Source organism: Kogia breviceps, chromosome X (assembly GCF_026419965.1).
Source record: "Kogia breviceps isolate mKogBre1 chromosome X, mKogBre1 haplotype 1, whole genome shotgun sequence".
NCBI classification, from domain to species: domain Eukaryota; kingdom Metazoa; phylum Chordata; class Mammalia; order Artiodactyla; family Physeteridae; genus Kogia; species Kogia breviceps.
In genome coordinates this window covers 50923777-50995865 of record NC_081330.1, presented here as the reverse complement: position 1 = coordinate 50995865, position 72089 = coordinate 50923777, and positions in this window count along the sequence as shown.

Below are 72089 nucleotides of genomic sequence, written 5' to 3'. Positions count from 1 at the left end.
CAATGTATCAGTATTATATTCTAGATATACCAAATGGAAGCTAAATACTGGAATGAAACCCATTATTATGCATTTAAAATTCATGAAAAAGTTCTTTTTTAATTGTTGAAAATTCTACATAATTTCTTTTTCTCCTTGAACCTCTACTTCCACACTCTTACCCCTACAGAATTTTATTCACATGTTATTACATTGTACGTTGAATACCCTATCATACTTCTGTGCAACAAAAATATGTTAATTTGTTACCATTTAATTTTTTATATATCCTCTCATAAGGCTCTGGGTTAAAACAGTTTTTCTACATTGGATTATTATCATCATTATTGGTCATAGAACATTGATCAAAGCAACCTAAAATATATAATTAAAAAAATTTTCCTGTTTTTATTTTTACATTTCTTTTCTACTTATTTTTACTATTTATTTTATATATTTATTTTCTTTATTTTTTTGGCTGCATTGTGTCTTAATTGCGGCATGCGGGATCTTCAAGGCATGTGGGATCTTTAGTTGTGGTGCGTGGGCTGCTCTCTATTTGTGGCGTGCAAGTTTTCTCTCTCTAGTTGCAGCATGTGGGCTCCAGAGCACATGGGCTCTGTAGTTTTGCGACACGCAGTCTCTCTCATTGAGGTGCGCAAGCTCAGTAGCTGTGGCATGCGGTCTTAGTTGCCCTGCAGCATGTGGGATCTTAGTTCCCAGACCAAGGATAGAAACCACGTCCCCTCCATTGGAAGGCAGATTCTTTACCACTTTACCACCAGGGAAGTCCCTAAAATATATAATTTTTGATTAATAATTGTTAACCATTAAACTGAATATGCAATTTGAAATGTATTTTTAAATGTAATGGATTTTTTCATTAATTTATATATATATGCATTAATATTACTTATTGGTATAGTGAGACAGTTTGTCATCAAACCTATATCTCTTTTGTTGTCTTTGTAAATGTAAGTAATGAAGAAATTTACTCAGTAGATGTGAATACAAGATATACAGTAATATCACACTGTTCTTTGACTTCCTTCATCATTTTATGGCAAAAATAACAGTGATCTATCATCAAGAATAATTTTTTAATGACCTACCAGTTGATAATTGGATTGAATACTCTTACTCTCTCAACTTTGTTGAAAACAAAGAATTAGAAACCACCTGGATTGCAAATGGATTTGTTCCTAAACATCACAGTCCAACTAGACACCAATATTTCTTAATTGTCCCTTTGTTTGTTTCCTTGGAGGTTTTTTCCCTCAACAGCTTTACTGAGGCATAATTTACATATCAAAAATTCAGCCATTGTCAGTATACAGTACAATGATTTTTAGCAAGTTTATAGAGTTGTGCAACCAACATCACAATATAGTTTTAGAACATTTCCATCATGCCCCGAATTTTCACTCATATCTGGGTGCCATCAATCATTGTTCCTAACCCCAGGCCCAAGCAACCACTGTTTTGCTTTCTGGCTATATAGATTTACATTTTCTGGAACTTTTATATAAACATAATAATACAATAAGTAGTACTTTGTGTCAGACTTCTTTAACTGAGCAAAATGCTTTTGGAGTTTCCTCCATATTGTAGCATACCATCTGAGACAATCATCAGTAAATCGGGTTTTGGATGGGTATGAGGTATGCTTTTCTTCTGTCTAATAAGAGAAGGGTAATGGTGAAAGGGAATTACGGAAATGATCAATATTAAAACAGAAAAAATACATACAGAAGTTGAGATTTTGAAAAATATTTTAAAAAAATAACCCATGCCTCTGCACTCCTTGGAAAGTGTTCATGTATTATCAGGAGTGTACATACTCCATTTTGAAAAAAACTGGGCTGAATTTTGTGGAGTACCTAACACAGTGGATTAGAAAAGAAGTTTCAAAAGGTGTTTTGTTCACTTGGTCTTTGTGCTTTAATTTCCTGATCTGCAAAATGAGCACAATACTATCTACCTTACTCTTTTGTTGTGGGGATTGGAAAGCCCAAGGATTGTGAGGAGAGGATTGAAAATACTTCCAGTATCTGCCCTTTTAGAAACCAGTCAGCAAGTGATGATACAGAACTTCTGGAGAAGAGATTTCATTTAGCTTCAATATGACTCTTCCACATTGTAAAAGTTCTGCCTAGGATCTTGCCTGGGATGAGAGTTAGGATCCACAGATCTCTTTCTGCAATAATTGATCTCAGTCTTTAGCTAAATTCTGATAATACAGATCTACTTGGAACTTGAAGAACCTATAGGCTGAGGCCAAAGAATAGGACCTATCATGTTAAGAGATAAAGGGATTTCACATTCAAAAGACTTCAAAACAAATTTTATTAATTTGATTTCCAAAATGAATGCACGTATGCAGAAAACTATGACACTGGTGAAAGAAATCAAAGATGACACAAGCAGATGGAGAGAAATACCATGTTCCTGGATAGGAAGAATCAATATTGTGAAAATGATTCTACTACGCAAAGCAATCTACAAATTAAATGCAATCCCTATCAAATTACCAATGGCATTTTTCACAGAACTAGAACAAAAAATTTCACAATTTGTATGGAGACACAAAAGACCCCGAGTAGACAAAGCAATCTTGAGAAATAAAAAACAAAACACAGCTGGAGGAATCAGACTCCGTGACTTCAGACTATACTACAAAGCTACAGTAATCAACACAGTATGTTTTGGCACAAAAACAGAAATATAGATCAATGGAACAGGATAGAATGTCCAGAGATCAACCCACGCGCATATGGTCACTTTATCTTTTTAAAGGAGGAAAGAATATACAATGAAGAAAAGACAGCCTCTTCAATAAGTGGTGCCAGGAAAACTGGACAGCTTCATGTAAAAGAATGAAATTAGAATACTCCCTAACACCATACACAAAAATAAACTCAAAATGGATTAAAAACCTAAATGTAAGGCCAGACACTATAGAATTCTTAGAGGAAAACATAGGTAGAACACTCTTTGACGTAAATTGCAGCAAGATCATTTTTGACCCACCTTCTAGAGTAACGAAAATAAAAACAAAAATAAACAAATGGGACCTAATGAAACTTAGAAGCTTTTGCACACCAAAAGAAACCAAAACAAGATGAAAAGACAACCCTCAGAATGGGAGAAAATATTTGCAAACTAAGCAACTGACAAAGGATTAATATCCAAAATATACAAACAGGGTATGCAGCTCAATATAAAAAAAAGCCAATTAAAAAATGGGCAGAGACCTAAATAGACATTTCTCCCAAGAAGACATACAGATGACCAATAGGTATATGAAAAGATGCTCAATGTCACTAATTATTAGAGAAATGCAAATCAAAACTACAATGAGGTATCACCTCACACCAATCAGAATGGCCATCATCAAAAAATCTACAAAAAATAGAGCTTCCCTGGTGGTGCAGTGGTTAAGAATCCACCTGCCAATGCAGGGGACATGGGTTTGAGCCCTGGTCCGGGAAGATCCCACATACTGTGGAGCAACCAAGCCTGTGCACCACAACTACTGAGCCTGCACTCTACAGCCCGAGAGCCACAACTACTGAAGCCCGCACGCCTAGAGCCTGTGCTCTGCAAGAAGAGAAGCCACCACAACGAGAAGCCCATGCATCACAACAGAGTAGTCCCTGCTCACTGCAACTAGAGAAAGGCCAAGCACAGTGACAAAGACCCAACTCAGTCAAAAAATAATAAATAAATTTTTAAAAATCTACAAACAATAAGTGCTAGAGAAGGTGTGGAGAAAAGGGAACCCTCTTGCACTGTTGGTGGGAATGTAAATTGATACAGCCACTATGGAGAACAGTATGGAGGTTCCTTAAAAACTTAAAATTAGAGCTACCATATGACCCTGCAATCCCACTACTGGGCATATACCCAGAGAAAACTATAATTCAAAAAGACACATGAACCCCAGTGTTCATTGCAGCACTATTTACAATAGCCAGGACATGGAACAACCTAAATGTCCATCAACAGAGGAGTGGATAAAGAAGATGTGGTACATATATACAACGGAATACTACTCAGCCATTAAAAGAAATGAAATTGGGTCATTTGTAGAGATGTGGATGGACATAGAGACTGTCATACAGAGTAAAGGAAGTCAGAAAGAGAAAAACAAATATCATATACTAACGCATAAATGTGGAATGTAAAAAAATTATATAGATGATCTTATTTGCAAAGCAGAAAGAGACTCAGACGTAGAAAACAAATGTATGTATACCAATGGAGAAGGGGAGGTGGGATGAATTGGGAGATTGGGATTGACATATATACACTATTGATACCATGTATAAAATAGATAACTAATGAGAACCTACTGTATAGCACAGGGAACTCTCCTCAGTGCTCTACGGTGACCTAAATGGGAAGGTAATCTAAAAAAGAGGGGATATATGTATACATATAGCTGATTAACTTTGCTGTGCAGTAGAAACTAACACATTGTAAAGCAACTATAGTCCAATAAAAATTTTTAAAAAACAAAAATGAATTCAGTTTAATTGAAAAATGTACTTGGTATACTTACATTAGTATAGAAACCCCCAAGTTCCTCACTGCCTAACACCCCCACAACTCCTAAGCTCCTAAAGCACCTGGATGGAGATAAATCTGTCACAGTGATGTTGTTCAATCCAATTTATCAGTCAGCTCTTTTAGACTTCCAATTTGGATGTGACCTGATTATTTATCAAGAATAGGGAGTCCTGAGCAGACAGAAGAACTGAGCATCCTTTTTAAACAATGGTAATATTTACAACCTCCTCCATAAGTTTGAGGGATTCAGGAAAATGAGGTGGGGAAAGGGATAAAATCTTCTGGTTTTCTGTAGGCAAACTGTTTTAATTGAATTAATTTTCCAATTATAACTGGAAAGATGAATTGAAGCTTCAGTAATGACGACAGTATTGTTGCCTAGCAAAAGGGAGGCTTAACATGTTGCTGCAGCTGGATAGAAATTCAGCACACCCGGCAACCAATCACTGCAGGACTTGCTGAGGCTGCTTCTTTCCCAAAGTAGCAACAGATGCACATGAGTAAAAGAGATGAAAAGTAATCACTGTTGAAAATCCCCAAAGAGAAGAATGGAGCTAAATAAGATGCTTGACGCACATTTTCAGACTCCTGCATGTGGAGGTGGTAGAAGTACAATATTTATCACTACAACGAATACTTTCTCTGTGATAATGCTAAGCCATTACCAGCAAAATGGATCCCTTTTGCTATTACTTAGCTTGATTCCATGCTCACTGTCCTTAAAGAGACACCAGAAAATCCCTTTCCTTGTCCTTCCACCATATAACATACATTCCTTAAAGATTGTCCAGCTAGAGTTCTCACTCCCTAATCAAGCATTCTTGTTGTATACAGTGTCTGGATACTGCCTGCTCAGATTATGTGTTTTGGGCATTGAAAAGTCTCTGTACCCAGGCCTCGAAAGGCCACATAATTCTCCAGAATCCTATATGAGCACATTCTCCAAGGTCATTTGTATCTTCTCCTGCTCCCAAACTCTCCATCCCAGATAATAGGCTACAGTAGGAGTAGAGAGAAATATGCGATCACTACCGTATATTTTTTCCTGAATCAATTGTCTCTAAATTATAGTTCAGTTATTGGGTAGTTTCTATTAGAAAAGGATGCTAGTGAATAGACACAAGATCTATGAGGGAGAAAATTACTCACCCTACACCTAAGCATTCTATTACGGAATATTTCAAACATATCCAAAAGTAGAGGAAATACTATAATATAATATAATGAACCTCCATGTATATATCACTCAGCCTCAATAATTATCATTTTTTTAAAAAGTATTTATGTAAGTATAGTTGATTTATAATGTTGTATTAGTTTCTGGTGTACAGCAAAGTGATTCATATATATATATATATTCTTTTCCATTATAGGCTATTACAAGGTATTGAATATAGTTCCCTGTATTATACAGTAGGGTCTTAGGGTCTTGTTGTTTACCTAGTTTATGTATAGTAGTGTGTATCCATTAATCCCAACCTCCTAATTTATCCCTTCCCCTTTCCCCTTTGGTAATGACAAATTTTTTTCTATGTCTGTGAGTCTGTTTCTGTTTTGTAAATAAGTTCATTTGTATCATTTTTTAAGATTCCACATATAAGTGATAACATATGATATATGCCTTTCTCTTTCTGATTTACTTCACTCAGTATGACGATCTCTAGTTTCATCCATGTCTCTATAAGTGACCAACTTTTTTTGAATGGCTGAGTAGTATTCCATTGTATACATCTTACCACATCTTCTTTATCCATTCATCTGTTGATGGACATTTAGGTTGCTTCTATGTCCTGGCTATTGTAAATAGACCTGCAATGAATATTGGGGTGCATGTATCTTTTCGGATTATGGTGTTCTCTGGATATATGCCCAGGAGTGGGATTGCAGGATTATATGGTAGATCTATTTTTAGTTTTTTAAGGAAACTTCATACTGTCTTCCATAGTGGCTGTACCAATTTACAGTCCTACAAACAGTATGAGAGAGTTCCCTTTTCTCCACACCCTCTCCAGCATTTATTGTTTGCAGATTTTTTGATGATGGCCATTCTGACTGGTGTGAGGTGATACCTCATTGTAGTTTTGATTTGCATTTCTCTAATAATTAGTGATGTTTAACATCTTTTCATGTGCCTATTGTCCATCTGTATGTGTTCTTTGGATAAATGTCTATTTAGGTCTCTGCCCCTTTTTTGCTTGGGTTGTTTGTTTCTTCTGATATTGAGCTGTATGAGTTGTTTATATATTTTGGAAATCAAGCTCTTGTCATTGGCATCATTTGCGAATATTTTCTCTAATTCCATAGGTTGTCTTTTCATTTTGTCTAGCTGTGCAAAAGCTTATAAGTTTGATTAGGTCCCATTTATTTATTTGTGCTTTTCTTTTGCCTTGGGAGAGCTATCTAAGAGAATATTGTTATGATTTATGTCAGAGAAATGTTTGCCTATGTTCTTGGAATTTTATGGTGTCCTGTCTTATATTTAAGTCTTTAGGCCATTTGAGTTGTGTATGATGAGAGGGTGTGTTCTAACTTCATTGCTTTACATGTGACTGTCCAGCTTTTCCAACACCAGTGGCTGAAGAGACTCTCTTTCCTCCACTGTATATTCTTGAATCATTTGGCAAAGATTAATTGAACGTAGGTGTGTGGGTTTATTTCTGGTCTCTTTATTCTGTTCTGTTGATCTATATGTGTTTTTGTGCCAATACCACACTGTTTTGATCACTATAGCTTTGTAGTATTGTCTGAAGTCTGGGAGGGTTATGCCTCCAGCTTTGTTATTTTTCCTCAGGATTGCTTTGTCAATCCTTGGTCTTTTGGGATTCCATATGAATTTTAGGATTATTTGTTCTAGTTCTGTGAAAAATATCATGGGTAATTTGATAAGGGATCACAATAAAGCTGTAGATTGCTTTGGGTAGTATGGCCTTTTTAACAACATTAATTCTTCCAATCCAAGAGCATGGGATATCTTTCCATTTCTTTGAATCATCTTCAATTTCCTTTATCAACGTTTTATATTTCTCAGCATATAAGTCTTTCACCTCCTCAGTCAGGCTTATTCCTAGGTATTTTATTTCTTGTGTGATTTTAAAAACTTTTTTTTGTGGTATTTCATTGTTAGTGTAAAGAAATGCAACAGATTTCTGTATGTTGATCTTATATCCTGCTGCCTTGCTATATTTGTTTATCAGTTCTAATTGTTTTTGTGTGGAGTCTTTAGGGTTTTCTATATATAGTATATCATGTCATCTGCATACAGACAATTTTACCTCTTTTCTTCTAAATAATTATCATTTTATGTCTAAATTTTTCCTTTGTAAACCCCCATCTACTTCCCATCCCCACTTCCAGAATGATTTGAAGTAAATCCCAGGCATCATATAATTTCATTCATAAATATTTAGTATATATCTCTAAAAGGACTCCTTTAACCCAAAGTCATTATCCACACCTAAAAAGCTTAAGTGATTCATAACATTATCAAATAATCAGTTCATATTCTTGATTATCTCACAGATAAGTGCTTCTCAAACATTAATGTGTACAGGAATCATTGGGGATCTTCTTGAAAGGCAGATTCTGATTCAGTAGATCTAGGGTGGAACCTGAGATTCTATGATTCTGACAAGCTCCCACATGATGTCAGTGTTGCTGATTATCAGGTCACACTTTGATTAGCAAGGTCATATTTTTGTTTGTTTATCTCTAAATTTTTAATATGTTGGAGAAATTTCACCTTAAAGATGAATGTGCCTAAAGATGTCAGAGAAATGCACAATACTATTTTTATCATTCATTTACTCCCAAACAAACTTTGGCGTATACCAGCACAGTGCTGGGCATTGGGAATCAGGGAGGTGGGTGGTGTATAAAACATCTTCATTTCTGTGGTCAGCTAACTGCTTAATTAAAGGGTAGAAATATGCACACATATTCCATATATATATATATATATATACACTTATATATATATGGAATATATATATTTCACACATATGTATTCCATATATATATACTTCCCTTTTATGAGAGGATTGGTGTATTTGTTTCCTGTGGCTGCTGTAACAAATTACCACAAACCTGGTGGCTTAAAACAACAGAAATTTATTTTCTCACGGTTTTGGAGTCCATAAGTCAAATAAGTTTCACTAAACTGAAATCAAGGTGTTGGCAGGGCTGCACTTCTGCAGATTATAGGGGAGAATCCATTTCTTGCCAATTCCAGCTTCTTGTGGGTGCTGACATTCCTTGCCTTGTTGCCACATCATTCTAATCTCTGCCTATGTGGCCTTCTCTTGTTTGTTTCTCTCACCCTGTCACCTTTGCCTCACTCTTATATAAAGACTCATGATTAGATTTAGGGCCCATCTGGATAATCCAGAATAATATTACTATGTCAAGATCTTTAGGTTCCTTGGGTATCTTTGGGTAATTATTATTCAGCGTACTACATTAGTCTCTTAATTTAGGTGAAAATTTATGAACTACGAAAGCTTTTCCAAGAGCCTCATCCTCCCAAAGCTAAGTACAGTAGATCTGCCATAATTCTCTCATTTACCCCATGGAGAATGAGGAGACTCCATCCCTACCCGAGATTGGGTAAACTGGGGTGGGGAGGGGAGGTACATAAGGATGGGAGCAAGATGAGGTGTTAGGAATCCAATAATTGGATACAGTACTCGTATTCCAAAGAACATGAGTTGATTGTCACAAAGAGGATAATATCACTAATATCAATGCTTTCATGAGTGAATACAATCAATAGATGTATAGAATATAAAATTATATTCATAATGAAAATGGTCAACCTATCATTAACAACACCTGACATGTCAGCTGCCACCTTGCGTATTAGTTTCATTATTGCAAATCATACACATGGTCAATGGTCCCTCAATATTTTACTACTTTTTAATTATGATTTGAAAACACCATCATCCTAGATTCATAAGGGAGAGGGAAGTGCAAATTCATGCAATTATCAGAATTGATCATCTCTTCTCTTAATTGTGAAAGGTCTGTGAGAAGAATGTCACTTCAGTTTCCATATAACAGACATTGCCAATCCACTTTAAGAAGACTCAAGTATGATTCCTAGGTTCCTTTACCGGCACTCTTATCAGGTGACAGAATATTACCAACAACCTAGTAGCCACCCATGCATTCCCTTCAAGTCATTACTCTCTCCTTCAGAGTAACCTCCACTACAGAATATTTTTTTTCAACTTTATATTTTATATAGGTGGAATCATATAATTTGTGTGTGTGTCTGCATTTTTCCACTTAGTATTATGTTTGTGAGAATCCATATTTTGTGGCTTAGTTGTAGATCACTCATCATTTCTCTACAGCCTCCCACTGTGTGAATATACTATGATTTATTTATCTATTCTACCCTTGATGATCACTCAGATTTTCAGATTTTTAACTATTAAACATAGTGTTGCCAGGAACATTCTAGTAGATATCTTTTAGTGAACATATGTCCACATTTCTATTTCATATATACCTAGGAGTGCAGTAACGGGCTCATAAAATAGGCATATGCTTAGATTTAAGAGATATTGGCAAACTGTTTGTACAAATTTACATTTCCACAAACAATGTATTGATATAAAAGTCCAAGATTCTCCACAACCTTGTCGACCTTTGTTTTCTTTTTAATTTTAGCCATTCTCATGGATGTGTAGTGGTATTGAATTCTGGTTTTAATTTATATTCTCAATGACTAATGAAGTTGAGCACTTTTTGTATGTTAATTGGCTATTTGAATAGCTTCTTAATGAGGTAACTGTTGGTCAAGTCTTTTGCTCATTTTTCTGTTGGGTTGTATATTCTTTTCTTTATATACTCTGGATGAGTCCTAGGACAGATATATGTGCTACAAATATCTTTTCCCACTTAGTCATTGCTTTTTAATTCCCTTTATAATATCAAAAATGGTAAGTTTTGATACAAAGCTCATGGGACATTTTTTTAATGTGGACCATTTTTAAAGTCTTTATTGAATTTGTTACAATATTGCTTCTGTTTATGTTTTAGTTTTTTGGCCATGAGATATGTGGGATCGACCAGGGATCAAACCCGCACCCCCTGCATTGGAAGGCAAAGTCTAACCATGGTACTGCCAGGGAAGTCCCTTGTTCCATACTTTTTAAAATGTAATTTTAAAAAAATTATTTATTTTATTTATTTTTGGCTGCATTGGGTCTTCATTGCTGCGTGTGGGCTTTCTCTAGTTGTGGCAAGCGGGGCTACTATTCATTGTGGCGTGAGGGCTTCTCATTGTGGTGGCTTCTCTTGTTGGAAGCATGGGCTCTAGGTGCATGGGCTTCAGTACTTGTGGCACACGGGCTCAGTAGTTGTGGCACATGGTCTTAGTTACTCCACGGCATGTGAGATCTTCTAAGCACATGGGATATCTTTAAAATTAATTTTATTGAAGTATAGTTGATTTACAATGTAGTGCTAATTTCTGCTGTACAGCAAAGTGACTCAGTTATACATATTCAGTTCATATTCTTTTCCATTCTGGTTTATCACAGGATATTGGATCTTTACCCCTGTGCTATGCAGTAGGACCTATATATATATCTATTTTATATATAGTAGTTTGCATCCAATAATCCCAAACTCCTAATGTATCCCTCACCCATCCCTCATCCCCTTTGGTAAACATAAGTTTGTTTTCTATGTCTGTGAGTCTGTCTTGTAAATAGATTCATTTGTATCATATTTTAGATTCCATATATAAGTGGCATCATATGGCATTTGTCTTCCTCTTTCTGACTTACTTCACATAGTATGATAATTTCTAAGTCCATCCATGTTGCTGCAAATAGCATTATTTTGTTTTTTTATGGTTGAGTAGTATTCCATTGTATATATATACCACATCTCCTTTATCTGTTCAGCTGTTGATGGACATTTATGTTGCTTCCATGTCTTGGCTATTGTAAATAGTGCTACAATGAACATTGAGGTGCATGTATCTTTTTGAATTATGTTTTTTTCCCATTATATGCCCAGGAGTGCAATTGCTGGATCATATGGTAACTCTATGTCTGTTTTCTGAGGAACCTCCATACCTTTCTCCATAATAGCTGTACCAATTTACATTCCCACCAACAGTGTAAGAGGCTTCCCTTTTCTCAGCACCCTCTCCAGCATTTGTTATCTGTAGACTTTTTAATGATGGCCATTCTGACCAGTGTGAGATGATACCTCTATGTAGTTTTGATTTGCATTTCTCTAATAATTAGCGATGTTGAGCATCTTTTCATGTGCCTATTGGCCATCCATATGTCTTTTTTGAAAAAATGTCTATTTAGGTCTTCTGCCCATTTTTTGATTGGGTTGTTTGGTTTTTTGTTATTGAGTTGTATATTTTAGAAATTAAGTCCTTGTCAGTCGCATCATTTGCAAATATGTTGTACCCTTATAGTAGGCAATTAATAAATGTGTGTTGAATAAACAAGTTAGAGCTGGAAATTACCAGGCAGATAATGTAATTCAACTGGTTTATTTTAAGAATGTGTTAACAGGGGTCAAGAGGTGAAGTGACTTGCCCATCATCACACAGCTAGTAAGTGCCAGAATTACAGAAAAATTCCAAAGTGTCTTGAGTGACGTTTCAGTGTTCTCTCTCTTGCTCCATGTTCTGGATATCTATTTTCAAAACAGAGGCCATTTACTTCATTGTAAAATCTTGCTAACCTCCACTGCTTTCAAAAGATAATCATGACTCTGCAGAAAATGGGCATAGAGGGAACCTACCTCAACATAATAAAGGACATATATGACAAACCCACAGCATGCATCATACTCAATGGTGAAAAACTGAAAGCATTTCCACTAAGATCCACTCTTGTCACTATTATTCAACATAGTTTTGGAAGTTCTAGCCACAGCAATCAGAGAAGAAAAAGAAATAAAAGGAATACAAATTGGAAAATAAGAAGTAAAACTGTCACTGTTTGCAGATGACATGATACTATACACAGAAAATCCAAAAAATGCCACCAAAAAACTACTAGAACTAATCAATGAATTTGATAGGGTTGCAGGATACAAAATTAATGCAAAGAAATCTCTGGCATTCCTATACACCAAAAACAAAACTCAGAAAGAGAAATCAAGGAAACAATCCCGTTTACCATCACAACATAAATAATAGAAAAACTAGGAATAAACCTGCCTAAGGAGACAAAACACGTATTCAGAAAACTATAAAACACTGATGAAAGAAATCAAAGATGACATAAACAGATGGAGAAATATATGATGTTCTTTAGTTAGAAGAATCAATATTGTGAAAATGACTATACTACCCAAAGCAATCTACAGATTCAATGCAACCCCTATCAAACTACCAATGTCATCTTTCACAGAATTAGAACAAAAACTTTTACAATTCATATGGAAACATAAAAGACCCTGAATAGCCAAAGCAATCTTGAGAAAGAAAAATGGAGTTGGAGGACTCAGGCTCCACAACTACAGACTATACCACAAAGCTACAGTAATCAAGACAGTATGGTACTGGCACAAAAACAGAAATATAGATCAATGGTACAGGATAGAATACCCAGAGATAAACCCATGCACATATGGTCACCTAATTTATGACAAGGGAGGAAAGAACATACAATGGAGAAAGGACAGCCTCTTCAATAAGTGGTGCTGGGAAATCTGGACAGCTCATGTAAAAGAATGAAATTAGAACACCACCTAACACTATACACTAAAATAAACTCAAAATGGATTAAAGACTTAAATGTCAGACATTCTAAAACTCTTGGAGGAAAACATCTGAAAAACACACTTTGACATAAACCACAGCAAGATCTTTTTTGACCCCCCTCCTAGAGTAACGGAAATAAAAACAGAAATAAACAAATGGGACTTAAACTTAAAAACTTTTGCACAGCAAAGGAAACCATAAACAAGACAAAAAGATAACCCTCAGAATGGGAGAAAATATTTGTAAATGAAACAACATACAAAGGACTAATCTCCAAAATATACAAACATCTCATGGAGCTCAATATCAAAAAAACAATCCAATTAAAAAATGGGCAGAAGACCTAAATAGACATTTCACCAAGGAAGACATACAGATGGCCAAGAGGCACATGAAAAGATGCTCAACATCACTAACTATTAGAGAAATGCAAGTCAAAACTACAATAGGTATCACCTCACACCAGTCAGAATGGCTATTATCAAAACATCTAGAAACAATAAATGCTGGAAAGGGTGTGGTGAAAAGGGAACCCTCCTGCACAGTTGGTGGGAATGTAAATTGATACAACCATTATGGAAAACAGTATGGAGGTTCCTTAAAAAACTAAAATTAGAACTACCATAGGACCCAGCAGTCCCACTACTGGGTATGTACCCTGAGAAAACCATAATTCAGAAAGAGACATGTACCACAATGTTCACTGAAGCAGTATTTACAATAGCTAGGACATGAAACCAACCTAAACGTCCATTGACAGATGAGTGGATAAAGAAGATGTGGCACATATATACAATGGAATATTACTCAGCCATAAAAAGAAACAAAATTGAGTTATTTGTAGTGAGGTGGATGGACCTAGAGTCTGTCATACAGAGTGAAGTAAGTCAGAAAGAGAAAAACAAATACTGTATTCTAACACATATATATGGAATCTAAAAAAAAAGTGGTACTGATGAACCTAGTTGCAGGGCAGGAATAAAGATGTAGACATAGAGAGTGGACTTTAGGACACGGGGTGGGAGGGGGAAGCTGGGGCAAAGTGAGAGTAGCATGGACATATATACACTACCAAATGTAAAATATTTAGCTAGTGGGAAGCAGCAGCATAGCCCTGGGAGATCAGCTTGGTGCTTTGCGATGACCTAGAGGGGTGGGATAAGGAGGATGGGCGGGAGGCTCAAAAGGGAAGGGATATGGGGACATACGTATGCATATGGCTGATTCACTTTGGTGTACAACAGAAACTAACACAGTATTGTGAAGCAATTTTAATCCAATAAAGATCTATTAAAAAAAAAAGATAATCATGGGCACAAGGCATTTCTGGTGATAAAAACTCTCATTTATGTACATGGCATGACAGCTAAACAAACCATGAAATCATAGGCTCATGGACTTATCTATAGAATCATATTGTTAGAGCTGAGTAAACCTATTGTCTTCCTGCAAAGTGAAAAGTGCAAAGACTTTGAAATGCTTGAATGTTTTTCATTGTGAGACCAAACTGAGATTTTCATGTGTTTGTTTGGTACTGTGGCTAGATTGAAGGCAGCCTTTATGTATACTGCCCTCATCTGCTTTAGTGCTCTTCTTTCCTCCCCTCCCGGAGACAAAATCCAACCACTGCTCTTGTCTAGACTGGTATATCCAGACTGCTAACTAAGCCTAATTTAAGATAGCTTAGACACTGACAGATATTTCCTGTTTTTCTGTTTTGTAGTTTCACCAAATACAAACTTGCGTCAGGAAAATCGAATGGAAAGAGCTTTGGAAAAGATTGACTTTGGTAAGTGAACTAAAATTTAACTAATATTTCCCCCATTGATTTTAGTTTTCTAATACATTGCTTCTTGTGCTATCTTTTGAGGTCATGGCCTGCATAATTCTGCACTACATTCCAGATCTGTAATGAAATATCAGAGAAAAAAAGAAGTAATTAAGACAAAAAAGGAATAAAGCAGTATAGCAAAAGGTATACATTTAGCTCAAAACAATCCAATTTTCATTGATTTCCAAATTATTATACTGTGGCAAAAGATAAGAAGCTTACCTACTGTTTTTATCATAGACTTTAGTAGATCAAATAACATTATCTGACTATTGAAATTCCTAAACCTTAGAAGTATTGTTCCTGGACTTTCAGAACTGAATTGGCTATGGTAGTGATTTCTACATAAGTAAACTTGTGTTTATTTTCAAAGCTTTGCTGTGTTAAAGTTTAATTCCTTATAGAATATGCATCACATAATTGTTCAAAATAAATTAATCTAGCTCCTAAAGCCATTGTGCTTGAATTTCTTATAATTCTCTCTATTGTTTATAAGTGAAGTAAACTTTCTTTTAGAACACTAGTCATTCTGCTGCTCATTTTCTTATACTCACTGCCTTCTGAAGCCTATAATCTGGTGCTGAAACTAATCACAGAATTTTTAATTTTGGAAAATTTTAACCTTTTGCAAAAGTAGAGAGTGTAGTATAATGAACCATGTGTACACCTTACCCAGCTTCAACCATTCATTATTAACTAATAGCCAATCATGTGTCACCTGAATTCCTCTCTTCCCCTCCTCAGATTATTTTGAGTCAACTCTCAACCATCATATTAATTTATCAATAACATTTTCAGTATGTATCTTTTAACAAAGGAACTCTTTTTGTAAAAAAAAAAAATGATACCATTATTAAAGCTAAAACAAAAAGCAGTAAATATTGATCAAATATGCAATTGATGTTCGAATTTACCCAAATGTTTTAGACATTTTTATGGTTACTTGTTCGAATCCAGATCCAAACTAGTCTGTCCAAACATTGCATCTGTTTTACATGTCTTTTAAATCTTTTAGTCTGTAAAATTCCCTTTCCATTTTTCCCCTTGTGTATTTTTTGAAGAAATCAGATTTTTTTGTATTGTAGAGTTCCTGACATTCTGGAATTTACTAATAGCATCCCTGTGGTATTTGAAAAACAAAATAAAACAAAACAAATTGTGTCCCTCCATCCCCTATATTGCCTGTAAATTGAGAGTTTAATCTAGAAGCTGCATCAGATTCGGGATTATTTGGCTTTGTTTGTTTGTTAACAAAACTTAATGAGTGGTATTTTAACCTTCTTATTGTATCACATTAGAAACTGTATAATGTCTGATTATCTCTCCTTTAGTCATGTTAGGATTGATCATTGAAATCAGGTTGTTGTTTGTTGATCCCTGCACCATAAAAATTTCCATCAGCTTTTCATTATTTTATTAGGAGAGTCAAATTGGTGATATTCTGAGTCTATGATTACTTCATTTATTAACTGGCATTCTTTTAAAAAATTTTTTTCAGAATTTCTTTTGAGGAGAAATTTTCCTATCAAGTATTTGGTTACTTGATATACAATTTATCAAAGAAAGACAGGATAAATGCTTGATTCCTCTTTTTTCACCAGTTTTTAGAATAATGAATTAATTTTCTTGCATCACTGAAAGATGATCACTAAGTTTTTAAAAGGTAATTATTTAGAAACCTCATATTTTTACCCAAGTAGTTACCATTTCCATTTTTTTTTTTAATTCCTCTTTGTAGATTCAGTTTCCCTCGGTATCATTTGCCTTCTACCTGAAGGACTTCCTTTATCATTTCTTGTAGTACATGTCTGCTGGTGATGCATTCTTTCAGTTTTTGTGTGTCTGAAAATGTCTTTAGTTTGCCTTAATGTTTGAAAAAATTTTTCACTGGGTACAGAATTCTAGCTTGACGGTTTTTTTTTTACCTTTAGTACTTTAAAGATATTGCTCCAGTGTCTTCTCACTTGTATTGTGTGCAGTGAAAAATCTGCTATTGCCCTCATCTTTGGTCCTCTGTACATATGTGTCTCTTTTTCCTCTGGCTGTTTTAAAAGGATTTTTCTTTTTATTGCTAATATGAACAATGTGGTTATGATGTGATATTCTTCCTGTTTCTTGTGTTTGAATTTCCTTGAGATTCTGGATCTACTGATATATAATTTTCATCTAATTTGGAAAATCTTCAGCCATTATTTCTTTAAATAGTTTTTTCTGTCCCCCACCCCTTTCCTTTGGAGACTCTGATTATCTGAAGTTGTTCCACAGCTCACTGATTATTTATTCTTTCTTTCTGTTTTATTTCGGATAGTTTATATTGCTATGTCTTCAAGTTCTCTAATATTCTCTTTCATAATATCTAATCTACTATTAATCCCATCTAGTGTAATTTTTGTCTGACATTGTAGCCTTTCACTTTAGCTGTTTGATTTAGGTCTTTTTAACATCTGCTATGACTTCAGTATATAGAATACAGTTATAAGAATTTGTTTTTATGCCCTTGCCGCTAATTCTAAGATGTGGGTTGGTTTTTGGTCAGTTTCAATTGATTGATTTTTATCCACACTATGAGTTGTATTTTCTTGCTTTTTTCATGCTTGATAATCTTTGATCAAATGCCAGACATTTTGAAGTTTACCCTGTTATGTGCTGGACTTTTTTTTTTTTTTTTTTATTCCTACAAATATTCTTCAGCTTTGTTCTGGAACACAGTTAATTTACTTGGAAATAGTTTGATCCTTTCATATTTTGCTTTTAAAATTTGTTTGGTCAGACCAAAGTAGTGCTTAGTCTAGGCCAGCAGTCACCAACATTTTTGGCACCAGGGACTGGTTTCATGGAAGACAGTTTTTCCATGGACTGGAGTGGGGGATGGTGGGATGGTTTCAGGATGATTCAAGCACATTACATTTATTGTGCACTTTATTTCTCTTATTATTACATTGTATTATTTAATGAAACAATTATGCAACTCACTATAATGCAGAATCAGTGAGAGCCCTGAGCTTGTTTTCCTGCAACTAGATGGTCCCATCTGGGGGTGATGGGAGACAGTGACACCTGAAGTGTGTTGTTTATGTCCAGTCTACTCCATAATCTCGTTTTGGTTGCTGTTACTGCAGAAAACACTGCTTCACAAAGATAGGATGTTGGAAATGGAAGCAGGCATTTCAGTGCTTTTCTGGCAATCTCAGGATATTCTGCCTTGACTTTAATCCAGAATGCATGGAGAGTTGAAGTTGTCTCAAACATACTTTTAAGGCCACCATCATTTACGATCTCAAGCAGTAGATCCTCTTCTAGCACGGACAAAGTCGATTTCACCTGGCTTATTCACAAATGGGTCATGGATCCATTTCTTCCCAGTTCGGGGTCTTTTGTATTTGGGAAGTAATGCTCAACTCTTTTGAAAGCTGAGATAGGTGATCATGCACCAGCTGGAAGAAAGAAGGCCCTGGCTCAGTCTTTTTCAAAATCCCTGCTAGTGTTTGAAACATGTCAAAAATCTCAATGTTTACTCATTGCCCCCATAATTCCAGTTTGGCTTTGAATGCAGCCACTTTATCTGCCGACTTGAACACAGTTGTCGTTCTCTCCTGAAGTGACAGATTGAGTTCGTTGAGCAGGTTGAATATGTCACACAGTATGCAAGTTTTGCAACCCATTCTATGTCACTGAAAAGTGCTGCCAGTGGTGAATGTTTTTCTAAAAGAAATCTCTGGAGTGACTCTTGTAACTCAAAAACCCTGGCCAATGATCTACCTTTAGAAAACCATCTCACTTCTGTGTACAAAAGAAGATGTGTGTGTTTTGCATCCATCTCCTCACAGAGCCGCATAAACAGACGTGAGTTAAGGTCATGTAATATAATGTGGTTGATAATTTTAATCACATCCTGCAAGATGTTGTTAAGTTCAGGTGACATTTTTCAGCTAGCCAGCATATCTCTATGGATGACACAGTGCATAGACTCACATTCAGAAACGACCTCTTTGACCCAAGTAGTGAAACCAGAAAGCCGTCTGGTCATGGCAGCGCCTCCGTCCGTGCATATACTGACACAAAATGACCAATTCAGTTTTCCTGATATATAATCATTCAAAGACTTGAATAGTTCTGCAGCTGTGATGTTGGCTGGCAACAAAAGTGCACATAACGTATCCTCATGCACATCCTCCTGAAAAATATATCACACAAAAACAAGCATTGTTGCCTTATTGTCAACATCTGTAGACTCATCAACCTGGATTGTGTACCATGGTGACTCACTAATCCTCTCTAACAATTGTGCCTCAATATCCTCTGCTATTTCATCATTCGTCTAGTTATGGTGCTAGCCGAAAGAGGAACATGTGCCACCTTTTGAACTGCAGCCTCTCCTAACAGTTCACGACAAATGTCCTTAGCATCAGGCAGGATCAGCTCTTCACCAACAGTAAAGGGCTTCTTAGCTTTAGCAATGTGGTTAGCCACTAAGACTGATGCTCTCAGTTCCGACACATTTAATGAAGTGGTGGCCTTCAATAATTGCTTCTGTCCTTCGTGTTCACATTTTATTCTTTTGAAAAACTTCAAAGGCATGTCTTAATGCAGGGTGCTTGGTTTCCATGTGAGGAAGCAGTTTTGAAGGTTTCATGACTTTGTTGGATAGCTGGTCACCACATATTATACAAAGCAGGCTTGGAGAATGTGAATCACCTATTGGAATGAACCTGTAATTTAAGTAGGACTCTTGGAATTTTATTTTAAATGCAGCTTTCTTTTTGTTGGCAGTCTTAGAGTCATCTGCTGTCTCATCATTGGGTCTTACCCCCTTTTCAAAGAAGCTCTCCGACGACGTTTATTTTTTACTCATTTTGGCTAGGGTTAGCTTGTGGGCTTACCAAAACTGTGAATGAGACAAGTGTGGAGTGAAGGAAAGAGGCACAGATGGAAGTGGTAAATAAAATAATGGTTAGGCCATGAGCGGACTAAAATAAGTGTCGGATTCTGACTTAAAGCCTGCCACCAGATGCAGCTGTACAATTGAAGCACATCAACTCACTTGCCATTATAAAACCCGCCACCTGATGCAGCTTAATTGTCACTTGCCACTCACTGATAGGAGTTTGATATGAGTCTGCAAGCAATTGAGTCATTATGGTCTCTGTGCAGTCAAACCTCTCTGCTAAAGATAATCTGTATTTGCAGCTGCTCCCCAGTGCTAGCATCACCACCTCAGCTCCATCTCAGATCATCAGGCATTAGATTCTCATAAGAGTGTGCAACCTAGATCCCTCGCATGCACAGTTCACAGTAGGGTTCATGCTCTTATGAGAATCTAATACTGCAGCTGATCTGAGAGGAGCTCAGGTGGTAATGCTTGATGGGGAGCGGCTATAAATACAGATGAAGCTTTGTTTGCTCACCTGCCACTCACCTCCTGCTGTGCAGCCCAGTTCCTAACAGGCCATGGACCAGTACTTGTCTTTGGCCCATGGGTTGGGGACCCCTTGTCTAGGCTAATTGTTCCTCACTACTATGGTAAGACCCATATAATACTCTACCCTACACCCTTAAATCTTGAGGTTTTTGCAATCTAGCTAGTGGGAAGAGGAACTGTTTCTTGCCATGTTTGAATGTTAGGCACTGTTCCCTCTAATCAGGTGGTTCTTTCCCTGGACTTGGTTAATTTCTTGGGCATGCATGATCAGTATGCATCTAGATACTCAAGGGACAGGGGCCCCTACTTATGTCTGGAGTTCTTTCTCTATGCAGCTCTCTCCTCTCCTGTACTTTATTCTCTGGAATTTATACATTTTGGTGGAAATTAGCCATCTTGGTGTCCTGGTCACTAAACTCCATTGACTCAACTCAGGAAGGCCATCAGAATCCACCTCAGGTCTACTTCACTGCACATGGCCTGGAAACTCATTGATGCCAGTATGCTTGGACATTTGTAAGGATCACCTTATTTGTTTTCTGTCTTGCTGTAATCACTACCATTGCCTGATATCCAGTGTCTTTTGTTTGTGTTTTTGTTATTTCAGGCAGGAGGATAAATCCAGTCCCTATTCTTTGATCTTGGTTAAAATTTAAAGTCAGTTTAAAAAAACTATATAATTATGAAATCATGGACTTTTAACATATTTGATATGTTTCAATTCACCATAGATAATAATGTTAATGCTCAACTTGTCCCATTTTGGTTAGGGAGAGACCCTTCAAGTTGGCTTTTGAAAGACCCCAGGAGTCCTTTATGCTTTCCTTGTTTTCTTGTAAAAATGATGTTTCAGACTCATTTTGTATATTTTTTCCCTTAAATCACTCTTTTCTCCAAGGATCCAAGAGAGTTATTTTTGAGAAAGGAAGGAATGACCCAGGCCTGAGATACTGAGAGTGCCCCAAGGAGAACATCTGAAAGGCAAAAGATTTCTAGAGACTACCTGAAACATATCCAGAGAATAACCAAAAGCTCAATAAGGAAACCTCAGGCTTATGACCCCTTTCAGTACTCCTCTCACTGTCTTCTCCCCCTGCCCCTACCACACACTCACTCATTCATGCCAAAAGGCAATCTTTCATACTGGTTGCTCTGGAATACTGGAAGCAATTGAAATTGATATCAAATATGGACAAGTCTGAGCATTAAATGGCCATTTAATTTTCATTTCAGAGAATAGACTCCTATTACTTCTTTCATGATCAGTCTTCTAATATATAGTGGTTTGGGAAAATTCCATAAAAGATACAAAGCCCAAAGCAGATTAAAATTCTGAGGCTCTAAATTAATTTCTCAACTCAAAATATTTTGGAAAAAAAGAACATGCAATAGTGAAATCCATGAATGATCAATTCAAACTCTTGTTTTTAAACACTATTTTCAACTTTCATTTTCAGCAAAAATTATCATAGTCAGTAAAAGGAAACTGGCCTATTTCATTTTATTGATACTTTTTTTCTTCTCCCAGGCTCATAATTTTAGAATAGTTTAGAGGCCAAAAAAGCAAGTGATGCAAGAAAATAGCACTGATTATTGTACAAATGAGGTGATCATTTAATCCTTGATAATCAGAAAGTCATGCAGTGCATTCGATAATGTGGTTTCATGAGAATGTTTGAACTGGTTTCCTCATGTGGGTTTCTGGTCTCTGTACCTCATCTTACATTTGGAAGATTATTTGTGTCATAACAGAAAAGATCTTTTGGGAAGCGAAAAAGCAGTTGTGACTGTTGAATACTGAGACAATACTAACGTCTGACAATAATACATGAGGTTATAAATCATAAACCATTAGTTAACCTTAATGTCTTTTCCATGTTCAAATGTTGGATTAGTCCATTATCCATCCCATTTGTAATATTTCGTATTTAAAACAATTGATCTTTATTAGTGTAACGTTGTAATTCTTAATTACATTGTAATTTCTTAACTTTTCAATAAAAAAAATAAGAAAAACAAAAACAAAATAAAACAATTGACCTTTAGAAGATAAATCCGAAGTCCTCCCACCATCCTTCCTACTATCTACTAGGGGTAAAGGTATGACCAATGAGAGAGGGTCTCTCCCTCTCTAAACACCTCTGTAGTAACTAGATCATTGTTTATGTTCACCTATATTCAGGTAATTCTGATAAAAGAAATATTAATTTAGAATTACAATTAGGATTTTAAATCAAAATGAGAGTTCTTTGAGCATAATCCAGTTGTCATAATCTGGGTAAAATTACAACCATATTTTACCAAATTATTTTACACAAGTAATAAATATATTTAATGTAAAAATATAGGAAATAAAATTAAGCAATAATAAAATATTAAGTTAAAATCGCATAAAAAGCCTCTACCACAAGATGACTACTGGCTGTATATTGAGAATATATTTCCAGACATTTCTTATGGAAATATAATTAGGCTTTTTGTTTTTCAAAAATGGCATTATCCTTTTCATATTGCTCTGAAATGGTTTTTGGTTTTTTAATTAAAAAATAGAAGTCATATGTACCCATAATTAAAAATTCAAATAGTATGGTAAGACATAAAATAAAAATTAGAAGTCTACCTAGGCTTACTCTGCAGATATAGCCATTAATAATTTTAAACATATTAACAATTTTTTATATATATGTATCAGCATATACACCCAAATACATGCATACATTATTCACAAGAATGGGATACTAGCAAATCTACTATTATGTACCTTACTTTTTAAAATTAGTAATATTATCCATCATCATTGTGGAGATACTTTCCTATCAGCACATATATATTTTCCTTAGTCTCTCTTCACCCTCACAAAGTACCCATATGCATTCATTTGGATTATATATAAGCAACAAAAGACTTAACAAGTCATGGAAAAGTAATTTAAACTCCTTAAGTGACCAAAAAATATTCTCTGTTAAGTAAGCCAAACTGCCATTAATGTAACATGGAGAGTGGTATTCCAATAAACTCTATTAATGAAAAACACACAGGAAAATTTATAAGAATAATTATAGAGTATTACTTCAACTGTTTGAGAAACATAAAGGCAGAAAGCCAAATGATTTTGAATCTTCACACATTTCCTTGATGAATGGGCTTTATCTTACTCTCCCTTATTTCATTTATTCTCCATCCTGCTGTGCTTTTAGTCTTTGTGCATGTATATTCCTAATACGATTTCTGTTTTCCCCTTATCTATCTAAGTATCTATGTATCTACCTATCCATGTATCTATCTATCTATGTATCTATCTACCTATCTTATCTGTCTACACCCATATCTAAAACTACATACACCCACACAGTTCCATAACAATAGAACATGCCACTCTGGTCACACACAGGATGAAAGAAGACCAATGAACTTTAAGTGTGAGCCCAAAATAAGGGTTGTTCATGATTGTAGTTTTATTCTTTTGTTTGTACCTGATTTGATGATTATTCCTGTATCGGGTAAAATTCAGTAGATAGAGGAAATATGTGTGTGTGTGTGTGTGTGTATGTGTGTGTGTCTTGAGGGTGGGGAAGAATAGGAGAGAGATTTCAGGGCGCACACAGCCCAATATTTTGTTTGTCACAAGGCCTAATGATTAGATTTACCCACTTACTTTATAAGTGATGAATGATTTTATTTCCAGCAGTATATCAAATATCTCCTTGTGCACATAAAAGAAGTTATAACCACTCCAATCTCAACTACTCTTCACAGAGCCCTCTTGAATGTTAGATACTTCTAGATCATTGTAATTGAAACATGTCTGCTTCTAAATGTTATATGCATCACTTGTGTAATGACCTGAAGAGGATGAATCAATGGCTGACAGCACTGAGAAGCCAGTAGGAATAAGGAAAACATGGAGTTTCAGATTGTATTTCTGTTCCTCAGCTTCAGTCTTAGTGCACTATATCTAAAGATAAATATCCAGAGCTCTCATCAGAACCCAAAGCACTCAGAAATGAGTTGTTGAACATGCTTGTAGGCATATTCTGTAGCAATTTTGATGTCATCATCTTCTTTCTCGCTCCTGAGGGCTTTGAGTCAAGTACTTCCTGAAGTGCTTACCCTACTTTCCCTTGTTTTAAGACTTCCTCCTGTGCCAGTCAACCTCTCCCTGATGCCCCGTTTTTACTTTATCCTTATCAAAATCTTTATCTCATTCAGACTGTCAGGATCTGGCTCAGTGACTGCTTAGGGCTCCTCAGTTCCACAGGTTCTGGCATTACTTGAAAATAATCCTTTGGAAATCCTGTATCTGGGCTGCTAGCAGGTTCATCATCATCGTCACAGCCCAAACAGGGAGACCGGTCCCTCTGTTATCTCTTAAACAGCTGCTGCATTTTCATCCTTGCCCATTCCCTTCAATACTGAGTTTTCTAATGTGAATTTGTCAGAACTCTATTCATCATGTTAAAAACTTTTCCTGAAGTTTTTCTGCTGCTGCTCTGTTTGACATTTTACACAGACTCTGGCTAAGGGCCACTCATTCTGACTCTTTGGATCAATCCATAAAGCCATGCAACTCTGGGATTTGAAGTTAGATTTCCTTGACCATGTACAAGGGTAATAGTGAAGGTATTCACCGTGTGAGAGGCTTTCAGTGATCAAGAACCTGAAGTGTGTGCACTCCCAAGGATAAAAGGCAGCTTTATATTTTCAATGCAGTGAAATGTTGGAGTTGGATATCTTGGAATGGTGACTTTCTGGCCAAACTCTGTAAAGTGAGAGAGCCACGTTTAAGCTACAACTTTTTAGATGAAGAGTAAGAACGCTGCAAAGTCAGTTAAATTTATGCGTGGCAAAAACACTTCTCAATCCACTTCTTTTAGGAATATTCCAGTTCTTTTGCCCCAAAGAAAAGAGTCAGAGGAACTTACGTTTACCAAGGAGACAATGGGGAATGTCAGGGGAGAGATCATTAAATGGTCACTGAAATGGTCAGTCCACTTGCTTTACATATGATATAGTAGTGAACCTCAAATTCCAAGTTAGTGATATAAGTATTCTCAGGTACTAGAAGTATCTGTTGAACTTTCTACCAGTTATGGGTTTAATATTTCAAATTTTATTTATTTTTGTTTCCCCTTTAAGTTGTTCTAAGAACTGAATAAAAAACTCATGAACATCGAGGTATTTATAGATAAATGATGCAATATCTAGGATTGGCTTTAAATAAGTCAGCAAAAGAAAAAGGGGAGCATAGATGTAACAAGATTGGACAGGAGTTGATAAATGTTGAAGCTGAGTGTTAGATATGAGGTGGTTCATTGTAACCTTGACTCTACTTCTATATATGTTTGAAAATTTCCATAATAAAAGTTTTTAAAACTTAAGCATTATTCTGCATATAACCAGAGTGTCTCTGGCAGCAGCTGAAACAGTATGTTTAACTTTCTGAGGTAAACCTTTCTTAGTTTCAGAGCTACAGACATCCTTCTCAATAAGCAAGAGTGCAAAACCTTGATAAGAGCACTGAATGGGATTTTCCTCCATGAAATATCTTGCTTAGGTAAATCATTAGTACATGACTACATGACTAAAATGGAAACAGAGACTGTAAAATAGCCTTCATAAAGCTGACATTTCCCAAACCGGTCTTGAAGTCGTTGCTGTAGGTGAGCAGAAATGGGTCCCTGGCTTATTCCACTCAGTGTGATCCTGGTTATACTTTTGTTTGGTTTTGTTTATAAACATGGAAAGTGGCTGGCTTAGAGTAAAACCCTTACCATATTTGTGGAGGAGTGAGCAGAGGGGATCTGACTAGAAATACCAGTTATACCTAGGTTAGAATTTTCAGAAAAGATTTCCCCTGTTGTAGTCCTGCTACCAGGAAAGAATGAGGACCACCCAAAAAAGAATGAGGACCACTAAGGTCTGAAGTTTTTTCTTCAGTATGTTTCAGACCCTGCTGTTTCTCTCTGCTGCTCTTTCAATACTTTCCAGGGGGAGGGGGGGTCTGTCTTACTACTAAGATTTGATGATACAACATTCTCCTTTGAATGATCTTTGTCCATATTTGAAGCAGTTCTAATTTTTAATAACCCTAAGTGGTGTTGACTGTGACTTTCAAACAGTAGATTGTCCCATGCATTTCTTTTGTAGCCTTTGGCTACTCTAATTAGATTACCAAGAATCTTTCAGAATAGAAGCTCATCTTTAGTCTCCAAACTTGCTGCTTTTTAAGGAACTTGTTTATTCACTTTTTGGTTTCTTTCTGTGATGTTTTAACTACCTAGAACAGTTCCAATGCTAAAATATACCATTGATAAGATTTCATAGATGTGTGAAGATTATTTTGATGGACTACATCTAGAAATAACTCCCTTTGATCTGCATCCTTATAAGATATTTTTTCAATAGTCAGGAGTCTGTTCTTATAGAGTTAACATCAAGTGACTTTGATTTGCTCTGTCAGGTCACATAAATCAAAATTTTAATCTTATAACTTAGCTGAAATATCCTTGGAATGCCTCCAGTTTTGTAGTGAACCACTAGGCTAACTTACTCTGTTTTCCACAAATTCAAAAGTTCTTTTTTTTTTTCCTTTTCTATGTTGTGAAACAAGCTGGATGCTACAAATTCAGAGAGGATCATATATTTAGAGGAATTATCCTTTTTAAAAAATGCTTTTAGCCAAATAATAACATACAACTTCACCAGAAGATTTTGATGCTAGGGTGAAAGGAGAACTAGAGAGTTGATTGTCTTTCACAGCCTGAATTAGAAAGGGACACAGGATTTATTCTGGGATTTTTACCTTTGCTTCCTTCACCTCCACTAGTGGGAAGAGTTTGGGAGACTACCTCTAACTTTTGTTTTTGCTCTTTTATGATTTATTAAGTTATTATTTACCTACAATACAATTCACTAATTTTAAACCCATAATTTGATGAATTTTGGTAATTGTATGCAAATATGTAACTACCATGATGATTAGGCTATAGAACTTTTCCTTCACCCTAAGAAGTTTCCAGGTGTCTTTTTAACTTCTACATCCAATTCTGCTACATCCTCCCACACCCCCACCCCAGGTAACTATTGACTTGTTTCCTGTCACAAAATTTTGCCCTCTATAGGATTTCATATAAATGGAATCATATTCTTTTGTGTTTGACTTCTTTCACTTTGTATTGATTTTGAGATTCATCAATGTTGTTTCTACTACTGACATTTCAATTTTCTTTTGTTACTGAGTAGTGTTCCATGGTATGAATATACCACAATTTGTTTATCTATTCACCAGTTGAGGTTCATTTGGGTAACTTCCACTTTTTGGCTATTGTGAATAATGCTGCTATGAACATTCATATTCAGGTTGTTGTGTGGACATAGCTTTCATTTGCCTTGGTAAACACCAAGGAATGGAATTGCTTGGAGTTAGTATGCTTAACTTTATAAGGTGTTGCCATAATATTTTCCATAGTGATTGTAGAGTTTTCCATTTCCAGCAGTAACACATGAAAGTTCCAGCTTCTCCACATCTTTGCCAAAAGTTGGTATTTTCAGTCTTTAATTTTAGGCATTCTAGTAAGTGGGTAAATATAATATATGTCATTGGGGTTTTAATTTGCATTTTCAGATGACTAGCAATGTTGGACATCTTTCCATGTGTTCGTCAGTTACTAATATATTTTCTTTTTTGAAGTGCCTGTTTAAATCTTTTGCTTATTTTTAATTAGATTAAAAAAGAAACTAGGTTGTTTGTCCTGGGGAATTTCTCTCAATCTTACCAATTTATTTTGATTATCATTGAGGTAGAATACATTTCCATGTATTTATTGTCATTTGGGTTTCCCTTTTTGTACTGCACATTTATGCCATTTGAACATGGGCATAAATGGAGGTTCATCCTTTCCTCATAGGTCTGTAGTGATTTAGTACATATATGGATAGAAAATCTTTGTCTTATATTTGTAAATATTTTCCTAGTTTGTTTTTAACCTTTTATGATGGTATTTTGACAAATATTTTAACAATTTAATAAAAATGTTTTGAATGTACTCGATTAATTATAATCTCTTCTTAAAAAATATATGGTAGTAAGTAATTAACTGATCTTCATCTTAGTCCATTTCCCCCCATTTTTGGGGGGCTTACTTTTTTTATGTGTCTCACATTATCTTCACTTCTTTTGCTGTGTACACTGTGTGCTCTCTCTACACTGTCCATCTCCAGGTTCACTACTAATTTGCTGTGTTTTCTATTTTATTACTGAATATTCCTCATAGTCTGGGCACTTGCATTCAAGTACTCTCTGTTATCTCCATACTTGGGGTCCTTCTTTTTGGAATCTGATTCTACACGGCAGAAATCTTATGATTTGGATGGGAAATGACTGGTTTTTAGGCAGTACCACCAGGAAAACAGTTTTGCCCTTCATCTAGATCCTCTATATCATGATTGCATTGTCATTTCTATAAAACATCCACTTGCCATTTCAAAAATTGTTATATATCAGTCAGTTGCCTGTTGCTGCCACCCTGGAAATGAGCTTTCCATACAAACCACTTCTGAGCACTAAGTGTGCACACACAAATGTCTCCCTTTCCCACCCTAAACTATTCTCTCTCTCCATCCTGCTCTTCCAACATTCACTCCTGGTATTAAAGAAAACCCTTAGAGAAATGCTCTCCATTTTATAATAATGATTTTAGATTTGTTTAATGACTACCTTGGTTCATAATCATCCATATTTATTACTACAGCAAGTAAGCCAACAATGAAATGGTAATGAAGGTTTATGGCAGAAAATATTTGAAATATTGATGAATAATAAGCAAATTATAGTCATCCAGGGAAGCGCCATAGTGTTACACCAGCTTTTTACATTAGATGTCGAGAAAGACCTTTGCCTTTTGTAATATTCTTGTGAGAAGATCATGAAGTTTTGGGAAATTATAGCCTCATTAGACCTTCAAGATTTATTTTTTAATAATAAGTAGACTACCTTGAAGTTAGTTTATGTGGAAAAATATTTCTTTTAAAACACAGATCAAAAATGGTCAATAAGATCCTTTTTGATAAAACAATAACTGGGATGAAATTAGAGTCAGATTATTTATAAAGGAATCATGTTTGGCTCATTTCTCTAATGGTTAAAGGGCATTTGGATAATTTGGACTCATACTGTAACTTTTCTTCTTTATTAAATTGGAATTATCCATGATTCATGGAAGTAGACATTATCAAGAATACTTTCTTTAGCAAAAACAAATATATACTTGTAACTATCAAGCACAAGTGGGGACAAATTTTTGGTTTGTTTTGGTGAAAATCTAGTTAAGATAATTTTTTTAAAAAAGCAGTCCATGTGTAAATAGGACTAAAACTTGATAAAGCAGAAGAGTCTCAAGAACCTTTTTAGCTTTAGTTGAATTGAAGCCCAACTACATGGTAGTTTGGGTTTAGTGACTGCAATTTTTTAATTTCTGCCAGCTGTGTGACCAAATTGACTTTTCCTGTCTCCTTCAGATACCTTACTTGCTGTCTCTTGGCTGCTTGGGGCCCATTTGAAAGCCTCAAATGTTCAAATAAGAACACCATGCCTCTGGCCTCTTTACCCAAGCAAAATTTACCTGAACTTCTGCTTCTGGTTTCCTTAGAGACTCCATTAGAGTTTTTGACTAAATGGCAGTGGGTAGGAGTGGATTAATCAGATAAATTAGTCCCTGCTACAGTGTTGATGAGCTGGTGGACTGTCCCATTCAAAGAAGATAATGAATGCCTTGACCAAATTAAAATGTACTCAGATTCATGAAAAGTGTTTCTTCTAATGGTGGAAATTTAAGGCAATGTGGTAGTCTGGTAATGGTATACATTGCTTCCTCAATCATACTACGTAGCTCTGTTATAAGACTGGCTCTTTTCAACTACTTGGTGTCTTTCATTGCTAGTCCTGTCTTTTAGCCCATGAATCCAGCATAATCTTTAATCTTAATGGGAATTTATGGTCTGCTGTACACACAGGAAGCAGTTCCTATTTGTTCTTACTACTGCAAAAAAGTACTTTTATAAGTCTGTATGGATCTAGAGAAGGTCTTAAAGACATGGAAGCATGGAATCTTGACTGGGTTTGAATATTAATAGCCAACCAAGACACATGTTTTCTAGAAATAGTTGAATATTATGCAAAAATATTCTGTTTCTCCTTTTGAGGAAATATAAAACTCTTGTAAAAGCCTTACCTTACATTTACATGGTGCTTGACAGCATATTATTTAATTTGAAGTTCAAATCAGACCCATGAGTTTGACTTGACAGAAACGTTCACTCCCATGTAACAGATAAAAACACTAAAGTTGATTTGTTCAAGTTCACCCAGTCCTTTAGTGGCAGAACCTATGTCCTCTGTCCGTTTGGTGTAATTCAACTTGTAAGTGTCAAGCAGATGCAAGATCTGACAGGTAAGGCATTCCTCAAGGGAGGATGCTTGATTTCATTTCTTCTCCCTCTCCTACTCCCAAAGGAAGACAGTTCTTGGTAAGAATCCTGACAAAGTTTTTGCCATCATATCTATTAGATGAAAGTAAAAAAAAAAAAAAATCAAGTTGTGACCTGGATATTTTTCTTTTTGATACTATGTATACTGGGATTTGGGAACATAAAAAAATTATTTCCTGGCCTTGATCCTTCTTATCCTGGTGTCGATTCTGCATTAGTCTGAGACCTTCACACAGTTACCTGGAAGTGAAAAATTACTATATGAGGTGTTCCTTTATTACACAAATATTTGTTGAAAATCTTCTGTTAGGAAGAAAACAAAGCAAGGTAATGGGGCAGAGAATGGTGGGGGTGGGGATAGGACCTGGGAGTATTTTATATAGGATGGTTTGAAACAACTTCTTGGAAGAGGTGATATTTGACCTGAGCTCTGAATGATGCAAAAGTGGGGAGAGAATTCCAGGTAGATGGAGCAGTAAGCACAAAGGCTCTGAGGAAGAGATCAGTTTGATGTGTTCATGAAACAGAAGAGCAGTGTGACTGGGGTATAGTGGGCAAGGGGGAGAATGAAATGATATGAAGTTTGAAAAAGAGGCAGTGGACAGATCACATAGGGATGTGTTTCAAGTGCAATAAGTCATCACATGATTTTAAAGAAGGGGTGATTTAGGAGGAAAGTTATATGGAAACTACTTGCCCTCAGCAACCCTTTGTCTTTCAGTGAAAACACCCTTCCAAATCCTTGTGGAGTTAGTTAGGTTGTAGAATGTGGTACCACCAGAAACTTGGCCTATTTGATCCTAGGAACCTTCTTCTCCACCACCATCCATATTGGTGAACCTAGTGTAGTGTTCCCTGTGAATGGAAAATTTCTCTCTGTAGCCTTCTGGAATGTCGAAGTTCACTCTGGTGAATTTTTTTTTTTTTTTTTTTTTTGGTGGTACGTGGGCCTCTCACTGTTGTGGCCTCTCCCATTGCGGAGCACAGGCTCTGGACGCACAGGCTCAGGGGCCATGGCTCACGGGCCCAGCCGCTCCGCAGCATGTGGGATCTTCCCGGACCGGGACACGAACCCGTGTCCCCTGCATTGGCAGGCGGATTCTCAACCACTGCGCCACCAGGGAAGCCCCTGGTGAATTTTTTTAATCTTAAGGTTATTTCGTGAAAGCACAGTGAATCTATAAAATTGGAGGAAGGGAGGGTATACTCAGTGAGGGGTGGGAAAGGTAGGTTAGAAGCTACTTTATTCTTTGGTTCTAGAATTTTAAATGTCAGTGATGCCATATAATTTTGGAGAACACCATAAACATATCTTTGTGAAAGAATTCTATGAACATATGTTTTTTTCTAGGCTATTGGCACAACTGCCTGCATAATGTAATATCAACTCCAAACCACATCGCTCAAAGAGTTTCCATTAAACCTGTACCTTAACTTTAACTTTAAATTCCAGTAGTTCAGAAGCTCTTTTGCCAAAAGGATGAAAGTGTCTAAATATCACTTTAAAAGGACAAAATGTTTCTTTGACTATCTTGAGATGAAAAGGTAACCTTCTCTACCATAAAGGCAACATTTCTCCTTTCACTTTCTTTAAAGATTTGCTTTGTAATACATGAAACCTTCTTTTCCCCCTAAAACCTAATACCTAAGGTGTACTGAGATTTCAAACACACACACAAACACACACACACAAAAGCACATGCACACACATACTTCTTTCCAATGTGCTTTCAAAGTGCTTTCTTTTGATTCAGGTCATTAGCAATGGCCATGGAAAAAGTCTCTGATAGCTAGAGGGAAATGCAGTAATTTAGAAGAAAAGTTTCCCTTTGGGTTTAACTCTACAGTTTGGTCTAATTTTATTTGACATTTTGGTCCATCATAGTATGAGTCTTTTTTTTTTTTTTTCTTTTCATAGAGTGAAAGAACAGTTTATTTCTTTTAGGCTGCTGCCCTGTTATTTGCTGGTCAAAAGGAAAAAAAGTTTTCTTTTTAATCCTTCTTTTTTCTTAGCCTCTGAGTGGAAGGCGTACCAAGATTGGGGAATTGGTAGCAGTAGGAGATTAAGAAATGTCTTTAATTCATAAGCAGCTGTGGAGTTACAGTTGTTCAGCCCTCATGATGAGCTAGAGTTATGCTTTTCTCACTTCTTATGTGGGTAAGGAAATCACTCACTGAGTTTCCAGTTTCTACTTCAAGGATATTTTCATTCCAGGAGATGGGAAATATTGGCAAAGAGGGAGGAAGAGAAGACATACTGCTTATGGAATCAATAACCCTAGCTTCTAGCAGGCTGGAGGAAAACATCATCTTTGTAGTCAGACCATATCTATCTATGAAATTAGGAAAAGTGATCAAACATTTCCTGAGTTCTGCTGAATTCTGAGCATGGTACTAGGCATTTTATATATACTATATCATTCTCAGAATGTTTTTGTGAATTAGATATTTCTATCTTTTAATTAAGGCTTAACTAATTTGCTATTTGATCATCATACTGCTCTGTGAGTTTCAAACCTTGGATTTTGACATGAGTCTGCTCATGCTATTTTCTACTGCATTATGTTTTCTTTTTGGGGATGGTCAAGAATGCAGCAACCAGCATCTCTGTGTATTCCCTCATTTCTAGTCACAAATGTCTACACTTGGTGCTGTATATCTCCCTGAGTGTATCTTGCATGACATGTCTTTGAGAACCTTAGTGATGTATCTTTTCTGATGGGTTAACAAGGGTAGGAAGTTTAGGTCACCCTTGTGCATGTTCATATAAACCATCCTTGATCACACATAATAGTAATAATAGTAGCTAATATTAATTGAACACTTAGCATGTACCAGGCACTCTGTTAAGAATATTTGCAATATTATTTAATGTTCACAACCCCAGGAATGAGACATATAATATTGTCATTAGCATTTCAAGAAATGGAGATACAAATAGACTAAGTGGCTTGTTCAAAGTCACAAAGCTGTTAAGTAGCAGAATTTGAAGTTGGATTGGCTGATTCCATAAACTATGCCCTTATTCATGGGCTATACTACTTGTTATATACATGAGGGAGCATGGGAGGAAGCGAGGTCAAAGTATAATAGAATATATCAGGCCTCAGTGATTTTTATATATTGTCTGAGAAGCATACTAATGCTTTTGACTGAATTAGTCAACTATGCTTTCCAATTCAGTGTTATTATTTACAAACTATGCAGAGTAAAGTGTTGTAATCAAATATTCCAAATCTCACATCACCAACGTATCTGCTGAGCCCCTACTATATTATTGACATAAGCCAGAATTTAGATAGAGTTAAAGTAAAGAAGAGCCAGCTCAGTCACCACCCTAATGACCTTGCCTGGACTCTGCTTCTAGTGCCAGTATGATAAACCTATACCTGCTGATGTTCCAATGAGCATTTTTTTAAAAATCCATACTAATGGGTGTACTGAAAAGAAAGGAATTATTCTATTTTTTTGAGATAGCACATGATTTATTGAATCTAAAACAAACATGGTTGGCAGTGGGTATGTGATCCATAGTCTCATTATATTTTCCAGTGAAACCTGTTGAATCTAGGTGACATATAAGTAGGATATGAATGGTATAGCATTCCATTAGGAAGAAGAGAATAAAGTCAACCAAATCACGGCATGGTGAGCTCAGGGAATTGTCTCATATGTCACCTAAACATCACATTTATAGCTTAACTAGCAATCACTGATGGCACAGATTCCATTCTTGACTACCATCCATATAGAATCAAAAGCTGCCATATACCATTGGAACATTTTTAAATTTCAGAGTTAACATTGATACAGTTGAGATAGAAAGCAGCATTTGTCAGGTAGTTATCTAGTGATACAGTGGCAGTGTAGCATAATAGTCAAGTATGAAGACTCTGGAGCCAAGTTGTCCAGATTTGAATTATGGTTCTCTGGCTGTGTGACTTTGGTAAGTTAGTTACCTCTCTATGCATCAATTTCCTCATTTTTAAACTACTATTTACCTCATGAGGTTGTTGTAAAGATTACATTAATTCATCTAAGACATTGAAAACAATGCTTGGCATATATCAATAGTAAGCATTGTAATTATTATGTTATTTTAATTTAGTAAAATACAGTCTCTCTAAGATTCATCTAAGAAACAAAATGATTGGGCTACTGAACTGTATAACATTTCTTTTTTCATTTTGAGGGGCTTTGTGGGTTTATGAGCTGTGTTTCTTAATTCTTCATATAACACAGAGATGCTCAGAAGCAGTAAAATACTTTTATAGCACTTTGTTGTCATTATCATCACTCTGACCTTAGAAAATACACTTATGTCAACAATTTTAAAAATTTTGTATTTTCGTGCTTGTCACAATAAGTTGAATTTTGCAGTTATTTGGTATCCTTCTAGAAGACTGTGGTGTTGATTTCCTTTTTAAATTTTACTCTGCCTTTGGAAATAAAAGGGCCTGAATGCATAATATATTTTGCTTATGCTTAGCTGGACACACTGCTTCAATGACTTCATGAATAGTAACACTCATATTCAAAAGGATTTTTTTCTCCTTGAGTAAGGAAAGTATGACTTTGTTGCAATTAACTGCAATTGGGGATCATTTGATGTTTATCTCCGAGATGAAACCTTTTAATGTTGAGAGCAGAAGGGCTGGTGAATTTGGTATGAGGGAATAATATCAATAAAACCGGCAAAGAATAACCACATGAAGAGTCAGAAAATTATAATTTGTTAAAGAGGGAACATGTTGCTACTGAGAAACATTCTGGTCAATTAAAAGCATACCAGCCCCTGATTATTTTTCTAATACCTTTTGATGAACTGCTGTACAAAAATGAGCTTTATTATTTTCAGCCCAGAGGAACACATTAGCACTGCAGTTAATGTCTGATTATGCATGTCTGGTTTACTAGCCCTGAGAGGATGTAATCCAACCTGTGGGCTAGCTGTTCCTTGTCCGGCAAACTGAAAGCACTAGAAGCAACCCACCTAACCCTGAATATTTTGGCTTGGCTGAGTGAATGAATTTTAAGTTTCTACTTCACACACATGATCAAACCCTAATTAACATTCTAGGAACACTGCTATATTTAACACTCAACCCGATTTCCCTTGGTTTTGGAGAACCTGATTATACAATCTATACTTTTTAACTTTTCCTTCTATCAAATTGATGTGTTTTTTTTTTTTTTTTTTCTTTTTCGGTACGCGGGCCTCCCACCGTTGTGGCCTCTCCCATTGCGGAGCACAGGCTCCGGACACGCAGGCTCAGCGGCCATGGCTCACGGGCCCAGCCGCTCCGCGGCATGTGGGATCCTCCCAGACCAGGGCACGAACCCGCGTCCCCCACACCGGCAGGCGGACTCCCAACCACTGCGCCACCAGGGAAGCCCCCAAATTGATGTGTTTTGAAATGTCTATGTTGCTTAGGTACATAACCACTTAGATTCATTACTAATCAGTTGCCTCCTTGGTAGTGGAGCCATGCCTACAAGTCATCTATGTGCTTCGTTGCAATCAGTTTCTTTACTGAGCAGTAGTAAATAAGAAATATGTTCTCAGCAGTGATTTGCAGGATGAGCTTCACCTGGTAAAAAGTATTTAGGGAGGCTTGGTTCCATTGCTAGTATTAGCAGTGGATATATTAGGCAGGTTAAAATCCAGATGCCATTAGAAGAGCAGAGATAGTTTGACTTTATAAACCATCTACTCTTCTATCATTGCTCTAGTAGTTGTAATGATAGTTGAAATTTACAGCTATTTCTAGTTCACAGAATGTTTTGACTTTTCTTTTTTTAACAGCTTTGTTGAGATATAATTCACACACTATACAATTTAACCTTTTAAAGTTTACAGTTCAATATTTTTAAATTATATTCACAGAGTTGTGTAACTGTCACCACTACCTACTTCCAGAATATTTACATCACCCCCAAAACAAAGCCTGTACCTCCCAATCTCCCCTCTCACCATTCCTTGACAAATACTCATTTACTTTTGTCTCTGTGTATTTGCCTATTCTGAACATTTTATATTAATAGACTCATACAATATGTGGCCTTTTATGATTGGCTTCTTTCACCTCGCATAATGTTTTCAGGGTTCATTCATATTACAACATGTATCAATACTTTATTCCTTTTTATTACCAAACAGTACTCCATTGTTTAGATATACCACAGTTTATCCATTCATTATATGATGGACATTTGGGTTGTTTTCACTTTTTGGCTATTATGAATAATGCTGCTATGAATATCCATGTACACATTTTTGTGCAAACCTATATTTTCACTTTCCTTGGGTATATATCTAGGACTGGAATTGCTGGGTTATATGATAACTATGTTTAAATTCTACTGGAACTGACAGTTTTCCAAATTCTTTCATTTTTCTAATATGGTAATTAAAACAACTTGCTTAAGAATGTGTGCCAATTAGTTATTATCTTCATTTTTAAAAACATGGTACCTAAAGTTTGGAGCCATTAGGTTAATTTCTCAAGTTAGGAGAGCTAAGGAACTGTAAATCAAGGTTACTGACCATCCACTGTAAACTTTAACATAAATACCTATATTCTATCTAGAATGTCTTATTTTCCTTAACTAAATTTGTATCTGTTACTATCTAGAATAATGAGTACAGAGCTTAGGGTTCTAAGGTCTGTTTTGCCATTAACAAGTTACTTGGAAATTCTACCTCTGATAGTATCCAAAATCTCTGCCCTCTCCACTTGATGAGGTGCCTAAAAGGAACAGATCTGGGTTTAGATACTAGATCCACTGTTTACTAGATACTTTGAGTACACCTGTTTTCTTGTCTCAACTCTACAAATAACTAGCTGTATGATTTTTCCTAAACTCAAACTCTCTGAGGCTCAGAACCCAGTCTTTCAAAGGTTCCTGTGAGGATTTAACGAAATAAAGCATGTAACATGTCTAGCATAGTGCTCAGCACAAAAAGTAGAAAAGCTCAAACTCTATATAATGCTCAGGAAGATATCTTCATACTTCTCATTTCATCCTCTCCTCCAAATGTGGAGACTGTCTGCCATGTCAACACCACACCAAACAGCTTTGGAAATGAAACAAACATTGGAACTTGTGGATTTGACAATTAACAATTCATAATGTTTTCGTTGAAGATGAAATGTTATTCTCTGTGAAAAAGATAAGCCAGCTGGACTACTTATTTGCCAACTTAACATTTATCTCTGTTCTGTAGCAAGTACTTTACCATCCCTCGGCTATATACTTAGGTCTCCACAATTTGAAGCTTAGAACTAACCACTAAATCAAACCTCTTCAGCATTTAGAAAGGTCTACTCTAAAAAAAAAAGGTTTATTTCCTTTGAACAACTAGCCTCTGAGCTAGTTGCACATAGTGATTTTAGTTCAAGTGATTAAATTAGAATCTCCCTTGGGGACACAAGCTGAGACAATATATCAAGTGTTTTTCAAATATATTAGATTATTTAGCTTATCTTCTACCACATTTTCTAACACTACATTAGGGATGTGTTGATAATGATTCTAGAACAAGTTAAAAGCAAAGAAAAAATTCTAATTCCACCTAAACCTCCATCTTATTTATTGCAATGACTTTTTAGTGCTTTTGGGTATATGGATATCCACGTAGAGACATAATTACTTGTGTTTACATAAAACATGAGAACAATTAAAATACAAAGTTATTATAATAAATACAAATAATCTGAATAAGGGCAAGTACAATTTACTGAATGCCTACATTTTCCAGCAAGTATTCCTACTGATATAGATATGTATATATATATTTATAGCAATGTATGCATATTTTTAAATAAGTATTTTCTGGTTATACTTTCTATTATATAATTTGGAAGTTCTGTTACATTACTGCAAAGGCTTCACAGTGGAATCATGAAATATTCAGAATTTGAGACCAAATTTAGACATATTTGCTTTTAAAAAATGAGGTTGTTTGCCTATCTTTATTCTTTAGCTTATTTGCTCATCTCTGAATACCAAAAGTGGAGGCATTTAAATACTTTCACCTTCTGTCAGAAATAAACTATTATACCAACTCAAAAAGCAGCTCTTTATTTCCCAAATGGGTAAAATGTTTTATGAAGAAAGGTTATCAAAATGCTTTGTGACAATTCTTTGGTTCTGCTGGGTTTATCAGTTTGAAACTAAAATGTGTCATAGAGAGTGTGCTTCTTTTCTCCTTATTCTGATGGGTGTAAAATTTATCAACATAAGACTGCTTGAGGCAGTGGTGATATAGCACATGGTAGTCACTACATTTTAGTATAAATCACATTTTTGTCTCCATAACCCTGTGGCCTTGATCATACACACTCTTCAAATGTGGGAAGAATGAAACTCCACAGTTCTCATTAGAGCAAATGATACTTTGTACTAATCCTCAACAAAAGTAGCTTTGAAAATGTCCTTACTCTGTAAGAATCTGGCCCCTTTTTAGTTCTCGTTTCAACTATTCAGAATGAAAATCATGTCATTTATCTTAGCATATCTTCAGCTCTATGAAATGCAATAATTCTTCTATGTGTGATATATCATCAGGAATGTTGAAATCTCATTTCAGAATATTTATTACATTAGAATCTAATGCATAAATGAATGAAGTTACAGTTATAATTTAGGCCAATTTTGCAATCTCTCTTAACACTATCAAGTAGAAAAAATATTTTTATACTACTAATGGCAGAGAAAACCCAATATTTAGAATGAAATCAAATCAATGAAAGAGAATCAGTGCCAAATGAGGGCCACTTTAATATTATCTGATTCTAATTGCACACATTTTCACTTTTACTTTCCATCTGTTTTCCTTAATGTGCTCCCACGGCTTTTACATAACAAACCTGTTACACTTCAGATTTTCTCATTAAATGTGTGACTTGAATCTCTGATTTAGGCAATAGTCCCTGAAGTAAATTACCTGGAGAATTTTTCAGATTAAATATTGGTTTGAGGACTATCTACCATATACATATATAATTTCCTTCCTGAGGACTCAAGTACTAATTCGTTTAAACAAATTATTAGTTAGTTCTTTGCCTGCTCAATAAGAAACTGAATTTCATTCCAAATATGCATTAGATTTTTATTTCTCAATTGTTTTCTTACTTCTAATAAATATTCAATAACTTTTACTTTTTCTTAATGCTTATATGACTTTCTTTTTAATCTCAAAGGAACACATTCTCAAATATATCCAATGAATTGCCATTTCTGTTTCGCTTCACCCCCTGAACAAATGAAATGTAATTTCCTCAGATGTCATATGAACTCGTGTCCTGCTGATATTAATATACAGAGTAATTATGTGCCGGTCCTTGAAGACAAACCATTTATTTCTTAAACAACTAATGCAGATACATTATAATGCAGATTTCAATTATATAGGTACAGATACAGGGTCAAGAAATGACTTCCAAGATTAGATTTAACATCTTTTATTCTTAATAGATTTAAAATGAGTTGATTTGTGATCATAAATATTCCTCTTAAAGAAAAAGTTGACCTTGATTTAATGTACAAATAATGCTAAAATGCTAATGGGTAGTGTGTTGTAACAGAAAAAATGAGACTAAGGAGATCTGGGTGAGTTTAGGCAAATCATTTTATGTTTCTAGATTTTTGTTCCCTAATCTGAAACATCAAAGAGGATGAATAGGTGATTAATTTCTATGGTACTTATAGACATGATATTTTAAGCAAAATAATAAAAGTATAATATGGATATCAGATAGCAAAGCAATTGACTATCTTCATTATTAGAATTATGACTTTAGTAGCTTGGAATTATCAATTTTAATTTTATGAGGTAGTTAAAGGAAATTAGATATTTTTGTTACTGAACTTTAAATAAAATTTGCCATAATTTTTAAATATAATGATGCTCATTTATTTTCAGTAATTTCTCTAGGATAGAGTTAAAAATTACAAAAAACTGGTCTCCATACACTTTGCTCTTAAAGGAGATACTATGCTCTCATAAACCTACTTATTTTTTTACTATTTCTCCTTTTCATACATTTCACAAACCTTTTAATTAAAAAAAAAACCTGCTGAAAAGTTGAAAGAATAGAATAATGAGTACCCATATAATATGTCTCACCTAGATTCACCAATTGTTAACATTTTGCCATATTTGCTTTCTCCTTTTCTTTCTTTAAATAGACACAGACAGACACATACATGCGCATGCGCACATACACACACACATTTGGAACCCTTTCAAATTAAATTGCTGGGGTTTTTCAAGATGGTGGAGGAATAGGAGGATGTGGAGTTCATCTCTCTCCACAAATGCATCAAGAATACATCTATAGATGGAACAATTCTCACAGAGCACTGGCTGAACACTAGCAGAAGACCTTGGACACTGGAAAGGACTGGAAGGATCCCTGAGTAACTGGGTAGGACAAAAGAAAGAGGAGAGGAAGCAGGATGGGTTCTGTGCCCCTGGGTGGGAACTGAGGAAGAGAAGAGGTTCCTGCATCCAGGGAAGCTCCCTCACTGAAGGGGAAAGCAGTTGGGACAGAAGGGTAACATCTGAGGCTGTTGGAGGAGGGTGAAACAGCTGGTCTGTGGCAGACAGGACAGAGTGTGACCTACACAGATGGTTCGTACCACAACCTTGTGTGTCCCAGACTGAGATGTGTGTCCACCAGTGTGCATGGGGGGTGGGAGCTGGAATGTGGGTATTGGAGAGCAAACCCAGAGCAAAGACTGCCATTGGCTGCAAGCGGACAGCCTGAAGTGTTGGCAGGGAGGTAATCCACAACCAGGAATACCTATGGAGGAGGCCTGGGCTGCCACAGAAGCAAGGCAATGTTGTTGAGTGATATGCAAGAGGTGGAGGCACCATTGCAGCTTCTCTCTCCCAACTCACTGGCCCCTGCCACCCCAGGTGCTAGAGAAGGGTCCCACCAAGACTGGCACACATGCACCTGCTGCCGGGTGCCAGAAACAACCCCTACTGGGGCTGACCTTCTTGTGCCTGTTGCCAGGCACTATGAAAGGCTGCCACCAGGGCCATGCTAAGAAAGGCTCCTGCTAGGACTGCACCTCTCACCTGTGGCTGCCAGCTTTCCCGCACACCTTTTCACCAGCAGGGCTGGATCTCTCGTGGCTGCTGACCCCCACTATGCACCTGTCACCACCAGGGCTCCTGGGACCCCGGCAGCTGTGCCACCTCTGCGCCCTGTCCTCACTGAGGCAGGCCCGAGTACTCCAGGGCAGCCTCAGGAGCAGACCCCTGTGGGTGGCCCACATGCAGAGGTGGGGGTAGAACCACAGCGGAGCCCCAGGGGCAGGGCAACTAAAGAAGAGGAACAAAAATCTTTCCATGCAGCTGCACAAGCTGCAGATTAAATCCGTTATCAGCTTGGAAAACCTTGTGTATATGGAATATCTGAATGGACAACAAGTGTTCCCACAACTGAGACTGGTCAGTAGGGGAAAGTATATGCAAGAATTGGTCCAGGTCACAGTCTGACCTGCCCCCACAGTGCCCACAGCAGTTCCAGAGACCTACCTAAAGGTATTGGAGGGCCTCTTGGGGAGGCAGAGGTTGGCCATGACTCACGGTGGGGGAAAGGACACTGATAGAGGAGGCCCCAGAAAAATATTCTTATTACTATAAGCTTTTTATGTTTTTTTCTTGTTGTTTCATTATTTTTTAAAAAAAATTATTTAAAAATTAAAAAAATTTTAATATATTTTTCATTTTTAAAATTTTTCTATTTTTACTTTACTTTTCATTGTTTTCTGTTTTCTCCTTGTTTTGCTGTGTTTTTAATTTTTTAAATTCTTTTTGTGCCTGTTTTATGTTTTCTTTGCTTTTTTTTAGTTTGCATTCTGCATTTGTTATGTTTTCTGCTTTTGTTAGTTTTGTTTTTAATTGTTTGGTTTCATTTTTGGGTTCATTTATTTGTCTGGTTGTTCTCTTGTTTTTTGTTATCTTTGTTTTTGTTTCTTTTTTCGTATGTGTGTGTTTGTTAGTTTTTGTTTGGTTTTGCTTTTACCATTTGTCTTTGGTTTTATTTGTCTGTTTATTTCTTTTTTTAAACTGTTGCTGTTACTGTTTGTTTGTTTTTGTCATTGCTATTAGTCTTGAGTTCTGTTACTCTCTTTGTTTTCTTCCCTCCTCTTTTTTTTTTTCCCACACCCTGTGGCTTGAGGCATCTTAGTTCCCCAGCCAGGGGTCAGGCCTGAGCCTCTGGGGTGGGAGTGTTGAGCCTAGGATGTTGGATTGCCAGAGAATTCTTGGCTCCAGGGAATATTAATTGGCAAGAGCTCTCCAGGAAGTCTCCATCTCGATTCCAAGACCCGGCCCCTCAACTGCCTGCAGTCTCCAGTGCTGGACACCTCATTCCAAACAACAAGCAAGAGAGGAACACAACCCCACCCATTAGCAGAAAGGCTGCCTAAAGTCGAACTAAGCTTACAGACACCCCAAAACACACTACCTGACGTGACCCTGCCCATCAGAACGACAAGATCCATCTCCACCCACCAGAGCACAGACACCAGTCTCTCCTACCAGGAAGCCTACACAAGCCACTGGACCAACCTCAGCCCCTGGGGGCAGACACATGAAGCAAGAAGAACAATGACCCTGCAGGATGTGGAAAGGAGACCTCAAACACAGTAAGTTAGACAAAATTAGAAGAAAGAGAAATATATTTTAGACAAAGGAGCAAAGTAAAAACCCCCAAGAACAAATAGATGAATAAGAAATAAGCCAATCTATCTGAAAAAGTATTCAGAGTAATGATAGTAAAGATGATCCAGGACGTCGAAAAAAGAATGGAGGCAAGGATCAAGAAGATGCAAGAAATGTCTAACAAAGACCTACAAGAATTAAAGAACAAACAAACAGAGATGAACAATACAATAACTGAAATGAAAAATACACTAGAAGGAATCAATGGCAGAACAATTGAGGCAGAAGAACGGATAAGTGAGCTGGAAGATAAATTGATGGAAATAACTGCCACAGAGCAGAATAAAGAAAAAAGAATGAAAAGAAATGAGGACAGTCTCAGAGACCTCTTAAATGCACCAATATTTGAATTATAGGGGTCCCAGAAGAAGAAGAGAAAGAGAAAAGGTCTGAGAAAATATTTGAAGAGCTTATAGTTGAAAACTTCCCTAACATGGGAAAGGAAATAGCCACCTAAGTCCAGGAAGAACAGAGAGTCCCATACAGGATAAACCCAAGGAGAAACACACTGAGACACATATTAATCAAACTAAAAAAATATAAACACAAAGACAAAATATTAAAAGCAGCAAGGGAAAAGCAATAAAAAATATTCAAGAGAATCCCCATAAGGTTGTCAGCTGACTTTTCAGCAGAAACTCTGCAGGCCAGAAGGGAGTGGCAGGATATATTTGAAGTAATGAAAGGGACAAACCTACAACAAAGGTTATGCAATCCAGCAAGGATCTCATTCAGATTTGATGGAGAAATCAAAAGCTTTACATACAAGCAAAAGTTAGAGAATTCAGCACCACCAAACCAGCTTTACAACAAATGCTAAAGGAACTTTTCTAGGTGGGAAACACAAGAGAAGAACAAAGGCTTACAAAAACAAATGTAAAAAAACTAAGAAAATGGTAATAGGAACATACATATTGATAATTACCTTAAATATAAATGGATTAAATGCTCCAACCAAAAGACACAGACTGGCTGAATGGATACAGAAACAAGACCCATATATATGCTGTCTACAAGAGACCCACTTTAGACCTAGGGACACACACAGACTGAAAATGAGGGGATAGAAAAAAGATATTCCATGCAAATGGAAATCAAAAGAAGCTGTAGTAGAAATACTCATATCAGACGAAATATATTTAAAAATAAGGACTCTTACAAGAGACAAGGAAGGACACTACATAATGGTCAAGGGATCAATCCAGGAAGAAGATATAACAATTATAAATATTTATGCACCCAACACAGGAGCACCTCAATACATAAGGCAAGTGCTAGCAACCATAAAAGGGGCAATCAACAGTAACACAGTAACAGTGGGGGTCTTTAACACCCCACTTACACCAATGGACAGATCATCCAGACAGAAAATTAATAAGGAAACACAAGCCTTAAATGACATATTAGACAAGATAGACATAATTCATATGTATAGGACGTTCTATCCAAAAGGAGTAGAATACACTTTCTTCTCAAGTGCACACAGAATATGCTTGAGGATAGATCATATCTTGGGTCACAAATCAAGCCTCAGTACATTTAAGAAAATTGAAATCATATCAAGCATCTTTTCTAACCAAAAGGCTATGAGATTAGAAATCAATTACAGAAAAAAAAACTGTAAAAAACACAAACAAATGGAGACTAAACAATTTGCTACTAAATAACCAACAGATCACTGAAGAAATCAAACAGGAAATCAAAAAATACCTAGAAACAAATGACAATGAAAACACAATGACCCAAAACCTATGGGATGCAGCAAAAGCAGTTCTAAGAGGGAATTTTACAGCAATACAATCCTACCTCAAGAAACATGAAAAATTTCAAATAAACAACATAACCTTACACCTAAAGCAACTAGAGAAAGAAGAAAAAACAAAACCCAAAATTAGTAGGAGGAAAGAAATCATAAAGATCAGAGCAGAAATAAATAAAATAGAGATGAAGAAAACAATAGCAAATATCAATAAAACTAAAAGCTGGTTGTTTGAGAAGATAAACAAAATTGATAAACCTTTAGTCAGACTCATCAAGAAAAAAAAAGAGAGGACTCAAATCAATAAAATTAGAAATGAAAAAGGAGAAGTTACAACGGACACTGCAGAAATACAAAGAACATAAGAGACTACTACAAGCAGCTCAATGCCAATGAAATAGAAAACCTGGAAGAAATGGACAAATTCTTAGAAAAGTGCAAGCTTCCAAGATGGAATCAGGAAGAAATAGAACATATAAACAGACCAATCAAAGTAATGAAATTGAAACTGTGATTAAGAATCTTCCAACAAAAGAAAACCCAGGACCAGATGGCTTCACAGGTGAATTCTATCAAACGTTTAGAGAAGAGCTAACACCTATCCTTCTCAAACTCTTCCAAAAAATTGCAGAGGGAGAAACACTCCCAGACTCATTCCACGAGACCTCCGTCACCTTGATACCAAAATCAGACAAGGTTATCACAAAAAAAGAAATTACAGGCCAATATCACTGATGAACATAGATGCAAAAATCATCAACAAAATACTAGCAGACTGAATCCAACAACACATTAAAAGCATCATACACCGTGATCAAGTGGGATTTATTCCAGGGATGCAAGTATTCTTCAATATATGCAAATCAATCAATGTCATACACCATATTAACAAACTGAAGAACAAAAACATATGATCATTTCAATAGATACAGAAAAAGCTTTTGAAAAACTTCAACACACATTTATGATAAAAACACTCCAGAAAGTGGGCATAGTGGGAACCTAACTCAACATAATAAAGGCCATATATGACAAACCCACAGAAGACATCATTCACAATGGTGAAAAACTGAAAGTATTTCTTCTAAGATCAGAAACAAGACAATGGTGTCCACTCTTGCCACTATTATTCAGCATAGTCTTGGAAGTCCTAGCCACAGCAATCAGGGAAGAATAAGAAACAAAAGAAATCCAAATTGGAAAAGAAGAAGTAAAACTGTCACTGTTTGCAGATGACATGACACTATACATAGAGAATCCTAAAGATGCCACCAGAAAACTACTAGAGCTAATCAATGAATTTAGTAAAGTTGCAGGATAAAAAATGTATACACAGAAATCTTCCATTACTATACACTAACAATGAAAGATCAGAAAGAGAAATTAAGGAAACAATCCCATTTACCACTGCAACAAAAGGAGTAAAATACCTAGGAATAAACCTACCTAAGGAGGCAAAAGACTTGTATGCAGAAAAACTATAAGACACTGATGAAAGAAATCAAAGATGACACAAACAGATGGAGAAATATAACATGTTCTTGGATTGGAAGAATCAATATTGTGAAAATGACCATACTACCTAAAGCAATCTACAGATTCAATGCAATCCCTATCAAACTACCAATGGCATTTTTCACAGAATTGTAATAAAAAATTTTACAGTATGTATGGAAACACAGAAGACCTCGAATAGTCAAAGCAATCTTGAGAACGAAAAACAGAACTGGAGGAATCAGGCTTCCTAACTTCAGACTATACAACAAAGCTACAGTCATCAAATCAGTATGGTATTGGCACAAAAACAGACACATGGATCAACAGAACAGAATAGAGATCCCAGAGGTAAACTCACGCACCTATGGTCACCTAATCTATGACAAAGTAGGCAAGAATATACAATGGATAAAGACAGCCTCTTCAATAAGTGGTGCTGGGAAAACTGGACAGGTACATGTAAAAGTATGAAATTAGAACACTCCCTAATACCATACAGAAAAATAAGCTCAAAATGGATTAAAGACCTGAATGTAAGGCCAGACACTATAAAACTTTTAGAGGAAAACATAGGCAGAACACTCTTTGACATAAATCACAGCAAGATCCTTTTTGACCCACCTCCTAGAGTAATGGGAATAAAAACAAAAATAAACAAATGGGACCTAATGAAACTTAAAAGCTTTTGCACAGCAAAAGAAACCATAAAGGAGACGAAAAGACAACCCTCAGAATGGGAGAAAATATTTGCAAATGATACAACTGACAAAGGATTAATCTCCAAAGTACACAGACAGCTCATCCAGCTGAATATCAAAAAACCAAATCACCCAATAAAAAACTTAGCAGAAGACTTAAATAGACATTTCTCCAAAGAAGACATACAGATGGCCAACAAACTCATGAAAAGATGCTCAACATCACTACTTATTAGAGATATGCAAATCAAAACTGCAATGAAGTATCACCTCACACCCATCAGAATAGCTCTCATTAAAAAATCTATAAACAATAAATGCTGGAGAAGGTGTGGAGGAAAGGGAATCCTCTTGCACTGTTGGTGGGAGTGTAAATGGATACAGCCACTATGGAGAACTGTATGGAGTTTCCTTAAAAAATTAAAAATAGAACTACCATATGACCCAGCAGTCCCACTACTGGACATATACCCTGAGCAAACCATAATTCAGAAAGATACATGCACCCCAATATTCATTGCAGCACTATTTACAAAAGCCTGGACATGGAAGCAACCTAAATGTCCATCAACAGAGGAATGGATAAAGAAGATGTTGTGCATATATACAATAGAATATTACTCAGCCATATTAAGGAACGAAATTGGGTTATTTGTAGAGACGTGGATGGACCTATAGACTGTCATACAGAGTGAAGTAAGTCAGAAAGAGAAAAACAAATATTGTATACTAATGCATATATGTGGAATCTAAAAAAAATGGTAGAGATGATCTTATTTGCAGGACATAAATAAAGACACATACGTAGAGAAGCAAGGTATGGATACCAAGGGGGAAGGGGGGTCAGGTCAGATGAATTGGGAGATTGGGATTGACATATATACAATATTGATACTATGTCTAAAATAGGTAACTATTGAAAACTTACTATATAGCTTAGGGAACTCTACTCAGTGCTGTGTGGTGACCTAAATGTGATGGAAATCCCCAAAAGAGGGGATATATGTATATGTATAGCTGATTGGCTTTGCTATACAGTAGAAAGTAATACAACATTGTAAATCAACTATACTCCAATAAAATTTAATTTAAAAAAACAAAGTAAGTTGCTGATATCATGAAACTTTACCCCTAGTACTTCAGCATCATGTGTCCCCAAAGCACATGAAGTTTGTCCTGCATAACCACAAAATTATTACAACAACCAAGAAATTTAAATGTGTAAAAAATATTATCTACTGTATTTGAATATCCCTAATTATTCTAATAATGGGCTTTATAGTTATTGCTTTTGACTGATTCAATATTCAACCACAACATTAACATTTTGAGGAGTTCAGACCAGTTACTTTGTAAAAAATATACAAACTAGATTTTTCTGATTGTTTCTTCATTATTAAATTCAGATTAAACATTTTTGGTAAGATTACTACATAGGTGATATTGTATATTTTCATAACATTAGAAAGTAAATAATGACAGCATGGACCCACTATTGATGATGTTGAATATCACTGATCACTTAGATAATGTCTGCCTCAAAAGGTACATTTCTCCTCTGTAAAGGTACCTTTCCCTTATGAATTAATAATTAGTATTCTATTGTGTGTGTGTGTGTGTGTGTGTGTGTGTGTGTGTGTGTGTGTGTGTGCGCGCGTGTGTGTGTGTATCCTACATCTTCTTTTTCCCTTCTTCCATTGGTGGGCACTTAGGTTCTTTTTATATCATGGCTATTGTAAATCATGCTGTGGTGAGCATAGAGGTGAATATATCATTCTGAATAAGTGTTTTCATTTACTTGGATAAATGCCCATACATGGAATAGCTGGATCATGTGGTAGGTCTATTCTTAATTTTTGAGGAATCTCCAGAATATAAAAAACAAGAAAACAAACAAAATAAATGAACAAACCAAAGCAAACAAGAAGAAACACATAGATACAAAGAACAGAGTAGTGGTTACCAGAGGGGAAGGGGCTGGGAGGAGGAGAGCTAAATGGATAAAGGTGATCAACTGTATGGTAATGAAAGGAAACTCAGTTTCTGGTAGTGAGCATGCTGTAGTGTATATAGAAGTAGAAATATAATATACACATGAAACTTATGTAATGTTGTAAACCAATGCTACCTCAATTTTAAAAAGAAAAGAAAATTGATACTAATAACCACACAGACACAAAAGAAATCAATAAGTAAACTGTGGGGTGATACTTTGAGACCACCTGAATATCTTGATCTCCAACACCTTTTTACTCAATGGCTTTAGCATGCATAAAGGATCATCAGCATGATCCCTGCCTGAATTAGTCATTACGTTACAGTGGCAAAGTGGTGATAATTTAATTACATTTTTCCTTTAATATTTATTAGCTAGCATTTTTCTTTAAAGAAAGTTTTCTTTTAATAACTTTCTTATTAAAGAAATTTACAAAGATAAACAAAATAGAATAATACAATGAACTCCCATGTATTCATCACACAGCCTCAACAGTTATTAATGTTTTGCCAGTGTTGCTTCATTTACTCTTTTATGTTGGCATGCTTGTGTTGCTGGAGTATTTTAAAGAAAATTCCAGACATGATGTCATTTCATGCCTACTTTATAAAAAAATTAAACACAATTTAATGAAACTCTATTTTCTCTTTTCCTACTAGATTAGAAGTAACCAATTTAGAAAATATATAGAAATGTTGGAGGCAAGCAATGTGAGAGCAGTGAGTTTTAACAGCTCATGGTGAAATAGTATAATGAAAAAGTATATGCAGAATATGGTTGTGTGCTATAGTAGAATACAATATTGAATATTTATGATAACCCTGAGTTAGCTAAAGAAAGTTGTGTATAATGTTTAATAATTTTTATATAAGAATGCAAGGACATGCATAATTATTTTCTAATGTTATATAGACAGGTACCTATAGAAATACTTACTAAAAGATTTTTTTTTTCCGGTATGCGGGCCTCTCACTGTTGTGTCCTCTCCCGTTGCAGAGCACAGGCTCCGGACGCAGAGGCTAGGTGACCATGGCTCAAGGGCCCAGCCGCTCTGCGGCATGTGGGATCTTCCCAGACCGGGGCACGAACCCGTGTCCCCTGCATCGGCAGGCAGATTTTCAACCACTGCGCCACCAGGGAAGGGAAGCCCTCAGGGAAGCCCTCTGGCTCCATTTCTTTCTCCTAATTTCTAGTGAGGTTAGGGTTAGAATGCCTTTCTCTTTAAGGCATATACTGGCCAATATGGTTTACTCTTTTGTGAACTTTTTGTTCATTTTTCTGTGGGTAGTTTGTCTTTTATCATTTGTAGTTTTTACATATTATGGATACTATTGTTTTTGTCAGTTATACGCATTTCAGATATCTTCCAGTCGGTATCTTCTCTTTTAGCTTAGCTTATGTTGTATTTTGATGTATAGATGTCTTTAATTCTAATGTAGTCAAAGAAGAGATTGGGGCTTCCCTGGTGGCGCAGTGGTTGCGAGTCCGTCTGCCGATGCAGGGGACGCGGGTTCGTGCCCCGGCCCGGGAGGATCCCACGTGCCGCGGAGCTCCCTGGGCCCGTGAGCCATGGCCGCTGGGCCTGCGCGTTCGGAGCCTGTGCTCCGCAACGGGAGAGGCCACAACAGTGAGAGGCCCACATACCACCAAAAAAAAAAAAAAAAAAAAGAAGAGATTGTGGTGAGCAAAAGAACTTTTCATTATTGATAGTTCATTTATTTAGTTTTCATCTGTTAACTATTTATTGGGCATCAACTAGGTGCCAGACACTGTTCTAAGAAACAACAAGAACCAACCTAAGTCTCTGAACTCATGGGCATTATTAGCAGATGAAATTGGCAATAAAAATGCAAATACACATCCACATAAAATAATATCACAATGATAAATATTGTAAAGTGAAATAAAGCAGGGTAAGGGGGTATAGAATGAAAGAGAGTGGTGTGCTCTTTTATATAGTGTGGTTAAGGATGGCCTTTCTAAGAGGTAACATTTGAATGAAGAACTGAATGAAGTGAAAGAGTGAATCACACCTGTGTGTAAAACCTTCCAAGCCATGTAGAGACACGTGTAGAGGCTTTGAAGCTACTATAGTGTTCTTGGGGCATTTGACCAAAAGCACGGAGGGGCAGTGTGCCTGGCATGCAGTGACTGAGGGAAGATGAGGTTGGGGAGGTACAGGTTAGTGGGATGGGAACTAAAGATTGAGGGATATTGATATCCATCAGACCTTTCTGTTGTGGTTGTTTTTTCTGATTGCATTCTTAATGGATGGGCTGAATCTATTGAAATTGTCCAGATTAAAATGGCCATCAACTGTCTTGTGAACTATATGCTATATGGTATTATTATCACCAATTTTTCAGCCAAGAAAAGAGAAAAGCAACTCACCTCAAGATAACCGATGGAGGGAATTTGTTCTCAAGTCTTTTTACTATATGATCTCATTCTACTAAGCCATGAAAGACTAAGCTAGTAGTCCTTCAACATTAGTGTGCATAATAGTTGCGTATGGTGTTTAACATGCAAATTACTGAGCCCCATCTAGAGAGATTCAGATTCAGTAGATCCGTGGGAGGTTCTAGGAATCTGCATTTTAGCAAGAACCACCACCCCACCTCATGTTATCTAATGTATTTATTCCAGGGATCACATATTGAGAAGAACTATGCCAATAAGCCAAATTTGAATTCAGAAGTTTTATACAGAAGATATAGAGACAGTGGTAGGGCAAGATCCAAGTGAATAGTGAGATGGCATAGAGGTACCAGTCAGGTAGTTTGAAAAGAGGTAAATGGGCAGAGCTTACTACTCCAGAGGTAGGTGTCAGATACCCAGCTGAAGAGGGCTGAGTTACCTTGGGACAATGTTTCCAAAACATTTTGCAAATCATAATTATTTGGGAAGCTTTAAACATAGATTGGCAGAGTCCGCCCTAAACATTATTTAACAATGCCAGGGAGAAGAAAGGGAGTGGTAGACAGGACCCCAAGAATTCCCAAGGTCAGCTAGAATTAGAATCCACTGAGATTAGCGCTCAGCCACTGAGAGGCTGAGCTGAAGAGGATAAAAATCCAGCCCTAACATACTAAAATGCAGCCCTTGAAAGGCAGAAGCACAAAGGACTGAGAGTCAAGCTCACCAGGGATAGAGGAAGTCAGCAGCCAGAGTGACCTGAAACTGAGTTAGAGATCTTTTGAACTAGGAGCTCAAGTAGGACTGAGTTGTTTTGAGAAGAAAAATAAACCCTCCTGCTAGGATTAGGAGAGGCTGGGTTGGGGAACAGGCAAGCTAAGCAAAATGATTCATTTGATTTCTCTTTATGTTTTAGGATGAGCTGAAAGCATGTTTTTGACTTTTTAATTCATTCATTTTTTCTGCTGAAAGGAGAAAACATAAAGAAGGGAAATATTTTTTTCTTGATTGAAATTTATAGTTTGTTTCATGTAAGCCATTATATTAACATGCTAGGCCTTGCTTCAGCAATCGTCTTTGTTCCTTTTGTTTTTATTTTCTGGACTTTGGGTGGATAAACGGATCAGAAAGTGAACATTGCCGTGAGAGCTTTTATTTTGATACAGCCTGCACTGCACCATTTGGCATCCTGAAGATGTGGATTCTTTTTTTCATCCTTATGAATATGATGCAGTCGTTCCCCCTCCTTCCTCTGTACCCCTCTCTCTGAAATCTCATTCTTTTTATTTCACTGTAACTGTCCTGTTCCTTTCAGTTTATTTAAAGGTTTTCAATGTGCAAAATATTGTAATATGTTTAGCATACCGTGTGAAAATGAAAAATAAAATTAAATGTGCAGGAAATGAAATTAGTGCTCATGATATATTTATATGCTTATCAAATCTGAGAACAAAAAGCTAGAGGTGTTCAAGGACCAACAAAGGTCCTTTGCAGCTGGTTTTGGAGTCTTTTTGTTGGTGGTAGTTTTTCTGTTGTTGTTTGAATTGTCAGCTTCAGAGAGTCCCTTTGAAACAGATCCAGGCTATCGTACAATGCAACACTTTCATGAGAATAATAACCAAGTTGCCCTTCCCTTGAGTTCCCTATTTTATCCTTATTTCTAGTTAGGTTGAATTTAATATTTACAACCTAATTTTTTTTCAGGATCTTATCTTTAACATAAGTATATAGAGATTAACGTAATCGATTGGATTTTTCAAATGATGCCCATGGGCAAATTCCAGTGTTGAGAATTGTTTTTCATTAAGTTTTAATGAGAAAATCATGCAACAATGTCTTGTATAATGAGATTTTACCAAAATAAGGGTTATAGGATCCAGAGTGAAAATCTAAATGTGAAAATCAATAGCCTTGTGCTTTCTGACCAGAGAATGACACAGCAGTCCCTTTGTACACACGGTGTCAGTGCTGCAGCTTCACTATTGAATTGTAGGATTATTAAGTGGGCATGTAGCCAGGTCAGTGCAGGATCCCTGTTGGCAAAGAGCAGGGGAGAGGCCTCTTCTGGTTTCGAGATTGGTCCTTCCTTTGTTTCTTCTTTCCCAGAGATAGCTACTTCAGCCATGGAATTTTGACCCATTTGCTATAGTACCAAAGGAATGTGCCAGTAACTAAACCCACCTTTCCCTGTAAAATTGTTCTTCCTTTGTTTCTAATTCTAATGACTGTCACTGCATAATAATTATGGGTTCCTGGACGGCTGGTTCTCTCCACTAGAAACAAGGAATTGAATAAACACCGTCTCCCTGGATTTAATAATTAGATTTCATAATCCCAAGAAAAGATGTAGTATATTTACATCTACTACTTTAAACACCAACTTTATTGAGGTATAATTTACACACAATAAAATGGCACACATTTTATAGTATAATGTGTTTTGACAAATGTATTCACCCATGTAACTACCATCCCGGTCATAATAGAGAACATTTCCATCATCTCTAAAGCTTCCCTCAAGATCCCTTTTAATCAATCCCCCATCTCCTGCCCCAGGCAACAACATAGCTACCGTCTATCATTCTAGATTAGTTTTACTTCTTCAAGATCACAATATAAGTGGGAATCATACAATGTGTACCCTGGCATATAGCTTCTTTCACTCACATAGTGGTTTTTGAGCATCATCCATGATATTGCATGTATTTGTAGCTCCTTCTTTTTTATTGCTCTATAGTGTACCATCATATATGGCTATGCCACAATTTATCTTTCTATTTTCCTATTGATGAATATTTGGTTGTTCCAGACTTTGGCTATTATGAATAAAGTTGCTGTAAACATTCATTTAGAAGTCTTTCTGTGAATACATATTTGCATCATTATTGAATAAATATCTAAAAGCAGAGTTGCCAGGTCAAAGGGTAAGTGCATATTTAACTCTATAACAAATGTCAAAACTATTTTCCAACATGATTGTATCATTTCATACTCCCACCAGCTGTGACTGAGAGTTCTAATTGCTCTATATCCTTGCCAACACTTGGTATTGCCAGTTTTATTTTATTTTTAAAAATTTTATCCATTCTTGTCATATTTAGCAGTACTTCATTGTGGTTTTAAGTTGACATTCCACAGATGAATAGATTCTCAACATATTTTCATGTACTAATTGGTCATTCATATATTTGTTTAGATAAAGTGTCTGTTTTTAATTATCTATATTTTATTGAGTTTATATAATCTGATACAAATCCTTTGTCAGATATATAGTACACATACCTTGCCCCCGGTTTATTATTTTCATTTTCCTAACAAGGTCTTTCAAATAGTAAATGTTTAAAAATTTTGATTAAATTTACTTATTTTTTTTTCTTTTATGGTTACTACTGTATATGTCCTGTCTAACATTTGTCTAATCCAAAGTTGCAAAGATTTTTTTCTATATTTTCTTCTAGAGGATTTATAACTGGTTTTTATGGTCTGGAATCCATTTTGAGTTTTCTTTTGTATGTGGTATGAAGTAAGGTTGAGACTTATTTTTTTCCAAACTGATTTTGATATATTTTTAAAAGATTAAAAAATTTTTTTTTCAAAAGTAACATATGTTCAGTGAAGATAATTTGGAAAACACAGAAAAGCATAAAAGGAAAATAAATGCCCATAATCTCAATGCCCAAAGATAACAAGTGTTTACAACTATCTGTCTTTATTTTTCCTCTTCATATATGTCCGTACTTTTTTGATTTAAAAAAGCATCAGACTATGGAATCTATTCTGTAACCTAGAATTTGCACATAGCAATATGTTTTTGTCCTGAATCAATAAAATTAATGGTTTTATTAATGGCTTTTTAATGGTTGCATGGTTTTCCATCACATTCCATCACATTCCAGCATTTATTCTACCACTTCTTGATTTTTGTACATTTGGGTTACTCCTTTTATTTATCCAGTTTTGCCATTATAAATAATGATATAATTAATCTTAAATAAAGTTTATTTTAGAACAATTTTATATGTATAAAAAAACTGTGAAGATGATTCACATATTCCCCTATTATCTTACATTAATAATATTACATTATTATTATGTTATTCTCTTACATTAGAGTGGCACATTTTTCACAGTTAGTGAACCAATAGTGATACATTTTTATTAACTAAAATCCATACTTTATTCAGGTTTCCTGTTTACTCTAATGTCCTTTTTCTGTTCCCAGATCCCATCCAGAATACCACATTACATTTAGTTATCAATTTATCCTTAGGCTGCTCTCAGCTATGATAGATTCTCAGACTTTCCTTGTTTTTGATGACCTTGACAGTTTGAGGAGTATTGTTCAGGTATTTTGTAGACGTGTCCCTCTAGTGAGATGTCTGATGTCTTTCTCATGTTTAGAGTAGGGTTGTGCATTCTTGGGCAAAAGATTACAGGGGTAAAGTTCCAGTCTCAGCACATAACATCAAGGGTACATACTATCAATATGATTTATGATTATTGATATTGACATTGATCACCTGGCTGAGGTAATATTTCTCAAGTTTCTCCACTGAAAAATTACTCTTTCCCCCCTCCCTTTCCAAATTCTACTCTTGGGAAGGAAGCTACTCTGCACAGCCCACACTTAAGAGATAGTGCGAGTGATTCATTTTTTGTATATGCACCTTTACCATATATTTGATTTTTCCCCCTTAAAATCAGTTCCTAGAAATGGAATTGCTTGGTTTAAGATTTAGGGTATCCTTAAAGATACTGTTAATTATTTTATTACAAAGTGATATGAAGTCAGAAGAAAAAAATGGAACACCACAAAAATGTAGAAAATATGAGAGAAATATTTTCCCTCCAGTCATCTGCAACACTTTGGTATATATCCTTCAAAATTCTATATGCTCATGTAATTTGTACACATCCATGCACATACACACAAACACATATCACTTCACACACCATGCACACTCCACATACACCCTCCACATGCCACAAAGCCTCTACACGCTGCAAGCACACACATGCACTCACACATGGTTTAAAAAAAAACAGCCCATGTTTTGCAACTACTTTTTCATTTGCTATTAAAACAGTAGAGTGTAGTACTTAAAGTATAGGCTATGGAGCCATACTGTCTGCGTTCTAATGCAGGTTCTGCCATTTGCTACCTGTGTGACCTTGAGCAATTTACTTAGCTTCTCTGCCTCTGAGATTTTTTATAAAGCAGTTGAGAAATGATTAAATTAGGATATACATGGGAACTTAGAACACTGACTGGACAGTCACTCAATAAGTGCTCAATAAATGTTTTAGTAAGAAAGTGCTCCATAAATGTGTTAGATATTTTTAATTATTGTTATTGTTATTTTTTTCGTGTAATTACATAGAATTTTATCTCATTCTTTCCAATGATATCATAGTACTCCGTTGTACAGGTATAATACATTAATATAACTAATCTTGTATTGATGTGAATGCCTTTCTTTTTCTTTAAACTAGACTTTTAAAACTAGTAATATCTGCACATTATTTTATTAAAATATATGAAATAATCTAAAATTAAAAGTAAAACTCTTCACACTTTCCCATTTCCTAGTGGTAAACACTTTTAAACAGTTTCTGTATTTTAGTTCTAATTGTAATAATTAAAACTGAAATACTATACTTTAATTTCTATTTCTCAGTACATCAGTTTTAGGCACCTCTGTTGACTGTCCACTGTGAAAGGTGGCAATTTACTGCACTTACACAGCCTCACATAGACCATGGAGAAGGAAATGTACTCTTCTGCCTTTAAACTTGTCTCTCACACAACAATGTCTCAAACATGCACAAGGCCATGGGTTTTCTTTAATTTATTCTCACATTTCTTTGCTTATTCTAGGTCCTACTGAGCTGCTACTATTTCCTAAATTGTTGTTACTTATAATACATATTATCATCTAACCACTCTGGAGATAAACTTCCCACCAGCAGTTTTGCAAGTGTCTATTTTCCCCACCCCTGCTGATACTTGTATATTTCAATTTTCTTTGAAATTCCTATTTGGTAGGTGAGTGGTGGTACTAGGTTTCTTATAATTGATTGCTAGTGAGTTTGAACATAATTTAATTCTTCAACTGAAAATACAATATACCATAGTGATTAAAAGCTACAGCTCAAGAATAGGAGACCTGGGCTCAAGTACCAGCACTCTATGATCCAGGCAAGTGAGTTAGTTAACCTTTCTGAGACTCCATTACTCCTATGTCAAATACAGGTAATTATAACATATTCTTCATATGTCAAATATAGATAATTATAATATATTTTTCATAGGATTGTTGTGAAGACCAAATGAGGAAATTCTTGTAAAATTCTGAGCACAATACTTGGTATATTATAAGGATTAAATAGACATTGGCTCTCATTATTTCACGTGTATTGCTTTTTTAATGCATCACCTTTTCATTTTCTTTCTGTACTTTTCATGTTACTGACTTGTAGAATTTGTTTATATATTTAGGTTATTAAACCTTTATCATATATGCTGCAGGTTTTTTCTTGGTTTATAATTGCCTTTTATTTTGGTTTATAATTCTTTGACATAGAAATATATTAAAGTAACGTAACCATAGCTATTGCATTTCCTTTATAGATTTGCTTTGATGCTATGCTTAGGATTGCTTTTCCCATTCCAAGATTATATATATATATATATCCTTATTTTTATTTCATAGTTTAATTTGTTAAAAATTTGTTATAAATTTTAACTCATTAAAATTGATGAATTAAAGAGGTTAATTGTATGTCCTTTTTCAATGGACAGTTTTCCTAATATTATTTATTAATTAATCTTTGTCTCACTGATTTGAAATGCCAATTTTATTATATATGAATTTATAATAAAGATTTTTCTTTTCTGTTCAATTTCTCTCTCTGCTCCTTGCCATATCCATACTTTAATTTATTGTATTTCTTGTAAAGCAAGTGCTCCCTTAGTACCATTGTTTCTAATATTTACCTGGCTAATATGACTTGTTTATTTTTACAAATACATTTTAAAGTCATGTGCTAAATTCCCAAAGATCTCAATAGGATTTTGAATTAAATGTATTTAATTCAGTTGCATTAAATGTATACATAAAGCTAGGAAGAATTTTCATTTTTACAAAATTGAGACTTCCTATCCAGGGACACAGTGTTTCTTTTTCTTTGTTCAATTCTACTTGTCTCTGCATCTGAATCTAAATGGAAAATAAAACTCTCCACACCAATTGTGAAACCCTTCCAGACCCGTTTCAAGTTCCATTTTCTTAATTAAGTCTTCTCCAATGTCTCTGATTAAATGAACTAGTGAAGTCTATGAGATACTGAGGTCATTTAGAATTTATAGACACTATGTTTATCTATTAGGTGTTCCATAAATTTTAGTTTAGTCTGAACTACAATATATCCTGTACTATAAAATTTGGCCTAAATAAAATGCTCAGTTTTGAAACTTGTACAAAGCATATCTTGTATACCTTCAAGAGCAAAATATAATCCAGAAAATGAGCATTTAAGTTGTGATCCTGCTTCTGGCTGGCTACGTGATCTTGCCAAGTTATTTAACCTCTCTGACATTCATATACTCATCTATGGAAAATAAGAGGAAAGATTTCAAAAAATATCTACCTCAGTGGGTTCTTTAAACCATGGTGTCCTATAGAAATGTCGCTTTTATCTTTATTTTCCTCCATTTCTTGTGAACAAATAATGCTTTTTGTATATGTGCATGCATATGTGCTCCAATAAAAGTTTATTAAAACAGGCAGTGGGCCCATAGGTCATAATTTGCTGATATCTGGTTTAAAGCAGAGTTTTAAAGCTAAGATCTGCATAACCACCACCCAAGTCAAGAACATACATGACACCCCAGGAATCTCTGTCTGCCCCTCCTAGGTGATAATTCCTCATGCTCTTCTAGACACTTATGGTAAGCATTTTCTTGCTTCTCTTTAAAGCTTTGCCATCTATGTATGCATTACTAAACAGGATAGCTTATTTTTGTCTGTTTTTGAACATTGGCTAAATGGAACCATACTTAATGCATTGTTCTTTTTCCTCTTCTCTCCCTCCTCCACCTTCTTCTCAGTTTGCCTCTTTTATGCTTGTGAGATTCATCCACAAGTGACTATAGTTTGTTATTTTATTACTGTACAGTGTTCCATTGTATATACACATTTTTCTTTTATCCATTTCACTGCTGATTGAAAATTGGGCGGTTTTCAGTTGGGGGCTATTATGAACAATGTTCCTATGAATGTTTCATGAGTCCTCTGATACATAAATACATATACATAGGAGAGGAATGGGGGGGATAGGCTGTGTATATCTTTAACTTGCAAACGACTTTCCTAACTAGTTGTACCCATTTACACTCCCAACTTCAATGAATGAGGGTTCCCATTCACCCACAGTGTATGTAAGTTTAATTGCTCACTTTCTCATCAACATTTGGTATTGTCAGACTTTATTTTGCTTGTCTGGTGAGTGTGTAATGCTATCTCATTGTGGTTTTCATCAGCAACTCTTGATCTCTAAGAATATTTAAGGTTTGTAAAGGACAGTGGTCCTATCTTTATTTTTTTGTACGTTATTTGTACTTGTAAGTTCTAGTAGATTTAGTTTAGGTAATACAAATATTATAAAACAACTAAAATTCAAGCACATAGTATGTGTTGTATAACAGAGTAAAAACATTTTCTAGATAAAACATTTGTTACAATATATACAAACTTCAGATTTGTACTCTTTAGGTTCAGACAGTGATTTTTAAAGTAAATGTTTATTTTGCTTTTGAGAACAAATAAGTTTTCATTGTAGCAAAAGTCATGTGCCTTGTGGAGCAGTTAAGATGGTCAAATAGGTTTAGAGTGAAACTTTGGCCATTTTTCTCTCAACCTATTATATTTCCAAAAACTTCAAGGAGTCAAATGACAATGTATTTGTGAAGATGCTGTTATTTAAACATTTGGGATATATTTTATTTTATTATTTATAAATGGAATCAAACCAATTGAAAGACTATGTGGAAAAAGATAAAAATAAAATTTTAAAATAGAAATAAGGTATAATTTTACCATTGTGACAGGTTATCATTTTCCCATTATTTTCTTCTTAGTTTTCTCTAGTACATCTCATCTTCAAATGTAGCATAGATTCAGTGGTATGGTGCCTTAACCCCCTTGAAACCTTTCAGATATTTGAATGTTTTACACTCATGGTCAAAAAATAGGTGGTATGTAAGTGTTTCACACAACATATAGACACTAAGTATTACCAGTATATATCATAAGTGTGTTTCTATATTGATAATCACAAGTGTGTTTCTGTATTGATACTATAACTATACCTATACATTTTCATGATTGAACTCATTGAATCAATGTATCTTTTTCTAAATTTCTTTATTGAAAATGAACACTGCAGTTATTTCTAATGTGTATTTACAGAGCTTTTCTTTTTTTTAACTTTTTATTTTATACTGGAGTATAGTTGATTAATAATGTGTTAGTTTCGGTATTGATATTGCTTAACTCACAGTTCTCTCCCACTTTGTTAAAATAAATCCATGGACCAGTGCTTAATGAAGTTCTATAACATAATGCATACAAATTACTCATTTTCATCCTTATTATAGACCAAAGGAAATGAGACAGAATGAGTAAAATTTTATTGTTAATTCTTTCTTTAATATGAGTGTTTGAAACCTTCAAATAGTATTGATTTAATATGTAATCTTAGGTCGAGTGACTTTGGGAAGAATTTCAGTTAAAAGGAGGAGTTGGTGATGGACTTTTTGTCTGGCAGCATTACAATAATTCAAAAAAAAATTCCTATGCTAGTTGATTGTACAGATCTAGCTTGTGAAGCTTGTATGCTAAATCTATATTTGTATGACCATGGGAAAATTAGAGCTTTTATTTATTTATTTTTAAATTTTTATTGGGGTATAGTTGATTTACAATGTTGTGTTAGTTTCAGGTGTACAGCAAAGTGAATCTGTTATACATATACATATACCCTCTCTTTTTTAGCTTATTTTCCCATATAGGCCATTACAGAGTATTTATTGAGTAGAATTCCCTGTGCTATACAGTAGGTCCTTATTAGTTATCTATTTTATATATAGTAGTGTATACATGTCAATCCCAATCTTTCAATTTATCCCTCCCCACCATTTACCGCAGGTAACCGTAAGTTTATTTTCTACATCTGTAACTCTATTTCTGTTTTGTAAATAAGTTCATTTGTAGACTTTTTTAGATTCCACATATAAGCGATATCATATGATATTTTTGTCTTTCTCTGTCTGACTTACTTCACTCAGCTCATGCAGTTCAATATAGAAAAACAAACAACCCAGTCAAAAATTGGCAGAAGATCTAAATAGACATTTCTCCAAAGAAGACATACTGATGGTTAAAAAGCACATGAGGACTTCCCTGGTGGCACAGTGGTTAAGAATCCTCCTGCCAGCTCTATTTACAATAGCCAGGACATGGAAGCAACCTAAGTGTCCATCGACAGATGAATGGATAAAGAAGATGTGGCACATATACACAATGGAATATTACTCAGTCATAAAAAGAAACGAAATTGTGTTACTTGTAGTGAGGTGAATGGACCTAGAGTCTGTCCTACAGAGTGAAGTAAGTCAGGAAGAGAAAAACAAATACAGTATGCTAACACATATATATGGAATCTAAAAAAAAAAGGTCATGAAGAACCTAGGGGCAAGATGCGAATAAAGACACAGACCTACTAGAGAATGGACTTGAGGACACGGGGAGGGGGAAGGGTAAGCTGGGACAAAGTGAGAGAGTGGCATGGACATATATACACTACCAAATGTAAAACCAATAGCTAGTAGGAAGCAGCCGCATAGCACAGGGAGATCAGCTCGGTGCTTTGTGACCACTTAGAGGGGTGGGATAGGGAGGATGGGAGGGAGGGAGACACAAGAGGGAAGAGATATGGGGATTTATGTATATGTATAGCTGATTCACTTTGTTACAAAGTGGAAAGTAACACATCATTGTAAAGCAATTATACTCCAATAAAGATGTTAAAAAAAAAAGATTTGTACTTAAAAAAAGGAAAACAAAAAAATAGCTTTAAAAATTAACATATAAAGAGTTTCCATAGAAAATACTGCTAAAAATGATTAATAAACTTTCCAATTAAAAAAAAAAAAAGAATCCGCCTGCCAATGCAGGGGACATGGGTTTGAGACCTGGTTCCAGGAAGATCCCACATGCTGCAGAGCAACTAAGCCCGTGAGCCATAACTACTGAGCCCGTGTGCCACAACTACTGAAACCCACGTGCCTAGAGCCCGCGCTCCACAGCAAGAGAAGCTACCACAATGAGAAGCCTGCGCACCACAACAAAGAGTAGCCCCACTTGCGCAACCAGAGAAAGCCCGCACGCAGCAACAAAGAGCCAATGCAGCCAAAAATAAATAAACAAACATATTTTTAAAGCATATGAAAAGATGCTCAACATCACTAATTATTAAAGAAATGCAAATCAAAACTACAATGAGGTATCACATCACGCTGGTCAGAATGGCCATCATCAAAACATCTAGAAACAATAAATGCTGGAGAGGGTGTAGAGAAAAGGGAACCCTCCTACACTGTTAGTGGGAATGTAAACTGGTACAGCCACTATGGAGAACAGCATGAGGTTCCTTAAAAAACTGGAGCTTTTAAATGTCGACCAATTTGCCAGGGTTTGTCATCAAGCTCTGTGCATCGAGATTATCCTTTAGGACACGTTACAGAAAATTAGACCAGGCGGACGGCTTAAAGATGGCGGAAGTGTAAGACGCAGAGATCTCCTTCCTCCTCACAGAGACATCAGAAATACATCTACACGTGGAGCTTCTCCTGTAGAGCACCCACCGAACGCTGGCAGAGGACCTCGGACCTCCAAAAAGGCAAGAAACTCCCCACATATCTGGGTAGGGCAAAAGAAAAAAGAATAAACAGGGTCAAAAGAATAGGGACGGGACCTACGCCAGTGGGAGGGAGCCGAGAAGGAGGAAAGACTCCCACACACTAGAGGCCCCTTCGCGGGCGGAGACTGCGGGCGCCGGAGGGGGAAGCTCCGGAGCCGCGGAGGACAGCTCAGGCACAGGGGTGCGGAGGGCAAAGCGGAGAGATTCCCGCAGAGGATCGGTGCCGACCAGCGCTCACCAGCCCGAGAGGCTTGTCTGCTCGCCCGCCGGGGCGGGCGGGGCCGGGAGCTGAGGCTCGGGCTTCAGTCGGATCCTGGGGAAAGGGCTGGAGTTGGCAGAGTGAAGACAGCTTGAAGGGGGCTAGTGCGCCACGGCTGGCCGGGAGGGAGTTCGGGAGAAGTCTGGAGCTGCCGAAGAGGCAAGAGACCTTTTCCTCCCTCTTTGCTGCCTGGGCGCGAGGAGAGGGGATTAAGTGCGCCGCTTAAAGGAGCCCTAGAACCGGGCGCGGAGCTGCCGAAGAGACAAGAGACTTTTTCTTGCCTCTTTGCTTCCTCGGGTGTGAGGTGAGGGGATTAAGAGCACCGCGTAGAGGAGCTCCAGAAACGGGCGCGAGCTGCGGCTGTCGGCACGGACAGTAGAGACGGGTGTCGGACGCTAAGGTTGCTGCTGCCACCACCAAGAGGCCTGTGTGTGAGCACAGGTCACTCTCCACACCGGCCCTCCCGGGAGCCCGTGCAGTCCGCCACTGCCGGGGTCCCGGGATCCAGGGACAGCTTCCCCGGGAGAACGCACGGCGCGCCTTGGGCCTGTGCAGCGTCACGTCGGCCTCTGACGTCGCAGACTCGCCCCGCCCCCGTGCCACTCCCTCCCCCCAGCCTGAGTGAGCTGGAGCCCCCAAATCAACTGCTCCTTTAACATCGTCCTGTCTGAGCGAAGGGCAGTCGCCCTCGGACAACCTACACGCAGAGGCGGGACCAAGTCCAAAGCTGAACCCCAGGAGCTGTGCGAACAGAGAGGAGAGGGGGAGATCTCTCCCAACAGCCTCAGAAGCGGCGGATTAAAGCTCCACAATCAACTTGAAGTGCCCTGCATCTGTTGAAAACCTGAATAGACAACGAATCATCCCAAGTTGAGGAGGTGGACTTTGGGAGCAAGATATACTATTATTTTCCCCTTTTTTTTCTTTTTGTGGGTGTGTATGTGTGTGCTGCTGTGTGAGATTTTGTCTGTATAGCTTTGCTTGCACCATTTGTCCTAGGGTTAGACCGACCCATTTTTCTGTTTTTTGTTTGTTTGTTTGTTTTTGTTTGTTTGTTTTTGTTTTTTAAAAGGAAATTTTTCTTCTTAATAATTATTTTTTATTTTAATAACTATACTTTATGCTACTCTGTCTTCTCCCTTTCTTTCTTCCTTTCTTCCCTCCTTCCCTCCTTTTTTCCTTCCTTCCCCCTTCTTTCCTCCCTTCCTCTCTTCCTTCCTCCCTTTCTTCCTCTGCACCTTCCGTCCTTGCTTTCTTGCTTCCTTCCTTCATTTCTTCCTTCCTTTCTTCCTTCCTTCCCTCCCTCCCTCCTTCCTTCCTTTTCTTTCCTCTCTATTTATTCTACCTTTTATTTTGAGCCGTGTGGATTAAAGGTTCTTGGCGCCCCAGCCAGGCACCAGGGCGGTGTCCCTGAGGTGGGAGAACCAACCTCAAGACACTAGTCCACAAGAGACCTCCGAGCTCCATGTAATATCAGACGGCGAAAATCTCCCAGAGACCTCCATCTCAACACCAAGACCCAGCTTCACTCAAGGACCAGCAAAGAACAGTGCTGGACACCCTATCCCCAACAAAGAGCAAGACAGGTCTACAGCCCCATCCATTAGCAGAGAGACTGCCTAAAATCATAATAAGGTTACCAACATCCCCAAACACACCACCAGACGAGGACCTGCCCACCAGAAGGACAAGATCCAGCCTCATCCACCAGAACAGAGGCACTAGTCCCCCCAACCAGGGAATCTACTCAACCCACTGAACCAACCTTAGCCACTGGGGACAGCCACCAAAAACAACAGGAACTACGAACCTGCAGCGTGCAAAAAGGAGACCTCAAACACAGTAAGATAAGCGAAATGAGAAGACAGAAAAACACACAACAGATGAAGGAGCAAGATAAAAACACACCAGACCTAACAGATGAAGAGGTAATAGCCAATCTACCTGAAAGAGAATTTAGAATAATGATGGTGAAGATGATGCAAAATCTTGGAAATAGAATAGACAATTTGCAAGAAACAGTTCACAGGGACCTAGAAGAAATAAAGAGGAAGCAAGCAACGATGAGCAACACAATAAATGAAATTAAAAATACTCTAGATGGGATCAATAGCAGAATAACTGAGGCAGAAGGACGGATAAGTGACCTGGAAGATAAAATAGTGGAAATAACTACTGCAGAGCAGAAGAAAGAAAAAAGAATGAAAAGAACTGAGGACAGTCTCAGAGACCTCTGGGTCAACATTAAACGCACCAACATTCGAATTATAGGGGTCCCAGAAGAAGAAGAGAAAAAGAAAGGGACTGAGAAAATATTTGAAGAGATTATAGTTGAAAACTTCCCTAATATAGGAAAGGAAATAGTCAATCAAGTCCAGGAAGCACAGAGAGTTCCATACAGGATAAACCCAAAGAGAAACACGCCACGACACATAATAATCAAACTGTCAAAAATTAAATACAAAGAAAACATATTAAAAGCAGCAAGGGAAAAACAACAAATAACACACAAGGGAATCCCCATAAGATTAACATCTGATCTTTCAGCAGAAACTCTACAAGCCAGAAGGGAGTGGCAGGACATATTTAAAGTGATGAAGGAAAAAAACCTACAACCAAGATTACTCTACCCAGCAAGGATCTCATTCAGATTTGATGGAGAAATTAAAACCTTTACAGACAAGCAAAAACTGAGAGAGTTCAGCACCACCAAACCAGCTCTACAACAAATCCTAAAGGAACTTCTCTAGGCAAGAAACACAAGAGAAGGAAAAGACCTACAAGAACAACCCGAAACAAGTAAATGGTAATAGGAACATACATATCAATAATTACCTTAAATGTAAATGGATTAAATGCTCCCACCAAAAGACACAGACTGGCTGAATGGATACAAAACCAAGACCCATATATATGCTGTCTACAAGAGACCCACTTCAGACCTAGGGACACATACAGACTGAAAGTAAGGGGATGGAAAAAGATATTCCATGCAAATGGAAATCAGAAGAAAGCTGGAATAGCAATTCTCATATCAGACAAAATAGACTTTAAAATAAAGACTATTACAAGAGACAAAGAAGGACACTACATAATGATCAAGGGATCGATCCATGAAGAAGATATAACAATTGTAAATATTTATGCACCCAACATAGGAGCACCTCAATACATAAGGCAAATACTAACAGCCTTAAAAGGGGAAATCGACAGCAACACAATTATAATGGGGGACTTTAACACCCCACTTTCACCAATGGACAGATCATCCAAAATGAAAATAAATAAGGAAACACAAGCTTTAAATGATACATTACACAAGATGGACTTAATTGATATTTATAGGACATTCCATCCAAAAACAACAGAATACACATTTTTCTCAAGTGCTCATGGAACATTCTCCAGGATTGATCATATATTGGGTCACAAATCTAGCCTTGGCAAATTTAAGAAAATTGAAATCGTATCAAGTATCTTTTCCGACCACAACGCTATGAGACTAAATATCAATTATAGGAAAAGATCTGTAAAAAATACAAACACATGGAGGCTAAACAACACACTACTTAATAACGAAGTGATCACTGAAGAAATCAAAGAGGAAATCAAAAAATACTTAGAAACAAATGACAATGGAGACACAACGACCCAAAACCTATGGGATACAGCAAAAGCAGTTCTAAGAGGCAAGTTTATAGCAATACAATCATACCTTAAGAAACAGGAAACATCTCGAATAAACAACCTAACTTTGCACTTAAAGCAATTAGAGAAAGAAGAACAAAAAACCCCCAAATTTAGCAGAAGGAAAGAAATCATAAAGATCAGATCAGAAATAAATGAAAAAGAAGTGAAGGAAACAATAGCAAAGATCAATAAAACTAAAAGCTGGTTCTTTGAGAAGATAAATAAAATTGATAAACCATTAGCCAGACTCATCAAGAATAAAAGGGAGAAGACTCAAATCAATAGAATTAGAAATGAAAAAGGAGATATAACAACTGACACTGCAGAAATACAAAAGATTATTAGAGATTACTACAAGCAACTGTATGCCAATAAAATGGACAACCTGGAAGAAATGGACAAATTCTTAGAAATGCACAACCTGCCGAGACTGAACCAGGAAGAAATAGAAAATATGAACAGACCAATCACAAGCACTGAAATTGAAACTGTGATTAAAAATCTTCCAGCAAACAAAAGCCCAGGACCAGATGGCTTCACAGGCGAATTCTGTCAAACATTTAGAGAAGAGCTAACACCTATCCTTCTCAAACTCTTCCAACAGATAGCAGAGGGAGGAACACTCCCAAACTCATTCTATGAGGCCAACATCACCCTGATACCAAAACCAGACAAAGACGTCACAAAGAAAGAAAACTACAGGCCAATATCACTGATGAACATAGATGCAAAAATCCTCAACAAAATATTAGCAAACAGAATCCAACAGCACATTAAAAGGATCATACACCATGATCAAGTGGGGTTTATCCCAGGAATGCAAGGATTCTTCAATATACGCAAATCAATCAATGTGATACACCATATCAACAAACTGAAGGAGAAAAACCATATGATCATCTCAATAGATGCAGAGAAAGCTTTTGACAAAATTCAACACTCATTTATGATAAAAACCTTGCAGAAAGTGGGCATAGAGGGAACTTTCCTCAACATAATAAAGGCCATATATGACAAACCCACAGCTAGCATCGTTCTCAATGGTGAAAAACTGAAACCATTTCCACTAAGATCAGGAACAAGACAAGGTTGCCCACTCTCACCACTCTTATTCAACATAGTTTTGGAAGTTCTAACCACAGCAATCAGAGAAGAAAAAGAAATAAAAGGAATCCAAATAGGAAAAGAAGAAGTAAAGCTGTCACTGTTTGCAGATGACATGATACTATACATAGAGAATCCTAAGGATGCTACCAGAAAACTACTAGAGCTAATCAATGAATTTCGTAAATTTGCAGGATACAAAATTAATGCACAGAAATCTCTGGCATTCTTATACACTAATGATGAAAAATCTGAGAGTGAAATTAAGAAAACGCTCCCATTTACCATTGCAACAAAAAGAATAAAATATCTAGGAATAAACCTACCTAAGGAGACAAAAGACTTGTATGCAGAAAACTATAAGACACTGATGAAAGAAATTAAAGATGATCCAAATAGGTGGAGAAATATACCATGTTCTTGGATTGGAAGAATCAACATTGTGAAAATGACTATACTACCCAAAGCAATCTACCGATTCAATGCAATCCCTATCAAATTACCACTGGCATTTTTTACAGAACTAGAACAAAAAATTTCACAATTTGTATGGAAACACAAAAGACCCCGAATAGCCAAAGCAATCTTGAGAACGAGAAATGGAGCTGGAGGAATTAGGCTCCCTGACTTCAGACTCTACTACAAGGCTACAGTAATCAAGACAATATGGTACTGGCACAAAAACAGAAATATAGATCAATGGAACAGGATAGAGAGCCCAGAGATAAACCCACACACATATGGTCACCTTATCTTTGATAAAGGAGGGAAGGATATACAGTGGAGAAAAGACAGCCTCTTCAATAAGTGGTGCTGGGAAAACTGGACAGCTACATGTAAAAGTATGAAATTAGAACAATCCCTAACACCACACACAAAAATAAACTCAAAATGGGTTAAAGACCTAAATGTAAGGCCAGACACTATCAAACTCTTAGAGGAAAACCTAGGCAGAACACTATACGACATAAATCACAGCAAGATCCTTTTTGACCCATCTCCTAGAGAAATGGAAATAAAAACAAAAATAAACAAATGGGACCTAATGAAACTTAAAAGCTTTTGCACAGCAAAGGATACCATAAACAAGACCAAAAGACAACCCTCAGAATGGGAGAAAATATTTGCAAATGAAGCAACTGACAAAGGATTAATTTCCAAAATTTATAAGCAACTCATGCAGCTCAATAACAAAAAAACAAACAACCCAATCCAAAAATGGGCAGAAGAACTAAATAGACATTTCTCCAAAGAAGATATACAGATTGCTAACAAACACATGAAAGAATGCTCAACCTCATTAATCATTAGAGAAATGCAAATCAAAACTACAATGAGATATCATCTCACACCGGTCAGATTGGCCATCATCAAAAACTCTAGAAACAATAAATGCTGGAGAGGGTGTGGAGAAAAGGGAACCCTCTTGCACTGCTGGTGGGAATGTAAATTGATACAGCCGCTATGGAGAACAGTATGGAGGTTCCTTAAAAAACTACAAATAGAACTACCATACGACCCAGCAATCCCACTACTGGGAATATACCCTGAGAAAACTATAATTCAGAAAGACTCATGTACCAAAATGTTCATTGCAGCTCTATTTACAATAGCCAGGACATGGAAGCAACCTAAGTGTCCATCAACAGATGAATGGATAAAGAAGATGTGGCACATATATACAATGGAATATTACTCAGCCATAAAAAGAAATGAAACTGAGTTATTTATAATGAGGTGGATGGACCTGGAGTCTGTCATACAGAGTGAAGTAAGTCAGAAGGAGAAAAACAAATACCGTATGCTAACACATATATATGGACTCTAAGGGAAAAAAATGTCATGAAGAGGTTAGTGGTAGGACGGGAATAAGACACAGACTCACTGGAGCATGGACTTGAGGATATGGGGAGGGGGAGGGGTGGGCTGTGACGAAGTGGGGGAGTGGCAGGGAGATATATACACTATCAAATGTAAATTAGATAGCTGGTGGGAAGCTGCTGCATAGCACAGGGAGATCACCTCTGTGCTGTGTGACCGCCTGAGGGGGTGGGATAGGGAGGGTGGGAGAGAGGGTGATGCAAGAGGGAGGAGATGTGGGAGCATGAGTGTATGTATAACTGATTTAGTTTGTTGTAGAGGGAAAACTAACACACTATTGTAAAACAATTATACTCCAATAAAGATGTTAAAAAAAAAAAAAAAAAAAAGAAAATTAGACCAATTGGACTTTTGAGCTTCGTTTTCTACCTTCTTTGTTGTACAGCTTTTGCATTAAATTAAGGAGTAGGGAGTATAAACACAGCTGGAGGAGGTGCAGGTGCAGCTATAAATCAGGAAACAATCATAAGTGGTAGATGAAAAAATGAGGAAAATTAAAAGAAAGCTAACAAGAGGCTCAGTAGGAAGTCAATAAGAGCAAATAAATAAATAAATAAAATAACAGGAAAAGGCAGACATAGAACAAAAAAATCAAGCAAACATTTTAACATCATTATTTAGGGTAGGTCATTATTGCCAAGTTATATTTGAAGTTATTTTTCTTAAACAATGCATTTTCAGAACAAAATTTCATTTTGTGTGTGATGATTAGTGATGACTGATTTCATATAAGTTGTTTCTCAGAAGCTATGTAATTTTGGGCTTTGAAAGACTACTGTGAGCTATTTTCTACCTACTCATTTTCTTCATGAACTACATTTTAATTAGTATTTTTTTGTTTTTACCAATGACTTTATAATGTCTACCTTTGTTTACTTCAATCAAAAGGGCTTTTCTTTTAAGTACTTTTTACCTAAAAACAAATATTTTTATGAATTTTGGAATTTTAATTTTTACCTAAAAATAAGCTGTCCAATATCAAGCAATTTTATATTTTATACTTATACTTGAATCAGTTCATTATTAAGGAA